Source organism: Nerophis lumbriciformis, linkage group LG05, assembly GCF_033978685.3.
Source record: "Nerophis lumbriciformis linkage group LG05, RoL_Nlum_v2.1, whole genome shotgun sequence".
NCBI classification, from domain to species: domain Eukaryota; kingdom Metazoa; phylum Chordata; class Actinopteri; order Syngnathiformes; family Syngnathidae; genus Nerophis; species Nerophis lumbriciformis.
Window position 1 is genome coordinate 38,590,680 of NC_084552.2, and position 72,089 is coordinate 38,662,768.

The window sequence follows — 72,089 nt, forward strand, 5'->3', positions numbered from 1 at the left end:
TACATTATTTTTAAAATCAGCATGCACTAACGAGCCAAAGAAACCATTTTGCATGTTTGAGTGATAAATAATGATAAATGGGTTGTACTTGTATAGCGCTTTTCTACCTTCAAGGTACTCAAAGCGCTTTGACACTACTTCCACATTTACCCATTCACACACTGATGGAGGGAGCTGCCATGCAAGGCGCTAACCAGCACCCATCAGGAGCAAGGGTGAAGTGTCTTGCTCAGGACACAACGGACATGACGAGGTTGGTACTAGGTGGGGATTGAACCAGGGACCCTCGGGTCGCGCACGGCCATTCTTCCACTGCGCCACGCCGTCCCCAGTGCCTACAGAAAGCACACGGACGTGCGTTTACCGCTGCAAAACTCTTGTGGAATCATAAAGCCTTTAATCATCTATATATGTGCAATGAAGTGTATATTGTCTTTAACATCAGCAGTGTTGGGTTAGTTACTGAAAACCAGTAACTAGTTACAGTTACTAGTTACTTTATTTCAAAAGTAACTCAGTTACTAACTCAGTTACTTACATCAAAAAGTAATGTGTTACTGTGAAAAGTAACTATTTAGTGACATATATATATATATATATATATATATATATATATTTTTTTTTCTTTTTTTCTTTTTCTTTTTTTTTTAAAGCCCCCTTTAATGCCCTTATAGCCTTCTTTTCAGTACTGTTATTGCACTGGAGAATAATACAATCTGTTGATCAACTTGACATGCATTTGCATCACTGAACTCTGCTAAGCAATGTGGTCTACATACAACACACAAAGACAAAGATATGTTTCAAAGGGCCAATTTATTTCAGGCCAGTACAAATTGACAAAACTATTTTTAAATAGCTGCAACATAACATACATAAGTAACAAACAGCATAATAACAACACAGCTGTAAACCAAGGAAGCGCTCCAATAAAACACACTCAGATCTTCTCAGTTTCTAGCCGATACTACATAAAAAAATAACGTAAAATAACGCAGTAACGCATCATGCAGTAACGATAACTGAGTTACTGAATATAAAAAATAGCGCGTTAGATTACTATTTACCGCCGAAAGTAACGGCGTTACAGTAACGCGTTACTTTGTAACGCGTTAGTCCTAACACTGAACATCAGTACACACTACAAAGAGGACGCTACATTATGTTTTTTTTTGTTGCTTGGTCACTTTTTACATGCATGCACGGTCGCGCTCGGTTCCACCTAGTGAAGTGAAGTGAAGTGAATTCGATTTCTTTAGCGCTTTTCTCTAGTGACTCAAAGCGCTTTACATTTTGAAACCCAATATCTAAGTTACATTTTTTTTAAACCAGTGTGGGTGGCACTGGGAGCAGGTGGGTAAAGTGTCTTGCTCAGGGACACAACGGCAGTGACTAGGATGGCAGAATGGCGGGGATCGAACCTGGAACCCTCAAGTTGCTGGCACGGCCACTCTACTAACCAAGCTATACGGCCCCATCTACAAGAATGCAAGCAACACACGCAAGTTGACTTTATGATTTGTCGTTAAAAAGGACTAAAAACTAGAGATGTCCAATAATGGCTTTTTTGCCGATATTGTCCAACTCTTAATTACCGATTCCGATATCAACCGATACCGATACATACAGTCGTGGAATTAACACATTATTATGCCTAATTTTGTTGTGATGCCCCGCTGGATGCATTAAACAATGTAACAAGGTTTTCCAAAATAAATCAACTTAAGTTATGGAAAAAAATGGCAACATGGCACTGCCATATTTATTATTGAAGTCACAAAGTGCATTATTTTTTTTTTAACATGCCTCAGAACAGCAGCTTGGAATTTGGGACATGCTCTCCGTGAGACAGCATGAGGAGGTTGAGGTTGGCGGAATTGGGGGGTGAGGTGTTTTGGGGGGGAGGGGTGTATATTGTAGCGTCCCGGAAGAGTTCGTGCTGCAAGGGGTGCTGGGTATTTGTTATGTTGTGTTTATGTTGTGTTACGGTGCGGATGTTCTCCCGAAATGTGTTTGTCATTCTTGTTTGGTGTGGATTCACAGTGTGGCGCATATTTGTAACACTGTTAATGTTGTTTATACGGCCATCCTCAGTGTGAGCTGTATGGCCGTTGACCAAGTATGCTTGGCATTCACTTGTGTGTGTGAAAAGCCGTAGATATCGTGACTGGGCCGGCACGCAAAGGAAGTGCCTTTAAGGTTTATTGGTGCTCTGTACTTCTCCCTACGTCCGTGGACACAGCGGCGTTTTAAAAAGTCATACATTTTACTTTTTGAAACAGATATCGATCATTTTGAAACCGATACCGATAATTTCCGATATTACATTTTAAAGCATTTATCGGCCGGTAATATCGGCAGTCCGATATTATCGGACATGTCTACTAAAAAGATAAGATAATGCTGCACCTTTCTTATGACACAGAGCAAAAAGTCTTGCCTGTCAAAGTTGTCCCATCAGGTGGAGGTTCCACAGCGATCGTATCCAAAACAGCTCAATGTCATTAGCCCCGACAGGAGTGTCGCAAAGCCCATTCTGATGAGTCTTTTTAATCAATGTAAAGTGAAAATAGCAGCATATATACGTTCAAACATACAGTAATACCTCTTATAGCGTGTTTAAAGGCAGCAAGGAAGTGTTGTTGAGCTTTGTAAATGACAGCGCACAATTGTCACGTCATCACAAATCGCTAAGCGGAGCGTTTTGTATCTCTACACTTTGGCCAGCGTTTGTAAAAGTCTGCGTTTTTAAAGACAAAAGTATGTGTCTGCGTGTGTACAAGAGGAATAAGTATGCATTTATTAAGTATCTGTGATGGTGTGGACATTGCCTAAAGCCGCTGCTCCTTCTAAATGTTTCAATTTCTATGCTAGAGTTAGTCATATTTCTTTATTTCGTTTTTCTGGGCTGCACTTGCATGCTGGGTAAGGCGACGAGGCACAACGCTGATTGAACATTAATTACGTCGTGATGAGCTGACTTTCGTGATGGTGGAATGGGAGGTCGCGCACATACAGGGACACAAACACTTTCACAAAAACAAACGCAAACGTACACAAACACTTGCGTTCACAGACACACACAGGATCACGGTCAATAAAGGCGGATTGTTCCGACAAGCGGTAGAAAATGGATGGATGGATGTTCTGAGCATCGTTGCTTCCTGCTGTTTACTACCGCGGTAACTTCTAACAGACATTTTCGCGAAGAAATATGCTAAGAGCTGATCACCGTGATTGAACTCAAATTAATCACAATCAACGATCACGATCATCCAATCAATCACCAAGCCCTAATTTCAAGGATTCTGTGCGGACAAAGTCAACATTTTCTGAACCGTGGAGAAGATTATGAAAGAAGATGTCTATTGCAGTTTTGGGGACATTTGCCTCGATGTCTGCTCTAAAGAGCGTGTTGGCGATCAGTGGTGGGACATTGATTGACGTGAGTTCCTAAAACCTTATTTTCACCTGTTTCTGCTAATGTGTCATTTATCTATTTTGTAACTGTCTATTTTGGTGAATAATGATGACGCTTATGATTGGCGTCATCATTATTTGCCAAGCGGCTTATCGCTTTTTGATGCCGTTCTGGTCGGATGAATGCGACCGGAGCGCCTGAGCATCATAACGCTATCTGATTTATTTATATCCACATATGAAAGAGGCCTGGGTTGGATATGAAAAATTCAAAATCGCACTGTACACAATACACATTGATATGAAAAAAAAAATGGATTGACCTGCAATGTGAACAAGATCATCAGAGTCTGAATCAGAAATACGTTATCAATCCCCGGGAGGAAATTCAGGACATATACTATGTGGACAATTTTCTTTTTTTCCTTGTTGTTACTGCTGCACATGCCCTGTGTTTTTTTGTTCATCTTATCGAAATAAAACAACAAATCCATTGGTGGACTAAACATTTACACATCTCTGAATGATTTATAATATAAAACTCATAATAATAATGTCTCTAATAATGCTGACAGAAAAATAATTTCCATACAGTATCATAAGAAAACCACACTACTACAACTTTGCAGTATACTGTAGCTGTGCTACTTAAACTTAACTGATGTAGTTTAGTGTTAATTTAGAGTCGTGTTTTGGGGGCTGTGAAAACCAGATGCACTGACTTTGTCGTAGTCAAAAAAGTGGAGTTCTATGGGTGTTTTTTTATCTTCACGGTTATGTTTTTCACCATAAATGGCAGGTTATTGTGATAGTCCATATCACCCATCCTTACTGTCCACGTGTGGCCTGTGGGACTTGAATTTGACACCTGTGGTCTAAATGCCTTAAATTAACATTACAGTTATAACAGGAGACTAACAATATTGATTTTCAACCATTTCGACTTCTTCAGTATTTGCTGTGTAATTCTAATAAAGTAACAACAAGTTGTAACAAAAACATCTTGCAAGTGCAAACTTAATCAAGGAGATTGTGCACAGACAACATATCTTTGGGTGGACATCCAGCCCCTGTTTTTCAGGCAAGAAAGTGTATTTAACCGGTTCTGGAGGTTCACCAGAACCTCTTCTGTTTTCATTTCAATTCTGTCGTGCTGTGCAAGTTCCTTTACATTCCTTTACGTTTCCCTGTTTGCAAATTGCCTGCTAGCTTTTCAATGCAACAACATTGTCCTTATGTGTTTGGGCCATCTCATGCTCACTAAAGACGACTAAAGCTTTCTTACGCTTTCACTTTCAACCATTTAGATGTACTCAGTGTTTGTTGTATAATTTTAATACCGTGCCAAAAAGGTGTGAGTGAAAAGATCTTGCAAGTGCAAAAATATTGTGGATCACATCTCCCTCCTGGGGGCTAAACCCTCCTGTTCTTCAAACCTGGTGACGCTACTGTCCTTCAATACGTGTCTTCGGGTTCTTCTAGTGCAGGCCAGCCCAACCTGCAGCTCCCAGGCTGCATACTTGAATTTCAGTGTTCATTTATTTACACATATACACACACATAACACCCATCTACTTATTGTTGAGTTAAGGGTTGAATTGTCCATCCTTGTTCTATTTTCTGTCACTATTTTTCTAACCATGCTGAACACCCTCTCTGATGATGCATTGCTGTGTGGCACGCACAAAAGTGCTTTCATCAAATGCACTAAATGGCAGTATTGTCCTGTCTAAGAGTGTCACAACATTGCTGTTTACGGCAGACGAACTGCTTTACGGTAGACAAAAACGTGACTGTTGTTGTTGTGTGTTGTTGCCGCGCTGGGAGGACGTTAATGAAACTGCCTAACAATAAACCCACATAAGAAACCAAGAACTCGCCCTCCATCATTCTACAGTTATAACGTGATTGGGCAGGTACGTTGTTTATATTGTGGGAAAGCGGACTCAGGTCCGCATGGACCTGAGTCCGCCTGAATTGTGGGAGATTTTCGAGAGAAAATGTGTCCCGGGAGGTTTTCGGGAGAGGCGCTGAATTTCGGGAGTCTCCCGGAAAATCCGTGAGGGTTGGCAAGTATGCATTAAGGTTGTTCCCCAATACGAAAGGTAATTCCCCAATCTAAACTTGTACAAACACATAACTGTTTAAACAACTGAGATGTATTTATATTTAACAAAGGATGTGCTGTTTTTGCACAAAGTGACTGTTAAACTCGACAAGTTGAAACAGACGGACAACAGGAAGTGAGCTCACATGACGTCACATAAACCAGAAGTGAAACAACTGATCACTCTTTCCAATTTAAAATGGAAGAAGACAAACATATTTAAACACACAAATAAAAATAATATGGTTCCTATGAAGAACAATATTTGATGTTTCCTCTGCCAAGAAAGTATATTGTGTGGCTATTTATTTTAAATAATTAAACGAATACAACTTGGTTGAAAGATTTTAGTGTGTCAAGACTTGGACTTTGGCTTGGTTTGTTCTCCCGAGGTGCAAGTGAATTGGACTGGTCATGGCGTGAAGGTAAATACATGATTTATTTAACACTATAACTACAAAGAAAGGATCAAACAAAAAGCGCGCACAGTGGCGGAGAATAAACTATGAAACCAAAAGACTATAGCAAAAAAAAAGTACACATGAAAAGCACGCACAGTGGCGGAAACTATGAACAATTAAACAAAACACTAACTGTGGCATGAATCGAAACAAAACTTACTTGACATGGCATGAAGTGCGCAGAGGTACATAGAGTGTGACAGGGGTAAGAATGCGGGGATGTCGTCAGGACGAACAACAGAAAATGAAAAGCTTAAATAACACAGACATGATTAACGAAAACAGGTGCGTGACTCAAAACGTGAAACAGGTGCGTGACGTGACAGGTGAAAACTAATGGTTGCTATGGTGACAAACAAGAGTGCACAATGAGTCCAAACGTGGAACAGGTGAAACTAATGGGTAATCATGCAAACAAGACAAGGGAGTGAAAAGCCAGAAACTAAACAAAACATGACTTAAAACAAAACATGATTACACAGACATGACAGAGCCCCTCCCTTAAGGACAGATACCAGATGTCCATAAAAAAATTAACAAGAGTCATGGGAGGGCGGGAGGGGGACATGGCGGTGGGTCGCCAGACCACGTGTCCCCGTATCCACCGGGGCAGAGTTAGGTGGCGGCGGCGAGTGGAACGCCGCTGCAGCAGGCGAGGCGGGCGCCCAGGGAATGGCCACATTCGTGGCCGACTGAGAGGTGGGCGCACTTGGCGTGGCGGGCGACCAGGTAGCGGCCATATCCGTGGCCGACGAGGAGGAAGGCGCGTCGTCATCGTGGCAGGCGTGGAAGCAGCAGATGATGCAGGCAGCGAAGCTCGGCGTGGCGCGTCAGGCGGCGAAGCTCGGCGTGGCGCGTCTTGGTCTTGGCATGGCGGGTCTTGGTCTTGGCATGGCGGGTCTTGGTCTTGGCATGGCGGGTCTTGGTCTTGGTCTTGGCATGGCGGGTCTTAGTCTTGGTCTTGGCATTGCGGGTCTTGGTCTTGGTCTTGGTATGGCGGCACTTGGCGTCGTGGAGCTGCGACTGGCGGCACTTGGCCTCGTGGAGCTGCGACTGGCGGCACTTGGCGTCGTGGAGCTGCGACTGGCGGCACTTGGCGTCGTGGAGCTGCGACTGGCGGCACTTGGCGTCGTGGAGCTGCGACTGGCGGCACTTGGCGTCGTGGAGCTGCGACTGGCGGAACTTGGCGTCGTGGAGCTGCGACTGGCGGCACTTGGCGTCGTGGAGCTGCGACTGGCGGCACTTGGCGTGGAGGGTCTTGGTCTTGGACTTGACGTGGAGGGTCTTGGTCTTGGACTTGGCGTGGAGGGTCTTGGACTTGGCGTGGAGGGTCTTGGTCTTGGACTTGGCGTGGAGGGTCTTGGTCTTGGACTTGGCGTGGAGGGTCTTGGTCTTGGTGTCGTGGAGCTGGTGCTAGCCTTGGTGCGGCGACAGGTGCTAGCCGTGGAGCTGCGACAGGTGCTAGCTGTGGAACTGCGACAGGTGCTAGCCGTGGAGCTGCGACAGGTGCTAGCCGTGGTGTTGCGACAGGGGCTAGCCTTGGCTCTGGTGCTAGCCTTGGTGCTAGCCGTGGTGCAGCTACTGGTGCTAGCCTTGGTGCAGGTGGAAGTGGCCTAGCTGGGGGTTGCGGCTTGGCATGGTGAAAGACCGGTGGTGGTGGCCGTGCTGGAGGCTGTGGCTTGGCAGGTCGGAAGACTGGTGGTGGCGGCCGTGCTGGAGGCTGTGGCTTGGCATGGTGATGCCGAGCCACCCCACCAACACAGCTCCCGACCCCAGCCCCCCCTCAAAAGGCGGATACCAGACGCGCTTCCTGCGGTCTGGAACTCTCTCTAGGGGTGGGCGGAGGGAGGTCTGGAGGGGGGCTGAAACTTCCCCTTTAAGTTGTCCACAATGGGTTTTTTTATCCCCCACCTGGGGTTGTGTGGGCGGAAAAAAAAGAAAAAAATTGTGACGGGGGCGGGACTTGAGTCTTGGGGGTCGGGGCATGAGTCTTGGGGGGCGGGGCATGAAATTTGGGACGTGGCTTGGACTGATTAGACCTGATTTCTAAAAACATGTTTTGATAATGTTTTATCAAAGTCATGGCATTAGAGTCTTTTGTTGGAGGCGGGTGTTCAAAAGAAAAAGAGTTGAAAAAAAAATCCTGGGCTGTGATGTCATCCTGGGGAAGCCGGGCAGACTGCTGCTTGCTTCCGTCCGGAGGGGGCGGGCTTGTGGGAGCGGCGCGTCCTGCTGGTTCGCGGAAGTTCTACCTGACGTCCCTCTCCTTTGGCGGCGCTTCCGTGGCTGGGATGACGCGCCAACGTCCCCGGGCCAAACGGAGCTGATCGGCACCAGTTTGCCGGTCGGACCCCACATGAGTTCCTTGCGCTCCGTGGGGGAATAGCGGAGCGTCTCAGCTTCCATGGCGCGCAGGACCTCCCACGTTCCTTCGTCCAATCTTGCGGGAGAACTTTTTTGCTGACGACATCTGTCAAGACTTGGACTTTGGCTTGGTTTGTTCTCCCGAGGTGCAAGTGAATTGGACTGGTCATGGCGTGAAGGTAAATACATGATTTATTTAACACTATAACTACAAAGAAAGGATCAAACAAAAAGCGCGCACAGTGGCGGAGAATAAACTATGAAACCAAAAGACTATAGCAAAAAAAAAGTAAACATGAAAAGCACGCACAGTGGTGGAAACTATGAACAATTAAACAAAACACTAACTGTGGCATGAATCGAAACAAAACTTACTTGACATGGCATGAAGTGCGCAGAGGTACATAGAGTGTGACAGGGGTAAGAATGCGGGGATGTCGTCAGGACGAACAACAGAAAATGAAAAGCTTAAATAACACAGACATGATTAACAAAAACAGGTGCGTGACTCAAAACGTGAAACAGGTGCGTGATGTGACAGGTGAAAACTAATGGTTGCTATGGTGACAAACAAGAGTGCACAATGAGTCCAAACGTGGAACAGGTGAAACTAATGGGTAATCATGCAAACAAGACAAGGGAGTGAAAAGCCAGAAACTAAACAAAACATGACTTAAAACAAAACATGATTACACAGACATGACATAGTGTGTGTATAAGTACTTTTTGAGCACATTCAACAATACCACAATAATAATAATGATAATAATAATTGTGATCATTTGGTCACAAATAATTTATTTAGCCATTTTGTTTATTTTTTGTTTTGGTTGTGTATATTTGAGGGGTCCCCCAGCCCCTCCTTAGAGACACAACCTATTTTCTTGATTCTGGGTGTGATTTTTATTTAAGTTCAAAATTTTGCTTACGGACAAAGCATATTTTATTTTGATTATTTGTTTGTTTTATTTAACTTCGTATTTAAAATTTACATTTCAAATACAATGTTAAAATATAACAAAAACACAAATTGATTGCATTTGAAAGGGTATACTTATTATTATTACCGTATTTTCCGCACTATAAGGCGCATCGGATTATAAGGCGCACCTTCAATGAATGGCATATTTCAAAACTTTGTTCATATATAAGGCGCACCGGATTATAAGGCGCACCTATGTCAACAAAACAGTCAGATAGGTCAGTCAAACTTTATTAATAGATAACAAACCAGCGTTCTGACAACTCCGTTCACTCCCAAAATGAATAAACAGCTGATTTACTCGTGTTACGTAAATCAAACGTGCAATCACAATATAGTAACACGTGAAATAGTGCAGAGCAATAACAATATATCAATAACTCAACGTTGCTCAAACGTTAATGTCACACAACACAACACACTAAATAAAAATGTAAAGCTCACTTTATGAAGTTATAGCTCATTCACAAATCCCTCGAATTCTTCCTCTTCAGTGTCCGAATTAAACAGTTGAGCGAATACGGCATCCAACATGGCCGGCTCCGTCTCGTTGAAGTCGTCATTAATGGAGTCAGTGTCGTTGCCGTTTATTAGTTCAGTGACAATTCCTGCCTTCCTGAAAGCTCGGACCACAGATGAGACTGAATCAGCCCAGGCATTTACGATCCACTGGCAGATAGTGGCGTATGTCGTCTGGCGCTGTCTCCCTGTCTTGGTGAACGTCACGTGTGTTCGCCTTCTGTCATCCACTGTTCCCACGCAGTTAGCAGTCTAGCTACGAATGCCCTGTTGACACCAATATCTAGCGGCTGGAGGTCTTTTGTCAATCCACCCGGAATGACGGCGAGTAATGAATTAAGCGCGTAAGCGTGTCTCTTAATGTGATGTTATGAGCTAGCAAATATAACAACTACACTACCCAGCATGCAACGATAGTGACGAGCATGCGCGGTAGCCCTGAGAAGCGTTGTTGTATGCTGGCAGTTAGAATGTGGTTATGAGCACGCTGTGAGTAAACGTTGAGAACTCAGTTAACACGCCTCGTCTGCATTATTTATAATTAGACAGACAACACACTTAATAGGAGCCATTTTGGGGTCTTTACATAAACACACAAATGGAAATGAAACGTCACATATCCCAGCATGCACCGCGCGCTTCTTCTTCTACGGGGAAAAAAGATGGCGGCTGTTTACCGTAGTTGCGAGACCGAAACTTTATGAAAATTAATATTAATATTAACCCATATATAAGGCGCACCGGATTATAAGGCGCACTGTCAGCTTTTGAGAAAATTTGTGGTTTTTAGGTGCGCCTTATAGTGCGGAAAATACGGTATGTGTTGTCATGAAATCAGTGGTTAATCTGGTCTCAAAAAGTCTCAAAATTATCTGCAATAATTTTTAGGTCAATATATCGTCAAGCAAAAGTTGTTATCGGCCCAGGCCTAACTATATTATCATTTTTTTTATTGCTCAAAAAAGGGATACCATTGTTTAAAAAAAACAAAAAAAACATACTTGTAATACGACTGAGCTGAGAGCTGAGGGAGGTCATCTGTCAGGTTAGCAGCAAAGATGCACATCTAAACATACTGCACCTGACACTAAGGATGTATACTGAGTACTGCTTCCTAATAAGGTCAGTCTATGAGGGTCACGAAGATTCTGGACTAACGATACTGCTAATGGTACTTTTTTGTTCCAGCTGACCGACGTAATTATGACACACTGTCACATTCAGTTCAGATGCCACTGCTACACATTAATATCAGCTTTTAATAATAACAAAAAAGGAAGCAACACCACACAAGTTTGTAACACAACAATATTTCCTCCTCAAAGTCACACACGCTGTGTAAATTTGAAGTGAACACACTTTACTCACGACAGGTCACAACCGCGTTTTATCAACCGTCCTACTGGCAAGCCATTAATCCACAGGCTAATATTAAACCACTCACAAAAGTGAAACATTTAGGTAATATAATAATCCATAAAGTTGCTCTGAAGCAAAATATAGCATGACAGGCAGGCCTCTGGTGGCCGTCTGACGTCACTCCATCCATCCATCCATCCATTTGCGTGGCATTAAAACACATCTGGCTTAAATTTGTTTCAGTTAGTTCTTTCTCTTGACTACAAACTGGACGATCGAGTACTGAGTCTTTTTATTTATACAATACAAACTACACACACACATCCATCGGTAGCGCAACACTTCACTCAAATACGTCTGTGTGAAACATAAACACAAATAATTCTTATTCTTACAAAATGCACACCCACATAACATGCTAATTGATTGTATTGATTTATGTGATACATCTGATATATTATGTAAAAGCTATGTGCTCTGCACATGCATGCTATATATATATATATATATATATATATATATATATGTATATATATATATATATATATATATATATATATATATGTTATTTTCAGCTGAGTGTAATTGTAATGAATAGTGATGGATCTGTGTGGTCTTTACAAGAAGATGACATAACAGCATTTCACCTTACACTGCACACATATTTGACTTCTTTAGGACTCAAAACAACAGTTGTTGATAAAATACTTCACTGCTCTATGATGTTACAGTACATCATGTTGGAGGTGTTATAATCATGGTTTAATTTGTGCTAATATAAATGCTAATTAAAAAGCATTTTTTCCCACATCTTTATTTCCACAAATTACATATCGTACTGTATCACTAAGGAATATAGATAAAGGTATCGGACTGATACAATCTTAACAATATACATGCTTACCTGATACACGGCTATGAAGCAAAAATCATATTCCTTAAGAAAGTCAATGACTTCACTATAAAAGTGGGTGACATTGTTATCACCAGGAAAGATGAGGTCACCTACCTAGGTTCCATTCTAGAGGCTAATCTTTCCTGTGATAAAATGGCAACCAAGGTAATCAAAAAGGTCAACCAACGAACGAGATTTCTCTATAGAATCTCCTCTCTGGTCAACAAAAGCACCATGACGGTTCTGGCGGGAACTCTCGTTCAACCCTTTTTCTATCACGCATGCACCTCCTGGTACCCTAGCACCTCCAAAACCCTCAAATCTAGACTCCAAACATCCCAGAACAAGCTAGTCAGATTACTTCTAGACCTCCACCCCAGATCACACCTCACTCCTACCCACTTCTCCAAAGTGGGCTGGCTCAGGGTGGAGGACAGAGTAAAACAACTTGTACTGAGCGTAGTCTATAAAATCCGCTACACCTCCCTGATACCGAAGTACATGTCAAACTACTTCCTTAACGTAAATGACCGCCATAACCACAACACCAGGGGAGCTCTACTAACCACGTTAAACCCAGATTCCGATCTAACAAAGGTCTTAACTCATTCTCTTTCTATGCCACATCAATGTGGAATGCGCTCCCAACAGGTATAAAAGAAAGGGCATCTCTATCCTCCTTCAAAACCACAATAAAAGTACACCGCCAGGCAACTTCAACCCTAAACTAACACCCTCCCCGGATTGTTGTTAATAATCAAATGTAAACAATCAAATGCAGATATTTTTCTTATGCCTTCTGATCTCTCTCTCAATCAATCAATCAATCAATGTTTATTTATATAGCCCTAAATCACAAGTGTCTCAAAGGGCTGCACAAACCACAACGACATCCTCGGTACAGAGCCCACATAAGGGCAAGGCTCTCTCTCTCTCTCTATGTCCACTACTTGCTGTACAAATCCTACCAAGTCAGACCTACACTGTTTCAATATCCATTTCTCTGTTCTCAATTGTTGATGACTGATGATAACAACCAAATCTAACCCCCCCTCCCCCCTCCACACCCCGAATTGTAATTAATGTAAATAATTCAATGTATACACCCTGATGATTATCTTGTGTGATGACGGTATTATGATGATAGTATATATGATAGTATATATCTGTATCATGATAAAGTGGACCCCGACTTAAACAAGTTGAAAAACTTATTCGGGTGTTACCATTTAGTGGTCAATTGTACGGAATATGTACTTCACTGTGCAACCTACTAATAAAAGTCTCAATCAATCAATCAATCAAAATGGCAAGACGTTTGAGAGAGGTGTGGTGAAATCCATGCCCTGACACAATTAATTATCATTCAATTTAACAGCAAGATTTCTCTTGATTTTTTGAATACTGTTAAGTGTGGTAAAATGTCCCTTGTCAAAAAAAAAACCCACTGATCTTTGACAAACATTATTATCAGTATTGTATTTCAAAGCAGGAATACCAAATCCAAGATAGCCAAAACTACAAAAGCAAGTAAAGTCTACAATATGCTTTGAAACAATCCAGAGCAACCACTTAGGCCTATCCATATTGAAGGTTATTTAAGACAAAATGGCTAATGGCTACTTATTTAAAAATAATAACAGACACAAGCCAACTGGAACAGTTAAGATACTTCATGTCACTCAGAAGTCACGCAGATTGTTGGGATATTGTGGCTCAGATGGTAGAGCAGCCGTCTCAAAGCTTGAGGGTTCCTGGTCTGGTACGAATCCAGCTTCCGCCATCATAGTTGCTGCCGTTGTGTCCTTGGGCAAGACACGTCACCCAGTGCCACTCACACTGGTGTATAAATGTGAATAAATGTTTCTATCAGCCTACCCCAAGGCTGCCTTGCACTGATCATCATCAAACTAAGAGGAAAGAACCCTACTCTTTTTTAAGAACATTTGACCCAAAATGTCTGAGGGAGGTTCAGTCAAAGTTCAGACTAGCCCCAATGATGCCACGCGTTAAGATTCACAACTAATCTTTGACAACTTTTATTATTATTGTTCTGTTTTAGAACTGTAACATAAGACCAAGGTCAGGACAAGTTACATGTTTGGTGAAAGGCATGTTGTCAAGAACAAGCAAGAATCCTCATGCTATTTTTTTTTTTTTTTTTTTTTTTTACAACAAAGAGCTCAAAGGTGTGTTTTACGATTTTCAGAGATTAGTTCTTCTTCTGCTAGAGCGAGGACTGATCCTAGAATGTTTGCAAGTCAGGGGTTAAAGGTCATGCAGACACATGTTGTGCTTATATCTTAGCGGACAAGAACAATCTTTGGTCTTCTTCATGGCGCCAGATTGTCACTTATCAATAAAAGTTGATAATGATGAATTAATGCAGCATCTGGCTCTTTTTTGGGAAGCTATTTTTACAAGCGATGACATCATCCAGATATCTGCTACATGTCCCCCGGGCTCCCACACGCCAACATAACCCTCAATGTGGTCGCTTATGGAATTGCAGGTGTCGTAAACGTGTTTTATTGTTCTGTCTCTGCTTGTGTTTACATAACTATGAGTGGCTTTGCTTTTTTTTTTTACTAGCAGGCCGAGACGCCACCCAGCCAGCGCCCCCCTGTGGGAGGACGGAGCCTTAAGGAAGAGCATTAAACTTTGACTTTATCAAGAAATATTTGCCTCTTTTTTAAAAGTGCTGAGTATGAGAGGTGAAGGGTGAGCGTGGTAAATGAAGGATAAGATCTAAGGTAACATCTGCAACCAAAGCATTCCTCGCCTCATTTTAACAACGTTGTCTTCCTCTAATCGTTGTCTTAACAAGCCTTTTCCTGTTTTCCCTTCAAGTACAGCCGTTGTTTTTTCCCCACTCTTCTACTATTGCGTCAATCACGATGTTTCCAGTCCGCCAACTTGCCATGGAGCACCCTGCTGTGTCAGCTCCATCCACAGCCGGCCTCCTATGTGTTATTCTGTCGTCTGATGGAGCGTTCCTCATCCTGGCTGTGATGTTTTGCTTTTTAAAATAAAAACATTCCTGCCTGTGCTCCATTGAAAGATTGCCTTCCTGTGCTCCTGCTCAACGTGCCATCCATCTCTGGAGATGTTTTATCCTATTTTCTTCTCCTTTACTTAATTACTAGAGCATCTTCCTGAGAGCTATAATGTATAGGTTTAGCTCAGAGGGGAAAGCGGTGCACAAAACATCCTGGCACAACTTTCCAAACTGCATTAAATATGCATTATGCCTTGAGAACAGTGTGTTTCTTAACTAGCTGGGTTCCTCATAAAGTATCTAACCCGTAAACTTCCTATAATGATTATCCTGACCAAAATGTTCAGGGTTCTCATTACTATCGCACAATGTGCTCAAAAACAAGTTACACACATATTGAAATCTTTTGACCAACTTATTTTTTTTATAATTGAAATTAATAGACACATTGTTAGAAAACACACAATTGTGCATGTTTTGTGTTTCTTATGCTTCACTGATAGTGTTTTAGTCTTTGTATTGTATCCGTTTTTTTGGCTAAACTTTCATTGTTTTAAATATTGGTTTGTACTCTAGCAATTTATTTAAATGAAAAGTGCGCTACAAATAAAATATATTGTTATTTTTAATTTCTGGCGGGTGTTGTGGCGTCCTACTCTGTTAAGCGGTCCTTGAACACACCGTAAAAACCCCTGAGTATAGAACATTCACTCTGAAACCACAGCTTGTAGGTTCATTGTGCACAATTGAATAACTTAGTTGCTCAGATGGGAATGTGTTTAAACAAGTTTAGCTTGTTTGCATGTTGGCGTTTGGGCTGGCTAGCGGACTGGCGCTGATTGGTCTCCATGGTTTTGTCGGAGTGGGGTTGTCAGTCGCGGTTATCGGTCATTTTGATTTGGTCCGGTAGTGCTGGCTGTCTGTGGTTCTGCAGTGGTTGTCTTTGCTGCCATTAGTTTGTGATGCGGGTGAAGCTTGTGTCCTTGGGCAAGCCACTTCAACCACCTTGCCTCCACTGATGTATGAATGTGAATGTTTGGTGTTCGTCGGACAGGCCATTAGCACAAATTGGCAGCCATGTTTCCTTCCTGTGGCTACAAATGTCGCTTACCACCGTTAACGTATGAAAGTGGAGGGAATGAAATAGGGGGTTTCAGTGTCACACGCTTTGAGTCTCCAGAAAAATCTCCTCCATTATTATTATTACATTTGTAGCAGGTGTGTCACGGCCCAAGCGCACCCCAGCTGATGAGCTCTCCTGCCTTCTTAAGCCAGCGCAACCTGCTATCCTGTGCCAGAACGTAGCGACCTGTTCCTGTACAGTAAGCCAAAATTCTCCAAGCCAGTGGTTCTTAACCTTGTTGGAGGTACCGAACCCCACCAGTTTCATATGCGCATTCACCGAACCCTTCTTTAGTGAATAATAAAATTATGGGTTTTTTTTCAAATTCATAACAAAGTTATATGTTTTTGGTAACACTTTAGTATGGGGAACAAATTCTAAGTAACAAATACTTAATTTAGAGTTTTTTGGACACTAGGGGAACATATTCTAAGTAAAAAAGACTTAATTTAGAGTTATTTGGTTAGGGTTAGAGGGTTAGGGCCAGGGTTAGAAGGTTAGGGTTATAATAAGGCCATGCCGAATAAGGCATTAATAAGTACTTAATAATGACTAGTTAAGAACCAATATGTTACTAATTTGCATGTTAATAAACAACTAATTAATGGTGAATACGTTCCCCATACTAAAGTGTTAGCATGTTTTATTACTGGTGGATAAAATGAACCGTGGATGAACATCACCTTGTTCAAACAACAAAACCAACACAGTGCATAAACTCACAACAAATTACACACCTGCAAATCAGTCTGACTTCTACTGTTGCCATATCCGCAATACACCGATAGGGAGAAGTTTTTATTGACACGATGAGTCCGGTGTGTCTTGACCTCCACCGAACCCCTGAGCCCGACTCACTGAACCCCTAGGGTTCAATCGAACCCAGGTTAAGAACCACTGCTCCAAGCTATATGCACACTCTCTCTCTGTGTTTCTCCCCTTCCGTGTTGATTTGTCTTGTGTCCCCCTTGTCGTCTTCCAGCAGCATTCCTCCATTCCCGCGTTACGAACTGTGTGTCTCGTCTCCCTGCGTTCCCCTCTGGTTCTCTGGCTGCCCCTTTTGGATATCGACCTCCCGCCTGGACACGGACTTTGACGCCTCTCTCCTTCCCTCGAACTCACGCATGCTCACGGACCTCCGAGCCGGCCTTGCCCCTCTTGGACTTCCGCCTCTCGCTCAACACTACTGGCAACACTCCTCAGTTAATTTCCACACATAGTCGCACACCACATATATTCTGGATTAGTCACACTCACTTCTATTGTATATATATCTATATAAATAAATATAGAGCTAAAATGACGGCCCTGCTGTCTTGTACACATAACAAGGTGGATATCAACACGACACATATTAGGACAGTTTACACAAGTCGCTGTAATACCTTATTCTGATGATTCGCATTGATTGGAATCAGATGGGATTCCAAACTTCCTGTTCGGCTCTAGTGAAAGTTAATTATAATGTGCAAAGGCATCAAATTTTGTTATGTCACTCCTAATTGCTGCTTATGTGGCTCTTGCACGCTCGGACTTGTGTAACTATTGGCACAAGATGCCCGCAACAAGCACATCTTTTCAGTCGTTACCTGTTTTGTGTATCTCTTTCTTTATTACACCTTCTTTCTTGTGCCTGTTCATTATGTCTGCAGCAAAGAAAGAACGAAATGGGGCAGACACTGCCTATGTAAACAGGAAGTGACAGACATGGGGAGGTAGGGTCTCAAGGGACTTGCATGCTCATGTTGGTAAACACTATCTTATATCACTTCTACTAGAGGGGGTTTTTTCTACCTATTTTAGGTTCATTAATGTACAGAAAGCATGCTCCATACAGAAAGGACTATAAGTTTGTGTTTGCTGTCAGTACGCTGCACATAAATTACAATAAGCATCCTTAAGGAGCCACTGGAGTGGAGAGACGGGCATCAAGTGGCGAGCTAAAGTACCGTGTGCATCCAGCAGAAGGCAACAATCAGCTGCCCTGCCAGAGGGAGCGCAAGAGTGAAGAAGGAGGTTTTTCTTTGTTTGTTCTCGCCTTTCAACTGTCTCCTCTGTGCCAGCACAGGCTGTGTTTGCTTGTGAGGAGACAATGTTTGCAATGTGTGTCAGCTCAGCACTGACCCGACATCACCTTTGAAAGTCTTCTTGGGCTCAAGTGGAAAACACCTTTTATTACAGGAAGACAGGGCCTGCCCGCTCCAATATCAGACACCACCTCCGAACTCACAAATGCTACAGAATTCCCACAGACACATTCGGAAACATTCACAGCAAAGAGGGAGAGCTGTTTTAGGGACAAAAGTCCATATTTACTGCCATATTTTCTTCCTGTCGGAGCCACATGTTCCTTCTTTTTCATATGAATTGTTTTGGGGACCACATTTTTAGACAGCTAAAGATCGAGTGGGGGGTTGCCGATTTCTATTGACTATTACTCCTTTTTTGCACTGTATACTGCCAGTGCAAGTATTGGATATAAATAATGCCATGCAAGTATTGGATATAATGCCAGTGCAAGTATTGGATATAATGTCAGTGCAAGTATTAGATATAATGTCAGTGCAAGTATTAGATGTAATGTCAGTGCAAGTATTGGATATAATGTCAGTGCAAGTATTAGATATAATGTCAGTGCAAGTATTGGATATAATGTCAGTGCAAGTATTAGATATAATGTCAGTGCAAGTATTAGATGTAATGTCAGTGCAAGTATTGGATATAATGTCAGTGCAAGTATTAGATATAATGTCAGTGCAAGTATTGGATATAATGTCAGTGCAAGTATTAGATATAATGTCAGTGCAAGTATTGGATATAATGTCAGTGCAAGTATTGGATATAATGTCAGTGCAAGTATTAGATATAATGTCAGTGCAAGTATTAGATATAATGTCAGTGCAAGTATTAGATATAATGTCAGTGCAAGTATTGGATATAATGTCAGTGCAAGTATTGGATATAATGTCAGTGCAAGTATTGGATATAATGTCAGTGCAAGTATTGGATATAATGCCAGTACAAGTATTGGATATAAATAATGCCATGCAAGTATTGGATATAATGTCAGTGCAAGTATTAGATATAATGTCAGTGCAAGTATTGGATATAATGTCAGTGCAAGTATTAGATATAATGTCAGTGTTTCCGTTTTGTCTACCCTGTAAACTGTATGTCGGTTCCAGGACGAATTTGTACTGAAAATATAATTTTGTTGTGCTTTAAAAGTGCAATGACAATAAAAGTTCCATTCCATAATAACCAAGTTTTAGTGATATTGTTATTATAAGCACTAACGCAGAGGAACTACTTGTAGCAGTGCTGATATCACAGAGCACAAACTCGCTCATGCAACTATTGACATACTGAGCCGGTGAGCTGCTGCATCGCCTCTGAGTTGGTGAAAGTGAATTCTAGATTATAAATCATGCCTCTCACTTGTATAGTAGAAAGTTGCTGCCATAAATCGAGAAGTTGGTCAACTTTGACATTCAACTTAGACCCAAATATGGCGAGAAAGACACAAAAAGAAGCTGGTTTAGTTGTTGTTATTCTGCATGCGTATTGTAATAAATTGTTCATCCATACAAAATACATACATATTACATGTCACTACTGTTACTACAACACACAATACTTACAGCATGTATATAACACATTGATGGAGGTGTTTAGATGTTTTTCAGAGTGCTTTATAGGCAGAATAGAGTGAATATCATTGGCAAAAACATTTAAAAAAAACATGTGTGCTTGCCTCACATAATTATTGTGAATTATAGGCAAATTTCCCCCAAAAAGTGCAGTTCCCCTTTATGAACCAACTCAAAGAGCCCCTATTGCAGGAAAGCGCTGCTGCCTTTAAGGATATACTGACAATTAAAAGGCCTTTTTTCAGGAACTTTCCTAAATAAAGTTCTCCCTGTGTTTCCACCAAAAACTGCCAGGGTAGATTTAGATCTTCAGGAACTTTTCGGAGTTCCTGCCTGTTCGGTGGGACTTTTAGACGGTACCCCGAACCCTTTTGGGCGGCGGGCTGTATTGTCGAATGCTGAATGGTTGAATATAGTTGGGGCGTTCCTAAAACGTATTTCTCGAACACAGCACCACTATTTACAGAATGCTAGACAACTTGTTTATTGTTTAATTCTTGTGTATTTATGTTACAACAAACTTGACAAGGGGGAGGAAGAAGTACAAAAAGGACTTTCGACTTGCAGGAAGTTTTTTGGGGCATCTTAGTGCTGAAGAACGCTGATCAGTGAAACTATCTTGTAGTGTTTTTACTCAGCTGTAGTGTTTAAATTCCAATCAATGCGAATCATCAGAATAAGGTATTACAGCGACTTATATTCTTGCGTTCATATATATATATATATATATATATATATATATATATATATATATATATATACATATATATATATATATACATACATATATATTTATTGAAGTGTGTCATTGATCATTTACATGTAGGGCAAACCCTTTATTTGGTTAATACTTATTTTTCTAATCAGCCTGACCTAAGCCTAAGGTTTATGTGTTAAATACAAAATACTATTTGTGAGTAACCCATGGTTTCATATCATTTGACAAGTTGTAATCTGTAAAAGGGTTAGATATAATTACTGAATATGATTAAAATCAAGAGTAAGATGACCAATTTAGTGTTATTATTTGATTGGAGCCCAGGCCCCTCTATAGTGGAAATAATGGGGCCCCGGGATCAAAAAGGTTAAGAACCCCTGCTCTATAAAACAAAAGCAAGATACTGTTTTTGAAGATGTTTTTGAGTGCTCTGCTATTTTGCAAAATCACAACTCAGAAATCTTTCTGTTTTTAGAAATGTGATGCAAAAAATGTCCAAGTTTTGAACTAAACTCACAGGCTGGTCGATCTGGATTTGACCTGTCGTAAAACAGCCATTCTGTGGTGTATAATTTAGCGCATAAACGCATGTTTAGTTGTGACGACTTGACACGCACACACACTGAGTGTTTGTGTGCGTGTTGTTTTGCAAGCAGCAGCAGGAATGCTCCTCAGAAAAATGCTAATGTCCTCCACATGTGCACCACATTGTGTATCTGCTATGTGAACGCCTTGTTGGTGTTGAATTTAGACTTTCATGTATGCTGGACAAAAAAAGGACACACACAACAGGAAACACGACGAGCAACATCCCAGTGTGCTCTCGCTAATAGCACTAATTAATGGGCCCAACTCTGCTAATTGGACTCGCTTATGCTCCAGCCCCATTTACCCCCCTCGTCGGACTCCTCTCTACTCCTCTTTCATTCGCTCTGAACTTCAACGCTTTTAGGCTTAATTCAAATTTGCATGCTGATTACATGACTCCAGTGCACTAACACAATCTCTCTGCTGTTGTAGAGGCTTGGAAAGCAGCGGGACCACACAGGACTTGGACCGCCTGGTTGAGCAGAGTTTTTTTTACAGCACCCGGAAAATGATAAATAAATGATAAATGGGTTATACTTGTATAGCGCTTTTCTACCTTCAAGGTACTCAAAGCGCTTTGACAGTATTTCCACATTCACCCATTCACACACACATTCACACACTGATGGCGGGAGCTGCCATGCAAGGCGCTAACCAGCAGCCATCAGGAGCAAGGGTGAAGTGTCTTGCCCAAGGACACAACGGACGTGACTAGGATGGTAGAAGGTGGGGATTGAACCCCAGTAACCAGCAACCCTCCGATTGCTGGCACGGCCACTCTACCAACTTCGCCACGCTGGAAAAGACACCTTGATGCTATTAATTAATAATTTAATATTTTTTTTTACGTATTTGCTATGTTCCAGCAAAAATGAGACTATATACTGTAAGTATATTGTATATTTTTTACATGGGATTTCCAATTCTGGTAAGTAATGGGGCTGCAACGGTTTGATCTGTAACTTGGTATTAAGTTTGTACATACAGTCATGGTCAAAAGTTTACATACACTCGTAAAGAACATAATGTCATGGCTGTCTTGAGTTTCCAATAATTTGTACAACTCTTATTTTTTTGTGATAGAGTGATTGGAGCACATACTTGATAGTCACAAAAAACATTCATGAAGTTTGGTTCTTTTATGAATTTATTATGGGTCTACTGAAAATGTGACCAAATCGGTTGGGTCAAACAGCTAAATTTTTGTTTCATCTGACCACAGAACTTTCCTCCAGAAGGTCTTATCTTTGTTCATGTGATGTCAGATGAAACAAACATTGAGCTGTTTGGCCACAATACATATATGTTTGCAATATGTTTGGGGGAGAAAAGGTGAGGCCTTTAATCCCAAGAACACCAATTCCTACCGTCAAGCATGGTGGTGGTAGTATTATGCTCTGGGCCCGTTTTGCTGCCAATGGAACTGGTGCTTTACAGAGAGTAAATGGGACATTGATGAAGGAGGATTACCTCCAAATTATTCAGGACAACCTAAAATCATCAGCCCGTAGGTTGGGTCTTGGGCGCAGTTGGGTGTTCCAACAGGACAATCACCCAAAACACACGTCAAAAGTGGTAAAGGAATGGCTAAATCAGGCTAGAATTAAGGTTTTAGAATGGCCTTCCCAAAGTCCTGACTTAAACGTGTGGACAATGCTGAAGAAACAAGTCCATGTCAGAAAACCAACACATTTAGCTGAACTGTACCAATTTTGTCAAGAGGAGTGGTCAAACATTCAACCAGAAGCTTGCCAGAAGCTTGTGGATGAATACCAAAAGCGCCTTATTGCAGTGAAACTTGCCCAGGGACATGTAACCAAATATTAACATTGCTGTATGTATACTTTTGACCCAGCAGATTTGGTCACATTTTCAGTAGACCCATAATAAATTCATAAAAGAACCAAACTTCATGAATGTTTTTTGTGACAAACAAGATGTGCTCCAATCACTCTATCACAAAAATATAAGTGTTGTAGAAATTATTGGAAACTCAAGACAGCCATTACATGCAGAGAATAATCTCACCACACCTAGTGTGTGTGTGTGTGTGTGTGTGTGTGTGTGGACAATCATTGGCACTTTAATTTAATTATGTTTCTTACAAGTGTATGTAAACTTTTGACCAGGACTGTACGTTGGTACTTTAAGGGATGCAAATACAAAGACCAACCTGGACAATTGATTCATTTATTTTTTTAAACACCCTCTTGCATGGCCACAAACATGCACAGATGTCCGATAAGTTCAACCAGAGCCTATATTATACATCACACTCCTGCCTAATAAATGCACCGTGGAGAAGGAAACGCTTCATGTTTGACAAAATACATTTTTCATAACACACACACACGTACACTCACACACAGAGACAGAAATAATGTGTATGAAAACACATGATTTCAATTTATTTGGGACAGCCCTTTGAGATCCAGCGTCTGGTTTTTAAGGGGGTCCCTACACAAATGCAGAAAAAACATAAACCATAAAATACAATAAAATACAACTAACACAAACATCTACTGTTCTACCACTTCCACAGAACACCACATTTAACTTAAATGTACATTACAGTCATCAAGGCTTGGATTTATGACACATTCCAGGGAACAGGGAGGATGGACGTACAAGAGAAAGCAAGAGAGAAAGAGAGAGATAAATAGATAAAGAGAGAGAGAGAGAGAGAGAGAGAGAGAGAGAGAGAGAGAGAGAGAGAGAGAGAGAGAGAGAGAGAGAGAGAGAGAGAGAGAGGTCGTGTTGAATGTAAAAATAACACTCATGTTAATACAGCCATGTTATGTACTACTGGCGAGCATAAAGCTGTGAGAGACTAATAAAAAATATATTGTTTGTCTTCAATTTTAATGGCTTTTCTCTATGCTTACTGAGTAGAGAAGGCCTTTGTTACATTCTCAGATGTATCATTGTATCATGTTCATATCATCTTATGACATTCAAATGTCACACAATGCACAGAATCTCTCCAATAATAACAGTAAAGCTGTTCGCCATCCATAAGAAATGAAACAAAAACACAGATATGAATTACAGTGTAAAACTAATGTTGCTAATAATTCACCAGTAAGTCTCTTGTTTTAATAATAGGCAGTGCATTAAGGCGCTGCTGCCTCAGTGTTTGCATGCAAATTTAAAACATTATTTCGCAAGAGAACATAAATTATCATACGTACAAAAGACATCGCTGTTTAATCCTGTGGCCGAAACTAAACGTGCTGCAAAATGCATATGGTGATCCTAGATGCCTAGGGAAGGAACAAGTAGGAAATATGGGAAAGACAGACTAAGTCATGAACAACTGGTTATATAATCATTAGGGCTGTGAATCTTTGGGCCCCACACGATTTGATTTGATCCTTGGGGGTAATGATTCGATTCAGAATCGATTCAAATACTTTCTCAATTCAAAATCAATACTTTTTTAATAATATTGGGTGCCAGTTCTATGATTAACTACATTCCTCCATAAAATAGACACACAGCTCTGTTAATGTGTACATTACTTAAAAGAAATACTAGTTTTGTTTAACAAAATACTACCCAAATATTCAATAAAGTCAAATATAAATAAGGGAACAAAAGAAGTCAATGGTAAATGGTAAATGGGTTAAACCAGGGGTCGGCAACCCGCGGCTTCAGAGCCGCATGCGGCTCTTTGATCACTCTGATGCGGCTCAGTTGCATACTTGCCGACCCCCCCGATTTTTCCGGGAGGTTTCCGGATTTCAGTGCCTCTCCCGGAAATTTCCCGTGGGCAAACATTCTCCAATTTTCACCCGGACAACAATATTGAGAGCGTGCCGTGATGGCACTGTCTTTAACGTCCTCTACAACATGTCGTCGCGTCCGCTTTTACACCATGCTATCTGTGTTCCGGCCCAGCCACATGTAGTATGCGGCCTCTGCTTACACATGTAAGTAACTGCAATGCATACTTGGTCAACAGCCATACAGGTTACACTGGGGGTTGTGATATAAACAACTTTAACACTCTTACTAATATGCGCCACACTGTGAACCCACACCAAACAAGAATGACAAACACATTTCGGGAGAACATCCGCACTGTAACACAACATAAACACAACAGAACAAATACCCAGAATCCAATGCATCCCTATCTCTTCCGGGCTACATTATACACCCCCGCTACCACCAAACGCCGCCCCCGCAACCCCGCCCACCTCAACCGACGCACGGAGGGTTGTGTGTGTGTGGGGGGTGTGGGGTTGTATAATGTAGCCCGGGAGGGTTGGCAAGTGTGATGCTGTCCAGCAGCATTCATATAAAACTCGCGGGTCGCGCTAACATTAAATTTTCATATTAAGGTGCGGGCTGCGTGTCTGAGACCCCTGGTTTATACATAGCACAAAGCAGAAAAAACTTAGTATGCAGGTTATTTCATTTTAAATTTCCAAAGACTTTTGTGGCTCCCATTGTTTTTTTTATTTTGTGAAACGGGTCAAAATGGCTCTTTGAGTGGTAAAGGTTGCGGACTCCTAGGTTAAACTTTTCTACCTTCAAGGTACTCGAAGCGCTTTGACACTATTTCCACATTCACCCATTCACACACTGATGGCGGGAGCTGCAATGCAAGGCCCTAACCACAGCCAATCAGGACCAAGGTGATGTGTCTTGCTCAAGGACACAACGGATGTGACTAGATTGGTAGAAGCTGGGGATCAAACCAGGAACCCTCAGGTTGCTGGCACGGCCACTCTCCGAACTACGCCACGTCACGCCGTCCCACATAAGTATCACACACTTCTCTTTTCTAAAGTAAATCTGTACAACAAATATGGGCATCTACATCAACAATATGATTTGCCTGAGTGGCAGGACAGGACAAATGAAAAAAAATACAAATAATATACATATCCTCATGTATAATATTAGGGCTGTCAAAGTTAACGCAATAACGCGTAAACTACATGTTCCTTTAACGGTGATAATTTTTTTAACGCGCGATTAACGTTTTTGACCCTCAGCCCGTTTCGTAGTTTGGGTAAATGTGTAATGACATCCAGTTACTGTGGAGCCACAAGCTAAAAATACGCTAGCAGAACTGCACAAAGAAGCAGGGACCTTTTGGAAATCTCAGATCCAAAGCCATGGCAAGTCGTTCAAGACAAACCTATTGTATTGACTAAATTAAGAATCATTACAAATGAAAATTGCGATTCGATCAAAAATCGATATTTTTTGACACCCCTAATAATCATTAAAAAATGGTCAATGCCTCACGGACAATTAATTGCTAACTGGATGGCGGCCATGTCTTTCAACCGATCTTGCTCACGCTTTGCACACACATGCGTCCCTTTAGGGCAGGGGTGTCAAACTCAAATACAGAGTGGGCCAAAATTTAAAACTGAACAAAGCCGCGGGCCAAGGTTGAACAAATTAACCTTTTTGATAGGGACCCAAACAAGTTTTGCATTAAATATTGAACAAGCAAGGCTTCTATAACTTTATAGTGACATGCAAAATCGAGTTTCAAATAATAATAATAATAATAAAAAAATATCAATGGCATACAATTCAAATACAATTTAAATAAAAATGTAATGCCTCTTTTCTATTTGCAGCCTTCTGAGGTAAATATCAACATTAACTTTTTCCACAGGATAATAAATTAGAAAATAAAATAACAATGAATAAACCAACCAATCAGGAATTTAAACTGCTCAGTTTGCAACACACTGATCTAATCTGATGTGCCCAAGCTGCCATCTTTTCTTGGATGCTAGTTCATTGATGTCGGGGCTCAGGCTTTGAGCTGAGGCAACCTACATTATCGAACAAAGTTGTTCATCAGTCATTATATCTGGAAGTCCACCCGGACCACAGTCTTGGGGGCGTGCTTTAAAAGCACTGCGTTTATCGTCCTCCACGAGCTGTCGTCACGTCTGCTTTTCATCCATTCTAACAACGTGCCGGCCCAGTCACAAAATATGTGGGGCGTCTGTACACACACACGTATATGCAATGCATACTTGGCCAACAGCGATACAGGTTACACTGACGGTGCCCGTATAAATAACTTTAACATTGTTAGAAATATACGCCACACTGTGAATCCACACCAAACAAGAATGACAAACACATTTTGGGAGAACGTCCGCACAGTAACACAACATAAACACAACAAAACAAGCCAGTGACCGCACGTCACTGGCTTATGGGGTTTAATAACAGTGCCACCATGTGGTGTATTTGTCAGAACACTAATAGCACATATCGTAGGGTAACACAATAGGAGTGCATGTTTTGACTAATGTTCACCGTTTTGTGTGCAGCGGTTAAGGAGCAGAAGAATTACAGTAAGGACATTATTGTATAATGCTGCTGTATTCTTGCTAACAACATAGGTATTACAGGGGGAAAAATTAGAAACAGCAGCAACAGTGGACACGCACACACACACACACACACACACACACACACACACACACACACACACACACACACACACACACACACGCACACACCATGTGAGAGCATCTGCACATATACGTCTTTGGTGTTAGTTTGTCTTGTGGGATCCCAACTGTGGCTCAACGCAGCAATATTGTTGGAAAATGTTGAGGATTAGATGAAAGCCTTGGCGGGACAAAACACACCGAAAAAAATACATGGCTTTTATTCACCACATTCCACGCTGAGACAAATTGTTGATGTGGAACAACAAGAGCGGGACGAAATTTCACTCAGAGAAACAGTCCTTTTCGTCTTTATATGAGGATGAAAGCTGTATTGTAAGTTGTTTTTTAAATTAAAGTAGAACTATTATGCAAAACCAACCTTTTTTACTTAATGTGTATTAGAGATCTGCATAAGTCCCGAAAATTTGAAATCAAACCATAGAGGAATGGCAGAGATATTTATAAAACAATCTTGCCTTTCTTCATACTTCCTACAAATGAGCCGTTTGGAATTTGCCCAAATTGTGACATTTTTCCCAGGTGTGACCTCAGTAGATATCTCCATAATGGTAGTGATTTACCCAAAAAGCTTTGCGCGAGTCCGCCATTGTGGTCCAAAGTTATAGTCAATAAGTTCATTATATTTCTCTATCATCTTGTTGTGGGGCAGACTGGCTCGTGCATGCACATGCGTCCGCCCCTTTTGCCATTTCTAATACAAAGTAGCACGTAGTTCGAACTTATATCTGTCAGTAGTCTCCATATGGAAGCGCTAAAAACTAAACATGGCTGACGGGGATAGTGGAGCCACGCAAATAAGACCACCCACAAAACAGCGCATCCTGAAGAGAAGGTCAGAAAGAGCTTTGAAAATGTTCTGTAAAACATAATCTATGTAACATGTTTACCAAAGAACCAGCATTACATGTTATGTAGACTACAAGGAAGTGTTTTACATATAGTAAAAAAAACAAAAATATAATACGACCCCTTTCAAGAATTTAAAACAAGACCTTCCCTCAAAATTGTTTACTTCTTACTGTGATGCGAATGACCATTGAACATTCATTACAACCGACCCCTTAGACCTCGAAAGCAGAATGGGAGCACAATCTGCCCTAGTTTGTCTTTGCCTGATGCTATGCAAGCGTCCCAGCATCTGTCTCCAAATACCCCAAAACCTTTGCGTTGCACTGTAATTTCCTGTTCAGATTACCGCTGCCCGGCGGTATTTTCGGGACATAGAAGAGGGTGTGTTATAAGGCACCTTTTTGGGAAGGTGAAAGTTGCATTTTTTCCCCTCCGGAGGGTTCAGCAGTTTGTGTAAACATGAGCAAGGAACGACTGGGAGTCATAGGTTAAGAGGGCTGCGGCTTCATGAATAATAACAATCAAGCTCAAATGCAAATAAGCATACAAACGAACTTGAATATTCCCAATGTGTCGCATTGTAAGCAATGGATCACTAGGAGTGAAACGGTACATGTATTCAGAATTGCATTTTCCGGTACAGAATATTTGGCATGGTACAGAACAGTGGCGGGCCGTGCGTTTCCCACCTAGGCCTTCAGTGATCGCCGACTTCAATGATTACCTCTCAAAATACCACAATTGATGTCACCACATGACCATTGCTGGAGAAATACTATACAGGAACACATTTACATCCCACTGCGCATTGAATCACATCAACAGTATACAAAACAGGTAATTTTCTGGCGCATTTAAAAATAAATTAAAATGCATCAGCAATTCAAACATATACCGCAAATGTCTCTGCTTGGCTTATGCAACTTCCGGTCAATAAAGTTTGATTCAAAGTACAAAGATATGTTAACTGCTCTGACCACATGATGGCGACACATACACATGTAACAATGTTAATTAAATGACAATATGACACACTTTAACAACAAGAGTTTACAACTTTTAGTTGTAACAGAACAGCGACTGTCAACAACTTGTGATCTGATTGGCTATCACAACTGTCTCTCAACTCTATGTGTTCTCAAATTCATCCGCTAACGGTCCCGATGCGTATCCAATCACAGGACGCGTAAATGTCACGTTCAGCGTGAGGCCAGCAAGAAGGCCTTACTGACAACAACTCGTGATCTGATTGGCTATTGCAACTGTCTATCACTGTATGTCCCCGTTCACTTACAGCGCACGGACGCCCACATTGTTGATTCTGAAGGCCTTGGGCAGATTTGGTACAGCATGGCAACATAAGCTAGCTGAATTCTGATTGGATACAAACTAAAACTAGAAACAACAGCACTGGAACGAGCTTAATATGACATGAAGAGAATATGAATCATTTTGGATATTTAGGGAAAGTAAATAAAAAAATAATTGTATCTTTAATTATGATCATGATTTTTGGTTATGTTAGGCCAGCAGAGAAGGCCTAGCTGGCCCTGACGGCACACCTCTGGTACAGAAGCATACCGATTGTCCACACAATATACAAGGAAGTATAACTGCCCATAATTGCGCGTGTACTTCCTTAACAAATGGATTGGAGTCGAGCCTGCCGAGTCACGGTTATTGCAATAGTTCCAAGAAGAGGCGAGAGTTTGAAGACCACCTGTTTTCGTAAAGTCTCCTGTTTGGGAACATTCGACCTTCCCATTGTTCAGTCAAGATGGGGAACGGTAACCTGACTCTCGCCAGATCGTTGTAGTTCGCTGAGCTCCACACAAGGATCTGGGACTTCTCAATAGGAGATGTATTTCAGAAGGCGGGGCCTTGTAAAAAAAAACATTTTATGTGATTGGATAAACCACTTGTCCGTTATCTTGAATGATGTGCTACTTCAACCACTCACATCGAAATCAACTCATGATGCTGATGAGAGCGACGCTGGCAAATCAAAAACAGAACAGCCGACATATTGGATAACGACAGAGCAAAAAGTAAAACAAATGCCTTCAAAACCGTTCTCTGTTCATCTTTTAAAGAATTAATACTCGATAGATTCGACAAAACAGTTGTAATAGCAGAATCAATGTCAGCACACGACTCCTCGCTGGGCCGCCATTGTTGTTTGAATCAAACAGTCCCTTCACATCTATGAAATCCCGCCCGGCGATCCTGATTGGTTCATTATTTTTTGCTATCTTGAAGGAGTTTACAATGCCCTCGAGCCCAGATCCTTGTGTGGAACTCAGCGAACTACAAGGATCTGGCGAGAGTCAGGTTAGGAGAACGAGGCTACAAGCTAGAACTAATAATGCTGAACTTCCGCCAAGAACAAACTTTCATTTACCTAAAAATAACTGTTACTGCAACTTTTTTAAGTTTCGCTCTAAAAATCGTAAAAGCGGTTTACTTAAAAGCTGTGTTTTGCATGTGGTTCTCTTACTGTAACCAAATGAAACTATGTGGCCCTAAAACTAAGGTACGTACTGAGCTGTCATTATGGCGTACTCTATGAGTCTTTGTAGCATATCATTAGCTGCTGCTAATCAAGTCTGAACTGCGAGGCCACGAAACAATACAAAAACAGCACGAACATATCCCAACACACGTGTACTTGAGTTGCAGTCTGGGGTTTTTTTTTAGGCTAATTAGACAGAAGTAGTCTGTCGCAAGATAAACGCTCCCATGTGGCTTCCTTAGTCGGACTTTTATTGCCGTATAACGCCCACACAGTCAGCCAAGATGCAGCAATATGTGTGTGTGTGTGTGTGTGTGTGTGTGTGTGTGTGTGTGTGTGTGTGTGTGTGTGTGTGTGTGTGTGTGTGTGTGTGTGTATACAGCTGCACACGCTCCAAAGTGCTAATTAGGAGTTACAGATTTCTAAAAAGAAAGTCCCATCTGCAAAGTGTTTCCTGTTGAGGAGAGCGGCTGGGTTTGAAATTGTCGTTGTAGGTAATGCGGTTGTGAGGTGTGAGACGCCAGGAGCCGCAACCTGCACTTTCACGACAACCACAAGGCTGCACTCCAGCACTGATTGGAGATGCCTGTCTGCGTGTGTGTCACTTGCGGTGCAATCCCCAAAAAATGTTCCCTGTGTTTCTTCGCCCTCAAATGACTCCAAGATGCAGATGTGTTGTTCATTAAGGGGCAGCCATATTTGTTTAGGGCCAGGGTTAAGGCGCAAAGGGGACAATAGGCCATATTAACTATGGACTCCTTTTCACTAAGGTCTTAACCCCGCCGCCCTTCCTCGTCTTCTCCACTTTCCTCCCCTCTGACCCTCCCTCCCGCTGCCAGCTCCACTTCACTTGACCTTTCACCCGGCAGCTACACCCTGAGCCAATGGGGTGGCGTGGTGGATGTCAAACACCGTCTGTGAAAACATCCAGATAAGCGGGCCTGCAACGCTCCACAGGTTAAAATTGTTTAGTTCCACACAGTTTGTGACACTTTTTGATGGCTTTGTTTTGCTGTACGTGCCTGAACATTCATCCCTGTAAACAAACGGACAAAATGGCAGCCTGAACAGAAAGTGTTGCCACATTGCAACACATAAATTACAGTGCATCCAGAAAGTATTTACAGTGTTTCACTTTTCCCACATTTTGCTATGTTACAGCCTTATACCAAAATGGAATAAATTCATATTGTGCTTAAAATTCTCCACACAATACCCCATTATCACAATGTGAATACGTTTTTTTTTAGAAATTTTTGCGAGTTTATAAACAAATAAAAAAAATAACATGTTTCAGTCTGCATTGCAGTAAGTCGGACCATTTCCAGTGAGTGTTGGAGCCCGCCAAGGCTGCCCTTTGTCACTAATTCTGTTCATAACTTTTATGGACATAATTTCTCTGCGCAGTCAGGGCGTTGAGGGGATCCGGTTTGGTGGCTGCAGGATTAGGTCTCTGCTTTTTGCAGATGATGTGGTCCTGCTGGCTTCATCTGGCCAGGATCTTCACTGGATCGGTTCACAACCGAGTGTGAAGCGACTGGGATGGGAATCAGCACCTCCAAGTCCGAGTCCATGGTTCTCGGCCGGAAAAGGGTGGAGTGCCATCTCCGGGTTGGGGAAGAGATCTTGCCCCAAATGGAGGAGTTCAAGTACCTCGAAGTCTTGTTCACAAGTGAGGGGAGAGTGGATCGTGAGATCGACAGGTGGATCGGTGCGGCGTCTTCAGTAATGCGGACGCTGTATCGAGCCGTTGTGGTGAAGAAGGAGCTGAGCTGGAAGGCAAAGCTCTCAATTTACCGCTCGATCTACGTTCCCAACCTCACCTATGGTCATGAGATTTGGGTTATGAACGAAAGGACAAGATCACGGGTACAATCGGCCAAAATGAGTTTCCTCCGCCGGGTGGTGGGGCTCTCCCTTAGAGATAGGGTGAGAAGGCTCTATCATTCGGGGGGAGCTCAAAGTAAAGCCGCTGCTCCTCCACATCGAGAGGAGCCAGATGAGGTGGGTCGGGCATCTAGTCAGGATGCCACCCGAATGCCTGGCTAGGGAGGTGTTCAGGGCACGTCCGACCGGTAAGAGGCCACGGGAAAGACCCAGGACATGATGGGAAGACTATGTCTCCCGGCTGGTCTGGAAACGCCTCGGGATCACCCGGGAGCCCGTGAGGAGCTGGAAGAAGTGGCTGGGGAGAGGGAAATCTGGGCTTCTCTGCTTAGGCGGCTGCCCTCGCGACCCGACGTCGGATAAGCAGAAGACAATGAATGGATGGATTTTTATAAGTATTCACGCATTACCGTATTTTTCGGACTATAAGTCGCAGTTTTTTTCATAGTTTGGCCGGGCTCCAGTGCGACTTATATATGTTTTTTTCCTTTTCTATTATGCATTTTCGGCAGATGCGACTTATACTCCAGTGCGACTTATACTCCGAAAAATACGGTACTTTATTTTCAATAAATACATTGATTATCTAGTATTGACGTTTACTAATCGATTCAATAATCCTCCATGTCTGAATTGCGATGCATCTAAAAATAGATTATTTCCCCCACCTCTATGTAACGCCAGCCAAGAATGTTAAAATATTATCTAAAAGGCGGACATTCCATCCACCTTTAACCGCTTGTCTCTTTCGGGGTCGCGGGTGGGGGGTGCTGGAGCCTATATCCATGAACATATGGTCAGGCTGCTGATGGTGTGTTTGATGGGGAAGCTACCATAAAACTCTGGTATTTATTTGTCCTATATACTATTGTATTGTTTGTCATGCTATAATTCTTATTTAAAGTGCATCTTAAATGTTCAAATTTGTTTGTGGGGTCATTATTTTATTTCATGTCATGACGTTTTGAGCTAAGTGCTCCATCACAGAACCAATTAAACTCGTAAGTTGAGGTACTATTGTAATTTTTTTTAGAGAGAAAAATAATTAACCTGACTCTCGCCAGATCCTTGTAGTTCGCTGAGCTCCACACAAGGATCTGGGACTTCTCAATAGGAGATGTATTTCAGAAGGCGGGGTCTTGTAAAAAAAATCAACCCGTGACGCTGATGAGAGCAACGCTGGGAAATCCAAAACAGAATAGCCGACATATTGGATAACGACAGAGCGAAAAGTTAGAGAACTTTACTGAAACAACGCAGCAATGCCAGTAGACGATCGATGTCGCAAAACAGTTGCAATAGCAGAATCAATGTCAGCACACGACTCCTCACTGCGTGCCGCCATTGTTGTTTGAATCAAACAGTCGCTTCGGCGCTACGTCACATCTATGAAATCCCACCTGGCGTTCCTGATTGTTCATTGTTTTTTTCTATCTTGAAGGAGTTTGTAATGCCCTCGAGCCCAGATCCTTGTGTGGAGCTTAGCAAACTACAAGGGTCTGGCGAGAGTCAGGTTAAAAAAATAATGGTTTTGTCCCTACATATTATACTACAAAACTAAATCTTGTGATATTATAAAGGAAATACTTGTTGTCTATGTATATGTGTATGTATACTACTTTTCTTGTAATATTACTTTTTATTTCTCCAAAATACCTAACAATTTCTTGCAAAGGTAAATGCATTCTGAAAGGAGATTTCTTAATGTTGTGTAATGTATTTTTGAATATTAAAACATTTTAAAACAAAATTATTATTATTGCATTATTAAAACTGATTAGTATTTTTTGTATAATATAGTACTTTTTTAATTGAGAAAAAACTACTATATGCTAATGAAAAAATGTTTCCAAAGAAAGAGTAATTAGGTCTGACATTTGAGTGTGTAACTCATAAAGGGCTAAGGTGACCTTCAGCCTGTAAATTCTGATGAGTTCACTCCTTCGGCAGATGTCATAAAAGTGCCTGTTAGGCACTCTGTGATCACATGTGAATCTGACGCAGGTGTCAAGCCACTATGACCTTGACCTTTGAACTATGAATCCTCTGGAGGACCGTGTTAGGGTCTTATGGCCGTGTTCCATTGCCCTCTGGTTGTGGATAAAGATGCTACAACTGATTTTGTCCCAAAACTACGTTGAAATAAAATCCACAGATATAGAGCGGGAGTAAGAGATGAGGGAAATTAACAACTTGGAAAGATGAAAATACAAAAAGAAAGAAGAGAAGAAGAGGTAGTAGTAAGTGGACAAAAGACAAATAGGAAAATTAAAAGTAAAGGAAATGTTAGAAAATGAAAAGAATGAAAACGAAATGCTGAATTATGAGGGAAAAAAACATTAAATAAAATGAGGAAAGAAAATGTAAAATACAGGAGAATGATGGAAACATTTGAAAAAGATAAGGAAAGGAAAATAAAGAAGAAGAAAAAGCAAAAGGCAGGAAAGGAAAGGAGATGAAAGGATAAAGACAGGAAAAGGAAGATGATGAGAAAGGAACAATAAGGCCAGATGAGAGGAGGCCGAGAGTTAAGTTCAAGCCAAAGTCAATTGAACAACTAATGCAAATCGATTAGTTGCCTCTCGCACTGAGCTCTGTCGGGAGCTGCTGACATTTTAAAGGCGTGTTTTATTGTGGAAGAGGGGGCGGGGCCACTCGCCTGGCAACACAACACATTGACAGCCTGCTGACAGCTGGATGGAATGCACTGAATGGAAAAAATACTGCAAATGGCATCCATGCGTGATTGTTACTTCTTTGTGAGCCTGCCCGTGTGTGTGTGTGTGTGTGTGTGTGTGTGTGTGTGTGTGTGTGTGTGTGTCAGATAAGAGAGTGCATGGTTGCAGGGCAGTGAGCGTGTGCAGCAGTGCATAAACACATAAATAGTGCAAGTGGCTGGTGTCATTAGCAAGCGTGTGTGTGCATGTTCACATATGATCATATTTTATTAGGTAGGTGGGCACAAGTGCATCTACACATTCTTGTGTGTGTGTGTGTGTGTGGGGGGGGGGGGGGGGGGGGGTCGTCTACCTGGAGCTCTGCCAGCCTGCAGGGTGGCGCTGTTAATTATTAAAAGCACTTTTTCGCAGCGAGGATCTCGTCAAGGACACTTTGAGGACAATTGCACAGAGGAAAAGTTTGGAAACCTTGCACACCGGGGAAAATAAGTCCCTCAGATAAATGGGATGTGTATTATGTAAGGAGGTCATCTGCAGGCAGGGCAGCAAATATATATATATATATATATATATATATATATATACACATACACACATACATTTTGAATATATATATATATATATATATATATATATATATATATATATATATATATATATATATATATACACATACACACATACATTTTGAATATATATATATATATATATATATATATATATATATATATATATATATATATACATTTTGATTATATACATATGCATATATATATATATATATATATATATATATATATACATTTTGATTATATACATATGCATATATATATATATATATATATATATATATATATATATATATATATATATATATATGTACACAATATACTGTCTCTATATATATATATATATATATATATATATATATATATATATATATATATATATATATATATATATATATATATATATTTATTTATTTAATATACAAGGTTTCACCTACATGTACACGATTGCCACGGCAAAAATAAGGCCGCCACACCTTCAAAATATATATATATATATATATATATTTTAATTGTATTATTATTTTATTTTTACATGAAAACACATTTAAGTGATATATTGTATGAATGGATATACTGTATACAGTGTAGCATTTTCATACTATTGGTTGTAATAAGTTTGAAAAACAGCTCAAATGTCATAAAATCATTACTCATTGCTTTATTTTGAAAAAAAACAAAAACAAGTGCATCTAAATCGCCTGTCAGAAGCGTCTCAGCTGGTCGCGTAACATAACGGAGTTGACACTCGGCAAACGTGAGGAGAGAAAGTTGAAGAGAAGGGTATTTTAAGCAAATGTATGCATTTTTTATTCAAGTCAGTGTAAATTACCCTAATTGTTATGACATTATAACTGTCTAACGTTACGCTGTGTGCGTCTTCGAACCTCCGTATGGACATCGGCGTGTGGAGTGTGCATGTGTCCCCGTGCGTGTGGGGGTTTTCTCCGGGCACTGAATTCTCCCTCATTTCAAAAATATATATGTTACGTTCATTGGAGACTTTAAATTGTCCATAAATATGAATGTTAGTGTGAAAGATTGTTTATATACAGTATATGTGCCTGCAATTGGCCAAGCTAATTTGAGTTAGCTTGTCTATGAGCTAGTTCATTGGACGTAAGCATTAAGCTAGCGGCATTGGAGCTCAGCCTTCATCTTGCAAAATTGGATTGCTTTTTCAGTTTATTCCTAAATTATAATATTAATCTAACATGATTCCTACGTATATGTGCACTTCATGTGTATATATAATGTACTTTCTTCTAGGGCTGGGCGACATATCGAATATACTCGATATATCGCGGGTTTGTCTCTGTGCGATATAGAAAATGACTATATCGTGAAATTCGAGTATACATCCTCACACAGTTGCTTTTAGCTGTGGGCATTACACTTCAGGCTTTTCTCACTCTTTCTTGTATCTACTTCTCACAGAGAGATAAAACAAGCGCACCTTCTTACATACGTCACATACTGTCGCGCGTGCAACGTCATACGCTCATGCGGAGCAGAGAGGTAGCGGCCTGGGTAATGTTAGCTGTGATGCTAGCGGAGAGAAGGTGCGAGTGGTAATACGAGAGAGAGAAGGTGCGAATCTGGTAACAAATGAAGGAAGAAGAATTAATTCCCAAGAAAAACAGCACGGGCTCTATCGTCTGGTGGTGGTTTGGCTTCAAGCGGGAAGATGTTGAACAAACAATATGTAAGTAATATGTCAAGTATGCGGCAAAAGCGTTGCTACAAAAAGTAGCATTACTGCTAATTTGTAGTATCATTTGAAAAGTCACCCGCTAGAGAATGAAGAGTGCTTGAAACTCCGCATGTCAACATCTCCGTTCGGTGCCACACCCACAAAATGCCCAAGCAACCATTTCCACATCAACACCATTTCCAGATCAACACCGTATGAAAAAACTAGTCAACAACAGAAGGAGATAACGTCCGCAGGAACCTACCACATAGTCAAGGACATACACTATTTGATTTCATATTATGCAGCTCATTTTCATTTGACAATTATTGAAATATCTTTTGTGACATCATGCACAAAAGTGCACTTTATTTGTTTTCAACTATTGTAGTGGCATTCTGTACAAAAAGTGCACTTTAATTTAGTGTTGTTTTGATAACTCATCTTAGTTTATGTAGGTACGTACATGCATACATAGGTGTGGTGAGATTATCCTCAGCATTTGACTCATCACCCTCACCCCCTGGGAGGTGATGTTGTTGAGCAGTGAGAAGCAGCGGTGGCCACTCATTTTTGGTAATTTAACCCCCAATTCCAATCATTGATGCTGAGTGCCAAGCAGGGAGGTAATGGGTCCCATTTTTATAGTCTTTGGTATGACACGGCAGGGGGTTTGAACTCACGACCGACCGATATCAGGGCGGACACTCTACATTGTAGATTGTCACTGAAGGCATCAAAACTATGAATGAACACATGTGGAGTTATGTACTTAACAAAAAAAGGTGAAATAACTGAAAACATGTTTTATATTCTAGTTTCTTCAAAATAGCCACATTTTGCTTTGATTACTGCTTTGCACACTCTTGGCATTCTCTCGATGAGCTTCAAGAGATAGTCACCTGAAATGGTTTTCACTTCAGAGGTGTGCCTTATCAGGGTTGATTTATTAATTTATTTGGAGTAATACTCATAATTTAAGTGGAAAAACACACTACAGGCTGTCTATTCCATTTGCACAAAAGTATGTGAATTTGATTGTCAATCAGTGTTGCTTCCAAATTTGATTTCACAGAAGTGTGATTGATTTTTTCAATTTATTTTTGACCATACAAGCTCTTTTACCTTCACCGCTATACGGTCAATTTTCAGCTCAGTAAAAAAAATGAGCACTGACGTGCTCGCTGGTAAATTTCACTCCAAAGTACAGCATGAAAGAACTTTAGATGAAACTGTTACCACGTTTTACCTGGATAGCATTCTGACGATAGATAAATTGCATTCGTGTACAAATATTGGGGTCTTTTATCAAGCTAATTTCAATTATGCAAGCAAGTAATAAACTGTGAATAATTATGATTAATCCAAATTCCAAAATGTGATTAATCAGATTTAAAAAAAATAATTTGACAGCCCTATTATATATAAATATATAAATATATAAATATATATATATATATATATATATATATATATATATATATATATATATATATATATATATATATATATTAGGGCAGCACGGTGGAAGAAGGGTTAGCGCGTCTGCCTCACAATACAAAGGTCCTGAGTTCAATCCCGGGCTCGGGATCTTTCTGTGTGGAGTTTGCATGTTCTCCCCGTGACTGCGTGGGTTCCCTCCGGGTACTCCGGCTTCCTCCCACCTCCAAAAACATGCACCTGGGGATAGGTTGATTGGCAACACTAAATTGGCCCGAGTGTGTGAATGTGAGTGTGAATGTTGTCTGTCTACACTGCAAAAACTTAAATCTAAGTAAGATTAAATATCTCAAATAAGGGTGATATTTGCTTATTTTCTGTCTGATAAGATAATTCTTCTCACAGCAGATTTTAAGTTAGAGTGTTATTTTTTTTAAGTGTTTTGGTCCTAAATGATCTCAGTAAGATATTACAGCTTGTAGCTGAGATTAGATGACCTATATTGAGTAAAACATGCTTGAAACTAGAATATCAACTGTTGCAAAGCTGTGTCATCAACACTCACAAGTATATGTCACGACGAAGGGGTTTTCGCAGCTTACTGCGAGGATTGTTGTCCCGGACAAAGGTAGCAGGTAGGAACATATTTATTATTAATCTAACTACGCAGGACAAAAGACAGGAACTAAAACAAAAGGAAAGCGTGCCGATTGCACGAGAGGCTAAGGAACATAAAACTTAACGCAGGAAACATACGCTAACACTTAGACTGAACTATGGACATAGAAAACCACTAACCAAACTATGGCATAGAACGAACAAGACTTGTTACTGCGGCATGAATAAAGCGATGGCATTAAACGAGCATGAAAAGAGCAATGTCGCCAGGCCGACTAACTGGCAAAGACAGGCTTAAATAATAGTCTCTTAATTAGAGCAAGTGCGTGTCCCGAACACATGAGGCAGGTGAAACTAATAAGTCGCCATGGTAACTAAACAAACAAGGGAGCGCAAACAGGAACTAAAAGTGTCCAAAAGAAACAGAAAATAACAAAAACATAATCCAGACCACAGATCATGACAGTATAAAACTACATTTTTAAAGTAATAATTTCTTACTTCAAACATGGAAAAAAAAAATCATGATGCCGAGCGCATATCATTATGTCAAGATAATGGCACTAGCATTTATTTAATTTAAGAATATTTTTCAACATATTGAGCAAAAGGTCTCATTTTTTTTTCTACCAAGAAAAGTGCATTTGTTATTAGTGAGAATATACTTATTTTAAGGTATTTTTGGATTCATTGAGGTTAGCTAATTTTACTTGTTTTGGAAAGTCTTGACAAGCCGAATTTTCTTGTTCTATTGGCAGATAATTTTGCTTAGTTCAAATAAAATACCCCTAATTTTTGTATGTTTTTTTCTTGTTTTTGAACACTGACTTTTTGCAGTATATCTGTGTTGGCCCTGCGATGAGGTGGTGACTTGTCCAGGGTGTACCCTGCCTTCCGCGCGAATGCAGCTGAGATAGGCTTCAGCGACCCCCCGCGACCCCGAAAGGGACAAGCGGTAGAAAATGGATGGATATATATATATATATATATATATATATATATATATATATATATATATATATATAAAGTAATCAGTGTAAAGTCTGTATAACAAGTTATCTGTCCCCTCAGAATAGCATTTTTTTTTAATCAACAAGTCTTTTTTTCACATCTTCAGGGAGTTATTTGCCACTTTGCGAGTGATAATATAACATTTAACACACCCAAATTTCCATTCACACCTGACACCTTCAACACTAAAACCAGTCACATGGCACCCGGTAAGGAAAATGACTCATTCTGCTCAACCTCGACATTTTAATTTAGGGACGTACTCACTTTTGTTGCCAGAAGTTTGGATGTCAATAGCTGCATTAACATATTCTGACAGAAAAAAAAATATGGCTATACCACTGACTAATTTACATCATATCAAAGTGTTATTTCTTCATTAATGATAAGATATAATAAAATATTTGCAAAAAAAGTGAAGTGTGTACTCACTTTCATTTAGGTACTTTAGCCATGTTGGCGAAAATATAAAGTAAAATAACAACAGTCCTTGTGTTCTTGTTCTAATGTATACAAGTAGTAATTTGAAAAAACAATCTGAGACCAAACTGTGCCTGACAGAGTGCTGACAAAAGATATAACCCTACCATGGGGACAATTGACCTCAGCTACCTTAGCCATCCTGGCTCAGACGTCATCCCAAACGTCGGTTGCTGTGATTGAAAACGGAAGAAAACAACCCCCACTAAATAATTGAATGAGAGTGGCTTTAGAGGCCCCTCAGCAGACCTCACATCTCTGCAGCCCATTGAGTGTCCTAATCTACTTTTCATGCTATATGTAATCCCAGGGGGAAAGTCTTCCAAAAGCAGCACGCGGATCACAACAAACAACAAGCGTGCCGACCCAAAATGTTCGTAAGCCCAAACGGCCAGGCCAAGTGTGCGCACTGGGCCAATTGCGGATTTATTGCAAAGTCTAAAGGCCGGCGAGGGAAATCAACGTCTGCATATTAAAAAACAAACAAAGTAGCGCACTTAGCACATCATTTTTTGTGCTAAGTGTCCTCCTGGTGCTATCATAGCTTATTGACTCTAAGCTGTGTACACAATCCATCACTTTAAACAATGTGAAAAACTAATATCAGCCATATCTTATCCCTCAAGGCCCGGCGAACTATCTTGAAATCCATTAAGTGCATTGGAGCTCTCTGAAGTCTGGAATAACTCCAATAAGGAAATGGTGAATAAGACTACCACAGGAGCCCAAGGATGCAGACACACAATTCTTGAACGCGCTTGTGTGTCTGAGGCTACAATTTCATTGCCATAAAGCTGCGAAAATGCAACGTGAGACCAGTTTGCAAGTCTTTGCAGCAGGCCAGACTCGACCCCGCGGGTGAGGTCATTGGCGCCATGCAACCGCACCGCAACAGTCACATAAATCTTACGGACGCCACTTGGAGTGCATAAAGTTTGCGTACCCCTGAGGCTAACAAAACAGTCCACGCTTCCGTGCTGTAAATGCGTTGTGTGTCGCATTCAACGCACCGAAAAGCCTGCATGCACTGTGGAGCTAATTAACGTTCTTCACAATTTGACCTTTTAGGGAGATCCAGTCAGAAAGGTTGTGAAAGCTGAATGTGGCACAATTTGTAAGATGTCAACTCACACATTCATCTCCCCTCCCACCGCCGAGTGTGTGTCGGAGTGAGAAATTTAATTTTCCTGATGGCAACACCTCTCATTCCGCCCCTTCCCTTAATGTATTCCTTTATTTATCATCTATTAATTTATGCCGCAAGTAGGCATATGAACAGGTGTGTATTCTGGCTGTCGCTCACATTAGATCACCATCACTGCAGTGGGGGAGGGACGGGGCCCACAGACATTCCCAAACACTCAGTGATGGGTAAATGAAGAAGATAGATGATTAAAAAAAAGTGTCCATCACTTGTGTCAGCGAGACAAAAAGCTGGATGGATGCTTGGATTAATGGAAGAGTGGCATCCCAGCATCCACGTGTGGAATGGAGGGTGTGGCTCGTGTGTAAAAGTGCAGAAAATTAATTCCCTGATACAACAGCACACAGATCTGCTGATACTTAATGTAAAGTTGAACAAAGATGGAGGAAAACACTTTACATCATCACAAACGTACTTTCCGGTGCAATTTTTAAGTAAAAGAAAAACAACATCAAGAGTGGCTAAAAAAAAGAACCAGTGACTTTTGACCTCAGATATCACAGGCTTCCTTGGTATCACATCTGTCAAAATGTGCAGGATTCTTGCTTGCTTGGACATATTGTAGACATACTTGTGATAAGGGCTGCACAATTGTAAGAAAAAACCTAATTGCGAGTTTTATCTCCAAAATTGCAATTGTGATTCGAGTTGCAATTTCTATATTTTATACAAAAAAATTTATAAAACTGCAAAAATAACAAGTGTTATTTAAGTTACATGTTACTTTTAGACTGTCAATCAACATATTATTGTCTCAAGGTGCCACACATTAAAGTTAAAGTACCACTGATAATCACACACACACACTAGGTGTGGTGAAATTACTCTCTGCATTTGACCCATCCCCTTGTTCCACCCCCTTGGAGGTGAGGGGAGCAGTGAGCAGCAGCGGTGGCCGCGCTCGGAAATCATTTTGGTGATTTAACCCCCAATTCCAACCCTTGATGCTGAGTGCCAAGCAGGGAGGTAATGGGTCCCATTTTTATAGTCTTTGGTATGACTCGGCCGGGGTTTGAACTCACAACCTCCCGATCTCAGGGGGGACACTCCAACCACAAGGCCACTGAGCAAGTTAATTAGCCAGGTCTCCCTTGAAAAAGAGATCTTTGATCTCAATGGGATTTTTTTTTCCTGGTTAAATAAAGGCTAAATAAAAATAAATAAATAAAATAAAAAATTAGAACAATATGCAAATATTTTCTTTAAAAAATATTTGGTTTCATGCAGACAGACTCAAGAGTTTTTGTCTACATCATGCTGTGAAACTGAATAAATAAACGATAAAAACCATACAGTGTTTATAATGTAATGTAATCATAATGTATAACATTGCAAGTAACCATTTAAACGGATATACACTTTTATTTCTTATTCCCGTATCACTGTTTGCATCACACTTTAATTGGAAGGTGAATAACTTTTTTATCCTGAATAATTAAACAAAAACTAAAATAAAATGGACTCTCATTTGTGTAAGCAAAAATGTAACTTAAATAAATACTGAACATCTTAAAGTGTATTTTTTTTCCAGTTTTAAAAACGAGGCCGCACGTTGTCTTTTTTGTTTATTGCCATGATGTGTTGGCGGCATTCTCGCTCGTTCCTCCGTGTTGATCGTATATTGCCGTCCAATTTGAAACAAAAATATTACCACAACAGTACATTTGGCTTTGTAATCATAATTTTGTCCTCCTAATTTTTGTTACTTTGTGGCACTTCTCACTGGCGAGTTGCGACTAGGGAGGAAACGTGCTTCCTGTCTTAGTAAAGCTCGCGCCACGCTCTCCCCCCACAAACACAAAGATTGTGACTGACTGACGAAAGGACTCACTGCATTCAGTTAATGTTACTGTTCAATAAACGCGCTCAGGTGCTGAGAGCGATGCACAGAGGGAGACATCTTGACCTTGTTTTAAGCGAGAGACGAACAATCGTCAGGCTGAACAATTCTGATTGGCGAACATGTCTGTCACTCAAATGCCGGTGACAGCGGAGAGAGAGCAAAACACCCAAAATCTCAGTCTCTGGCGGTTACGTAGTCACACTGATTAAAACCTCGATGTTGATTTGATGTTGATTAATCATGCAGCCCTACTGGTGATCTTAAAATATTTAATATACAGCTGATGTTTCAATGTAACAGTACTCTCTTCATCATGCACATTTTGACATCATGAGACCAAGACAAGACCGAACAAATCAACAGAACTTTGCTATTGTGAGGCTTCAAACAGAACTTTGTCAGAGGGGAGTGGCCACTTACCTTGCAGCACAGGTGTCTAACTCTGGGACCATTTCAAGATCAAGGTGAATCCATCCCACAAATCAGAACCCTAACTAACTTTAGCAACACCTTTCCATACATCACACACACATTCACCTTATGTAAAACAATCTTCATTTAAGGCCACAGTGGTATTAATCAGACTTGCCAAAGAGTTCGGTATTCTGTGGTAAAATCACAAAAATTGCCCTTGTCGGTATACCGTGATCCCAAATGAAGTTACTCCTGGATTCTGCTGCTTTTGACTGCACATAAAATATTGTAGCTTTTGCCCATATGTTAAAAGGATGACGAGGAGCTGGTCGATCAAAAATCACTTTTTCAAACGAGCAGAAACAACATTCGTAGCCATCTCAGCGTGCACACAAAGCGGATCTCTCCCATACTATCTCCCCCTCTGACATCCCTGCGCGCATCAAATTACCAGTCACAACACATTTCTGGACTCGGAAAATAGAACTATTCAAACAGGAACAAACTAACTTTTCCAAAAATGTACATTTCCTCCGCACCAGTCTTGATAAAAAGCCCATCGACACAAGTGTTCGGCCCATGATCTAAAGCAGGGGGGGTCAAACTCATTTTAGCTCAGGGGCCGGATGGAGGAAAATCTGTGCACACGCGAGCTGGACTATTAAAGTCATGGCATTAAAAATAAAAAATAAAGACAACTTCAGATTGTTTTCTTTGTCTTACTTTGGCCAAAAATAGAACAAACACTTTCTGAAAATATTACAATACAAATATAGAAAAAAATACCGGCAGCAGTAAAGTTTAGATCCATGAAGGAAAGAATCAGAATCAGAATCAGCTTTATTGTCATTACGCAGGGTAGCGAGATTGAGGCCATTCCATACAGTGCGATGTGTGCATGCAAGAAAACAATGTGTACATATATAAAAATATAAAAAATATAGAAGTGCAAAGAAAGGTGTGGAAGAGAATAGTGTACACTCTATACTCTCTGTACAATGTACACTATATACACTCTGCGCAAAATGTACACCCTATAAACTCCGTACAAATGTACACCCTATACACTCTGCACAAATGTGACCTTATACACTCTGTACAAATGTACACTCTATACAGTGGGTGAAATGAAGAATGAAGAAAGTGAATGAATGTTTATAACTGAATACATTTATATATGCATAAACATTTGTTTTCTATTGTATTCTTCTTTTTTTTTTATGAATTAAGTAACGTTTATGACAACTTTTTTCCAAAACACAATATAGAATGTGAGATTTAACAGGATAAAGCATACATTTATCAATTGTTTTCAAAACGCTTACAAAAAAGTGGGACCCCAAAAATTTACTGTGGGACCCCATTTTTATGACTTGATGGGTTCCCTGTGACCCCATTTTGAAGATTCCTAGCGCCAACACTAATGGAGTATTGGTGCGTGCAAAACAGCATCAGGTGGCTGTGGCCTGCGGGCTGGTTGTAATACTAATCAAATATCATCCCGGGGCCCATAGATAATTCATTCCCGGGCCGAACTTGGCACATCGGCAAAGTGTGCTTTGAATTTTGGCCCCATGTGCGAAACGGTTTGACAGCCCCGCCTTAGAGTGTCACAGTCCCACATAGACACTGAGGAGGTCACAGAAAGGCATACTGTATGCAATTATGTGACTTTGCCAGTATCTCAGTGTCACCCATTTATGTACGGCAATGTATTGGCTGATTCATGGATCCCACACCTGTTGTTGATAAGACTGTTGGGGGACGGCGTAGCACAGTTGGGAGAGTGGCCATGCCAGCAACCTGAGGGTTCCTGGTTCAATCCCAAGCTTCTACCAACCTAGTCACATCCATTGTTTCCTTGAGCAAGACACTTCACCCTTGCTCCTGATGCGTCGTGGTTAGGGCCTTGCATGGCAGCTCCCGCCATCAGTGTGTGAATGTGTGTGTGAATGGGTGAATGTGGAAATAGTGTCAAAGCGCTTTGAGTACCTTAAATGTAGAAAAGCGCTATACAAATGTAAGCTATTTACTATGACCAATCAACCAGCTGCTTTACCCTTCACTTCACTGACTGCTAGCAAGTGGATCTAAATATCCGTCAAAGTTAATAGATGTCTTGCTTGGTTTGACTTGCAGAAACCTTAAATATGTGAGGCAAACTGAAGTAAAAAAAACTTGATCTTTCACCCGCCTTGAGTCTTATATATATATATATATATATATATATATATATATCATTCCTACCATGAATTGATTAACAATTAACAAGTTGAAAAACTTATTCGGGTGTTGCTATTTAGTGGTCAATTGTACGGAATATGTACTGTACTGTGCAATCTACTAATAAAAGTCTCAATCAATCAATCAATTCAAAATGACCGGTCATCTTGCTTGTTTTAAGAGGATTCGTTAAGAATTCAATCCTTATGGGATCAGAACCCACACAGTCCACTGACTGAAGTGGTCTACAATTAGCAATAATCGCTGCTAGAATGACGTAACAGTCAAAGATGATGACAAGGATGCTGTTTCGAATCTCCTCGTAGCCTCTCGCACCCACGCCATCTGAGCATGCATCATGTCCACCCAGGCAGTCCATCAGGAAGTCAATTACACCAGCCAGAGTCCGGCGTGGGCGGAGGCACAGCAGATTGACACGACCTGCCGCTGCACCTCGTTAGGGAGGTTAAGCAGCACGTGTGACTGACCGACGACTGCGTGGGATGCTGCATGGGAGGGGAGTCGCCTTGGGGAGTAAGTGACGGCGGCGTGGCAGGTGGGCTTTGTGTCACAACGAGCGGTGTGTAGGTGGACAACAAGGACATGTTAGCAGAAGATCACACGCAGGGTCAGGCCAGTGAAGTCCTGACTCGGACTGATTGTGTTCTGCACTATTATTATTATTACTAGGGATGAGAATCTTACAACTTTCAACTGGCTGGATTCATATTTTTTGGGTGTTTAAAGGGAATAAGCGGTAGAAAATGGATGGATGGATGGATAGAATTGTTTCTTGATTCAAACAGATTTTTGCAATATATTATTTGGTATAAAAATGATAATAAAACCTTTTCCAGACAGAATACAACAAATCATCATGGATGCTGACACAGCCTACACACATGCGTGCAGCTAGATGGCCGGAGATGGTAGTGATGTAACAGTATCAAAATCGTTATTGTGATATACAGTCGCGATCAAACGTTTACATACATTGTAAAGAACATAATGTCATGGCTGTCTTGAGTTTTCAATAATTTCTACAACTCTTGTTTTTTTGTGATAGAGAGATTGGAGCACATACTTGTTGGTTACAAAAAACATTCATGAAGTTTGGTTCTTTTATGAATTTATTATGGGTCTACTGAAAATGTGACTAAATCTGCTGGGTCAAAAGTATACATACAGCAATGTTAATATTTGCTTACATGTCTCTTGGCAAGTTTCACTGCAATAAGGCGCTTTTGGTAGCCATCCACAAGCTTCTGGCAAGCTTCTGCTTGAAATTTTGACCACTCCTCTTGACAAAATTGGTGCAGTTCAGCTAAATGTGTTGGTTTTCTGACATGGACTTGTTTCTTCAGCATTGTCCACACGTTTAAGTCAGGACTTTGGGAAGGCCATTCTAAAACCTTAATTTTAGCCTGATTTAGCCATTCATTTATCACTTTTGACCTGTGTTTGGGATCATTGTCCTGTTGGAACACCCAACTGCACCAAAGACCCAACCTCCGGGCTGATGATTTTAGGTTGTCCTGAAGAATTTAGAGGTAATCCTCCTTTTTCATTGTCCCATTTACTCTTGGTAAAGCACCAGTTCCATTGGCAGCAAAACAGGCCCACAGCATAATACTACCACCACCATGCTTGACGGTAGGTGTGGTGTTCCTGGGATTAAAGGCCTCACCTTTTCACCTCCAGACATATTGCTGGGTATTGTGGCCAAACAACACATTTTTTGTTACATCTGGCCACATAACTTTCCTCCAGGAGGTCTTATCTTTGTCCATGTGATGTCAGATGAAACAAAAATTGAGCTGTTTGGCCACAATACCAAGCAATATGTTTGGAGGAGAAAAGGTGAGGCCTTTAATCCCAGGAACAACACCCTACCGTCAAGCATGGTGGTGGTAGTATTATGCTCTGGGCCTGTTTTGATTATTGATTAACTCCTAGCATTTTTAGCAATCTAATACACAATGCACATAATGGTATCATTGTTTAATTCTTAACATTTTATCTATGTAATAGATTAATGACACCAGCACCTTGGTGCCTAAGGTTTAGTGTGTTTGTGTGTCTGTGCGTGCGTGCAATTGACGTCTGTTATTGTGACTTTTTTCATTGCATTGCAAATTGACTCTGCTTTAATAAGTACTTGAATTGACTTAGAAACGTTTAGCTGTAGAAGTTTAGCTAAAATTATATTTAAATCCATGTTTCACACAACTGTGCGTCACACTTGTGAGATAGCTAGCAAGGCACAACCTAACAATTTTACTGAGTTGAGACCTCATTCTGCAGGTGTCCGACATTCCTCCGCTTTAAATGCTCCCGTATCACTTATATATAGTGTCACAAAAACTAGATATGCTTTGCAAAATGAGCAAGGTATTCATGTTTTTAACAAGAATAGGAGGAAATATTTCCATACTTTACATGTTTTTACCTGCAATATTGATGCGAGGGGCGATGCTGACTCGCGTCCTCCGGAAAAACACGAGTGATGACGTCATGACTATTTTATTGTCGACATTTTTTAACAATGTCGACAAATCGTTGAACTATTAGATTAAATGAGAATTGCAACATGGATGTGAATCGATTTTTTTTCTGCACCCTAAAGTATCATTATTGAAATATCAATAAAAGTCAAACTTTTGCACACACTTTTACATTTTAGTCATTCAGAGGCTGTGCCCAAACTTTTGACTGAAGCTGTACAGCCATGAGATTAAAATGTTGACATCCCGTGGTGTAATTATTCTATACTACAGAACCACTGTACACAAAAGGGTGAACATTAGTCTAAGCATGCACCACTGCTGTGCTGTTTACTGACAAACAAACCAAATGGTGGCCCCAAAGATTGACCCTATAAGTAGGATTGACTTGAAATTCCTCACACATTATATTTTTAGAGCAGTGATTTTGGGCTCTATTTAGTGGTATGCCAAAGAAACACTTGTATACTAATACAGTGTTACTCTGTGTAATGTTAAAGTGAGCAAAAATATCTGCCTTGTTTTTAAATAATATTTAGGCTTGATACACTACTGTATTTTAATGTTGGACATTATAATGGTATTTGGTTATCTGAGAAGTCACCGCCAAATTTGGTACACACCTTTAGAGAGTTGACAAAAGGGGTCGGTAACATTTGAACAAAAATGTTTGAAAAACACAAGCAAGACATGGCAACTTAACTCAACTTTGTCCATATGTTATTGACCAGTTCGAGGAAATCTGCATTACATGTAAGGCCAGCATGTCTTACAAATACTTTTGAGCACAACCCAAAGGGGGCGCCACAAATGCAATTTACAGCCTTGTGAATAAATTACAACACAACACAGAGTGTCTTAATGTTTTATGTTTCACAAAAGTCATGCACACAAAGTTTCATCTTTTAATAAAAAATGGTAGGTGTCAAAGTCGTGTTCCTCATCGTGTCATGTCCTATATGCACGGATGCGACGGTTGGTGGCCTAACTAATGTCGCCCCTAAATATCGCGGACCGTTTCGGATCAGTTCAGATGATAAAAACGCTCCCGGCTCCTGTCAAAGTGCCCTTGAGCACAGCAGTTAACTTAATATTGGTCAGTGGGAGGCTGTGCTCACAATGGGTGGTGACATCATCCAGTGTGTGCGCGTGTTTGACCTCCTCTGAGCCAATTAACCATGTTTTATCATTTAAATGGTAAAAAGGGTGAGGGGTATCAATTGCAAGATGATTGACTTCAGTCCACTTGTTCGTGTTAGTAGATAATAAAAAACAGGAGATATTTGTTCATCATCACACACCAGATGGATCATACAGGCCCAAAATATCTCATCCATTTACTGAACCCCCCCCCCCCCAACACTAAAACCTCCAACGTCCTACATAGACTGAGCCAGACAGACTGGACCTGTCCCTACTTTTTATGATTGACGGCATGGCTTGAATGAGCTGCAGCACAGTTGTGTGCATTAAAGCCAGACAGTGTGTGTCTTTGTGTGAGTTTGGGGGGGGTGCGCTAGAGACAAGGGCCACCGACGTCCTTTATTGATCCACAGGGCCCCTTTAGGCAACTAATCAAATAAGGGGACACGAGAGGCAGTTGGAAGTTCCTCAAGTTTCAAAGACCACCCCCAGCCCCTACACTCAAACCCACCCAGACAGACATTGGACCAATCTGTTGTCTAAGTGTGTGTATGCGTATGTGTGCGTGTGTGTGTGTGTGTGTGTGTGTGTGTGTGTGTGTGTGTGTGTGTGTGTGTGTGTGTGTGTGTGTGTGTGTATAGGCCATCCATCAGAGCTCAGTGACTTGATGGCCCAACTCCACCATGTCCAGCCTCACAGATGGGCTCCTCTCTTTCGCCTGAAGCCCAGAAGGAGAGGCCGTCTCTGGGCGAGGGCTCTCAGAGAGATGAGTGTCAGGATGGAGAGATTTGAGCAGGGTGGTAATCAATGCTAGACATGTATAGCCATCTGAGAAAAATGGCCGTGGAACACGAAAGGCTGAACATTTGGCAAAATAAGTAACTTTACTATGTTGCCGGTGCTCTTATTTTTCTGACAAATACACCCCATTGTTTGACAAAATAAGCCGAAATGACTGGAAATTTGTCACATAGCTTCACGCGCTCTACTAAACATATTGTACTTTAAGGTGTTTAGCTCAATCACCACTGAATATGTTACACACCCTTAGGGGACTCACATACTGCAAAAATGATTGATTCTCCGATGCATCACGATTGGAACGTGGATGGATGATTCTGAATCGATGGCAAATGCCCATATATTTATTACTTACGCATTTTAGATCAAATGTGTCATTTATGCTAATGTTCTCTGAACTTCAGTTCTTGGTTTGGTTCTGACTAACCATGGGAAAACCTTTAGCAAACATTCTTTTAATATTATGTGTTAGCGCAAATACAATGAGGAGAGGGCAGGATATGACAAGCTATGCTAGGAGTGAATGGGATGTAGTGAAACAGGATAAGAATGACTGCTCTGTAGTTTGTACAGGAGTTAAAACACACATTTAGAAGCAGGCTAAAACTAAGAAGAGTCAATTGTATAAAAACGCTAGTGAAAAAACACTTTAAGAAAATCATATCATCATAGCAGATTAGGCAAATTATTCGATGATGCACCCCACCGCCACATGTATCTTGTCAGTCTTGGGGAAACCCTGCAATTATATATATATATATATATATATATATATATATATATATATATATATATATATATATATATATATATATATATATATATAATTTTCCGGGATACTCCCGAATTTCAGTGCCTCTCCCGAAAATCTCCCGGGACAACCATTCTCCCGAATTTCTCCCAATTTCCAGCCGGACTTGAGGCACGCCCCCTCCAGGTCCGTGCGGACCTGAGTGAGGACAGCCTTACTCAATGCTAGTTAATACCACCACAATTGTGGCAAATAAACTATATTTATTACACATTTTAATCACTGTGTAACTGGAAAAGAGGCTAAAAATGCCACATTGTGAAAGGGAGCGGCAGACGACAAGTAAACATGCTAATGTTAAGCTAGCTTGAAACAACAGAACAATAAGTGCTTAGTTCACTTTGACAGACATGTGTTGAACCGTGTTACAGAGGATATTACCCCAAAAAAAAGGTAGATTAATAAGAGTCTAGAGAAAGGATAACATTACAGCAAGATAGCATGTGTGTGTGTGTTCCATTGCTGTGTCTACCATGTGCCAGACTGCCAGTGATCATGGAGAAGGGTGGAACGATCCATAAGACGATGCTATTGATACCAAGTGTAGTACAGTATATCAGTGATACCAGTGATTAGATCGATATTTCTTTTCAGAAAATAATTTTTTTTTGTTTTGTTAATGTTTTAATAAATCTGTAAATACGTCCTTGGACACAAGAGGACTTTGACTTAATGCTGGTTAAACAATTCTATGAAATAGGAAAATATTGAAATAGTTGAATATTTAGTTGATATTGTACAACTGATTTAGTTGATATTGTACAACTGATTTTTTTTTCTGCTATTATAATTGTGCTTAAAAATTAAAAAGAAACATCATTTATTGATCTTAAACATTTTAAAGTAAAATGTACGGGTGTCAGTCCCACTACGAGTTTACTTCCCAAAAAGTAAGACGCTTTTATGGTTTCTTTTGTTTGATCATATAGTCAAGAGCGCTCACCATAAATACATAATACAATTTAGAGTTAATACATGCAATGGTACCAGCTGATCTTACTTTTTTTTGGTATCCTTGAACCAAACAACATGCATTTAAAGTTTCTACATATCTGTAAATTGTTGGTGTATGTTTGGGGAAATCATTTGAAAAAGTGTTGTGCCACTACACTTAAGCACAATTTGTTAAAACTACACAGACATATATATATGTCTGTGTGTGTGGGGGGGGATAGAGAGAGAGAGAGAGAGAGAGAGAGAGAGAGAAAGAAAGAGAGAGAGAGAGAGAGAGAGAGAGAGAGAGAGAGAGAAAGAGAGAGAGAGAGAGAGATTAGGCTGCATTAAATGATTATTTCTTGAATCGATTAAACTATTGATTATTTTTTTGATTAATCTGTAGATTTAATTTATTTTTGTAACAATTGTTCTGTCTATATATATATATAAATACATATATAAATACATATATATATATATATATATATATATATATATATATACATACTGCATACACATACACACACACACACACACACACACACACACAGACACACACACACACACACACACACAAATATATGCTGTGAGCCTTGAGCCTTTTATACATATTAATTAAATATAATACATTTAAATAATATTATGCAATGTATTTACAATATGATAATAATATGCAATAGAAATGCGTAAATGTATTTGTCAAATTGCAGTTCTTGAATCATAATTGTATTTGAATCGTGAGGTGCCTAAAGATTCCCACCTCTAGTTAAATCTGTAAAAGATTGGTTCAACAGAACCAATAATAGAGGCCAAAATGACATTGAGAGTGTATATAAGTATTTAGACCATTACTCACCAGACAACTATGTATTATCATTCTATAATAAAAACAGCAATCAGGTGATATTGACACATAGTAACTTATTAAGAGGACCTCTGTTGAGTCTTGCATGGAGTCGATGTGGCGTGTGCATGGTCGCGTGTTTTGAGTACAGGGTGGATGGCAATATGATAAAGATAGCAAGGTAGGACAACAAATCAATGCAGATTATGGCACACAAAACAACACATGCATTGACTGATGAATAAAACATTTTTAAAAAGACAGCTGCAGAAAAACGATCAAATATAGCTTCTGCTTCTGCTGCATATGTCATCCCAATTCTCCAGCCTCATACAAAATGACTAAAGACACACAATCGTTCTCAGAAATGGCTGCAAATTGCACCCATTTGCAAAAAAAAGAAAAAAAGAACTACTGGAGTGCAGGCCAACAACGACACACAATTACCGCTCCCATGCGTTAATCAATGATTATACACCCACAGCGAATAGACTGCTGATTCCATACGTCCGGGGAAGAATAAGCAATCACGGACTAATCAGAACTTGATGGAAGCCACACAGAGTGGAGGACAGCTGTAATCACATTATATATTATTGATCCGCTCAAGTGAGCACTGAAGGCTCTGATAGCTCCACTGGGAGCTTACAATGGGCAAGGTCACGGACGGTGGCTTTGAGGACCGCGACCGCCATCATTAAGAACCACAATGTAAAATGTACATCCAGTGTACGACTGGTGGCAGTCCTCACGGTGTGTGTAGTCGCTGCACTGCACAGATATCGACGTCTTAATACAATAAAAAAACAAAACAAAATAAACATTATTATCCTGATCGTTATAATTATCTTCAGCCCAGAGGCTCAAACTGAATTATTCATAGAGTGCTTAATTAAATTGGTAGACTCTGTCTGTGTGCGTCTGTGTGTGTGCGTTATTGCTGCCCGATGTCTTTTGAATGCTACTAAATATTTAATATATCTAAAAGGGACTTTGGAGGAACAGGATGCCACTCTGAGAAAAAGCAAGTCAGACGTAGAAAAGTTGTACTTTAGGACTTAGGACATGCAATAACAAAATAAAGACCCAGTGGTTGACCCAGGAAAAAATGCTGGAATTACTAGTCTTGAAGGATGTTTATTCAATTGTTTAATTTTGTAGGACAAAAGAAGACACAAAACTACGGTCGTTTAAAATGGCAACATTCTGGCTTTAAAAAACACTAAAAGAAATTAAGAAAAAATGTTGGAGCAGTAAGTTACAGTTGAATTTTTAGATCAAGCATAGTGACAAACTTATAGAATCAACATTTACATAAAACAGTGGTGAAGGTTTTTAGAGGGCTTTATAGATGGAACAGATCGTATCCCTATTACCTGCATTGTTAGCCTCCTCGTCTTGGCAGTTTTTCCACTATTTAGAACACAGAAAAGGGAAATACGTGATTTGTTGTCTGACATAGGGGTTGTGGACGACACGCAAAATTCCAAAAAAAGGTGCAGTTATTTTTTAAAGAAGAATATTGCTGCTAAATATGTTTATTGTTCACCATCAGCTGTGTCTAAAATATGGACCAAATGATACCTCAACTACGAGTACCTTAACTTACAACTATTTTGATGTGCGAACACTCTCTCTGTTTTTTGTTATACTTTAAATTGGAAGCATCATTTGAATTACGAGCATTGCTGCCACTGGTAGTAATTGTCCAAAGCCAACAGCCAGAGATTGACTCAATCTTGCCCTCCAACTACTGGGACTGAGAACGTTAAAGAGAAGACCAACCAACCAAATCAGAAAAACAAGCCATTGAAACATGTTCTACCATGAAGCAGACTTGGCAAAGCAGCCGGACTGCAGCGACATCAGTCTGCTCCAATCTGAAGCAGAATTCAGCTTCCCCTCCAAAATAACATACACACAGCAGACACTTATCCTTGGAAATATGATTAAGCTAATAAATGGTCCGTCCGATGTGTTTTAGTTTGCCCTTTTCTCCAGACTCTACAAACTTTTCCACCATCGGAACTTTTTTAGGAACTTCCCCACTTAGGTGGGTAAATAAAGTTCCCCCTGTGTTTCTACCAAAAACTACTCGGGGTAGATTTAGTTCTTTAGGAATCTTTCGGAGTTCCTCCTAGCTAGGTGGTGTGGCTATCTGTCACATCACGTCGTGTTATGTTTCCTTAGTTTTTATTTATTTCCTGTTTAGCACTCTTATGTTTGGTTCCTTTTCCTGTATGTCTCCCCGAGCGCTATTTCCCCTCACCTGCCGCTGATTGGCAGCCTGGCCAACCTGGTAGTGGTTGCCAATCAGCTGGTTTCTATGAATGCCTACCTCGCCTGTGCATCAGGGTCTGGATTGTTTTGGTTACTGACTTTTAGCTGCATGCTGTGTGCATAACTTCTCATCCTGTGTTAAATATTATTACATACTTGTCCTAGCTGCACGTCATCCTCCTGTCTCCTGCATGTTGGGATCCCAACTCTCGCAGCCATGTGAGTCTGTGACAGGTGGGGCTTTTCCAAGCGACCAGGAACCGTTTCAGTGTCAGAATGTGCTGTCCAACGCTGATTGGTTGAACACAGTTGGGGGTGTTCCTAAAACTTCTACTTCAAACACACGACCGCCATTGTTTATTTCTTATTACCTGTGGATTTCTATTACAATAAACTTGACAACAGAGAGCAAGAAGAACGAAAGCAGCTTTCGAACTGCAGGAACTTTTGTTGGGCATCTATGTGCTGAAAAACGCTAATCAGTGGAACTAGTTTTGAATGTTTTTGGAGTCTTAAAACTATATGCTGTATAATGTTGTTTATTATTTTTACAAACTTCATTTCGATACGCGAAGCTAAGAGAAGTGGACAAACTCTTTTAAACGTAAACGAATATAAGTATAATAAGTATGACCTCAGGTGCTTACTACTGTGACTTCATTGGATACATGTGGGAAAAAAGGAGGCATCACACAAGTAGAACAAAGGTAAAGAACATCAAATATTAACTGTTTACTTTATTAAATTGTGTAAAAGTAGCCAGTGACACTCCATTTGTGTAGTTATTAGCCTCAACCTGAGTGAACAGAATGCTAATGCTAACAAGCTAATGCTAAAGCCGATGTGTTTGTGTTGTTTGCGTAAGAAAAACCCTGACATTTATTATTTAAACAAACAACATGTTTACTTGACACATTTCCTGGGAAACTTATTAAGGAGCTTTTTGTATTATTAGGTCCATCAGTGCTAAATATTATAAACTTATCACTTTCCTCTGGCATTGTTCCACTAGCATTCAAAAAAGCGGTTATTCATCCTTTGCTCAAAAGACCTAACCTCGATCCTGACCTCATGGTAAACTACCGGCCGGTGTCCCACCTTCCGTTTATCTCGAAAATCCTCGAAAAAATTGTCGCACAGCAGCTAAATGAACACTTAGTGTCTAACAATCTCTGTGAACCTTTTCAATCCGGTTTCAGGGCAAATCACTCTACGGAGACAGCCCTCGCAAAAATGACTAATGATCTATTGCTAACGATGGATTCTGATGCGTCATCTATGTTGCTGCTTCTTGATCTTAGCGCTGCTTTCGATACCGTCGATCATAACATTTTATTAGAGCGTATCAAAACACGTATTGGTATGTCAGACTTAGCCTTGTCGTGGTTTAACTCTTATCTTACTGACAGGATGAAGTGCGTCTCCCATAACAATGTGACCTCGGACTATGTTAAGGTAACGTGCGGAGTCCCCCAGGGTTCGGTTCTTGGCCCTACACTCTTTAGTTTTTACATGTTGCCGCTAGGCGACATCATACGCAAATACGGTGTTAGCTTTCATTGTTATGCTGATGACACCCAACTCTACATGCCCCTAAAACTGACCAACATGCCGGATTGTAGTCAGCTGGAGGCGTGTCTTAATGAAATTAAACAATGGATGTCCGCTAACTTCTTGCAACTCAACACTAAGAAAACGGAAATGCTGATTATCGGTCCTGCTAAACACCGACATTTATTTGATAATACCACCTTAACATTTGACAACCAAACAATTACACAAAGCGACTCAGTAAAGAATCTGGGTATTATCTTCGACCCAACTCTCTCCTTTGAGTCACACATAAAGAGTGTTACTAAAACGGCCTTCTTTCATCTCCGTAATATCGCTAAAATTCGTTCCATTTTGTCCACTAGCGACGCTGAGATCATTATTCATGCGTTCGTTACGTCTCGTCTCGATTACTGTAACGTATTATTTTCGGGTCTCCCTATGTCTAGCATTAAAAGATTACAGTTGGTACAAAATGCGGCTGCTAGACTTTTGACAAGAACAAGAAAGTTTGATCATATTACGCCTATACTGGCTCACCTGCACTGGCTTCCTGTGCACTTAAGATGCGACTTTAAGGTTTTACTACTTACGTATAAAATACTACACGGTCTAGCTCCAGCCTATCTTGCCGATTGTATTGTACCATATGTCCCGGCAAGAAATCTGCGTTCAAAGAACTCCGGCTTATTAGTGATTCCCAGAGCCCAAAAAAAGTCTGCGGGCTGTAGAGCGTTTTCTATTCGGGCTCCAGTACTATGGAATGCCCTCCCGGTAACAGTTAGAGATGCTACCTCAGTAGAAACATTTAAGTCCCATCTCAAAACTCATTTGTATACTCTAGCCTTTGAATAGCCCCCCTTTTTTTAGACCAGTTGATCTGCCGTTTCTTTTCTTTTCTCCTCTGCTCCCCCCTATCCCTTGTGGAAGGGGAGACACACAGATCCGATGGCCATGGATGGGGTGCTGGCTGTCCGGGGTCGGGACCCGGGGTGGACCGCTCGCCTGTATATCGGTTGGGAACATCTCTGCGCTGCTGACCCGTCTCCGCTCGGGATGGTTTCCTGCTGACCCCACTGTGGACTGGACTCTTACTGTTATGCTGGATCCACTATGGACTGTACTCTCACAATATTATGTTAGACCCACTCGACATCCATTGCATTCGGTCTCCTTAGAGGGGGGGGGGGGTTACCCACATATGCGGTCCTCTCCAAGGTTTCTCATAGTCATTCACATCGACGTCCCACTGGGGTGAGTTTTTCCTTGCCCTTATGTGGGCTCTGTACCGAGGATGTCGTTGTGGCTTGTGCAGCCCTTTGAGACACTTGTGATTTAGGGCTATATAAATAAACATTGATTGATTGATTGATTGATTATTTATGTATTGTTATTTACAGCTGAAATGGACCAAATGTAATGGCCTGACCCTCACGAATTTCTGACTGTTGGACATTGCGGACAAACTCCTGACTTTTTATGAACAATTCGGTAGACTTTTTTTTTTTAATCTTATCCATCCATCCATTTTCTACCGCTTATTCCCTTCGGGGTCACGGGGGGCGCTGGAGCCTATCTCAGCTACAATCGGGCAGAAGGCGGGGTACACCCTGGACAAGTTGCCACCTCATCGCAGGGCCAACACAGATAGACAGACAACATTCACACTCACATTCACACACTAGGGCCAATTTAGCGTTGCCAATCAACTTATTATTGTTTTGTATATTATTGCTTTGCATTTCAATTATTTACTTTTTAGTAAAAGAACTGTGACCTAATATTGCCCGTTTATTTACATGATATCAGTACAGAAATATAGTAAACCACTCCTCCATACGTCAGCCTGATTTGTATAAACTACTCTGTGAAATGCGGTGGAAACACAAACCACACACTTCTACAAGAACCTATAAATCCAGGAACTAGAGCTTCCAGGAGGTGGAAAAGGGCCTATATATGCAGATTGCTGTCAACTGTAAGCTCTCCGGTCTGTTACTCAAAGGCGTCCGTGTGCAACATAAACTATTGTTCCATGACAGAGAAGCAGCCCGAAAGGGACACAACATTAGTCCAATACTACATTATATCGCATCTATTTTCAAACAATCCTTCTTATCTAAAAGTTAGTTTGTCTTTTTAAAAGGCATGTTACATGTTAAAATGGTGCTGTTTTGGGGGTCCAAGCATGGACTAAATGAATTACAACTATTTCAATGGGCGTGGCTGATTTTACATACAAGTTTTTTTTTTAATTAGTCATAGAACCAATTGAGCTTTCGAGTTCTTGAGGTACCACTGTATAAACAACATGGGAAGGTTGTAAAAGGCAAGCATACTGGTAGACCAAGGAAATCATCAACATGTCAAGACAGAGAACTTAAAGCAATATGTCTTGAAAATAGAAAATGCACAGCAAAACAATTGACGAACAAATGGGAAGAAACTGGAGCCACATTCTGTGAGTGAACTGTAAAAAAAACGCCTAAAGGAAATGGGATTTAAATACAGAAAAGTTAAGCATAAGCCTTCATAAACACATGCAGAGAAAAATGACAAGGTTCCAATGGGCTATGGAAAAGCAACAGTGAACTATGGATGACTGGGTGAAAGTCATATTCAGTGATGAATCACAAATCTACATTGGACAAAGTAATGATGTTGGAACTTTTGTTTGGTGCCGTTCTAACGACTGCCTGAAAAAAAACATGCACATTTCCACAATCACTGATGATATGGAGCAGCATGTCAGGTAATGGCACTGGGAAGATCTTTAATAAATGCACAAGTTTACATTGACATTTTGAACACTTTTCTTATTACATCGATCGAAACGATGTTTGAGGATGATGACATCATTTTTCAAGATGATAATGCATCTTGCCAGAAGAACAAAAACTGTTCAAACTTTCCTCGAAGAAAGACACATAAGTATCTCAATCCAATTGAAAATGTGTGGTGGAAATTGAAGAAAATGGTCCATGACAAGACTCCAACCTGCAAAGCTGATCTGACAACAGCAATCAAAGAAAGTTGGAACAAGATTGATGAAGAGTACTGTTTGTCACTAATTAAGTCCATGCCTTAAAGTAAAGACTGCAAGGTGATGCAACAAAGTATTAGTGGTGTGTTGTAAGGTTTTTGGTTTTTCACGATTCCAGCATTTGTTCAATTTGCTTGATCTAAAAATGTAACTGTGACCCACACAATTTATTTTCTTGATTTCATTTAGTGTTTCTTAAAGCCAGAAAGTTGTCATTTGAAATTACTATAGTTATGTGTCATGTTTGTGATTTGCTTTTTCCTGCAAACGCAAACAACTAAATGGTGATTTCAAAGTTGTTGCCTTTGTACATTCTGAACTGTGATGAAGTCACCCTTAGGGAATGCATATACACTGCATAACCGAGGCAACAAAGGGACGCACAACATGCAAACACACCATTGCAGTGCCGTATGCTCATGGCCTTGCAAAAGAAGGGTTTGTGTATACATACACATGTTGACATTATGAACGTTTACAGTGCACATACACACAAATCATACAGTTGCAGTGCCCAAAATATTAGAAACAGTTCTCTGTGCCACAACATTTTATAAAGAGAATACCTCCCTAGCAGCATTAATAATTGTATAAAGGCAGATTGTTTTTGCATTGTCTCAGTGTAGGTGTTCCTAATGAAAAGTCTGCTGGGAATATTCGTATAAAAGCCCCCACCACTGCCCCCCAGGACAACACCCAGAGGAACAAAGGGATTATAGTAAGAACCGGGTGATTAGGTTTACAGTTTCAGCCTCAGGGGGGTCATATTGTGTTTGTGTTCATTTACTGTATGTGTGTGCGTGTTTGTATGTAGTGCCTGAGGCCATAGGTGTTTCTCCATACACAGCATCTGTTACCTGTATGACCCCAAAGTGTTTTTCCCCCCAAAACCTTGTCACATGTTTCCAAAACTTCAAAAGACAGATATCACAACATATCACAGCAAAGCCAAGATGGCCTCAAAGGGTAATAATGGCAACGATGGCTCCACTCAAGAGGTGTTCAGCAACATTAAGTAAGGATATGCAAGGTCGCCATCGCAACAACAGAGATAACAGAAATTCAACCCTCCTTGTTAGAAGCCAACCAAATGATACAGACGTTATTACTTTACGCTTAATCTCTTTATTAGTCTAATGCTATCTGTGCTGTCATAGCCTGCACCTAATGACGTATACTTCAGGAAAATAGGCGCCAAGCTTCATTGACATCTTAATGGCGCCATTTCTAATTTAGCCTTGAAAAGACAAGAGGTTGGGATACGCAGGTGGTGCCAAGCAGCCTGCAGCCAGGCCTGGGCTGGCACAGTGCCTTAAAAGAAAAATAGTGATTGAAGACATATAGAAAATATACAGACTAAAAAGTGCCATGGAAACACACGTTTGAGCTGCACACACAGACACACACCGCAATTAGCAGTGCTCCTATAGCTGGAGGTGAAGAGGAAATGAGGTTTGCAAGTGTTGTAGAAAGATTACGGCTGCAGGAAATATTATAACATGTAAAGTAGTGAGGGTGTATGATCGTGTCATCCCAGTCATGACTAATCAAGTTCTGAGTCTGATGAGAAGATGGAAACATGTTATTCGGCATGTGTTTACCATAGGAAATGCTTTACGGTAGTTTGTTTAGCACAAATTGGCTGAGGACTTCTGCGGTGTTAGCTTCCCAGTCAGAGTGATCCATGTTGTGTTTATGTTTCCATTAAGGCGTCTACACAGATTCATGGCAGACTTACAGAGGGGCGTTTGTATCCAAATTGACTGTAGGAGATTAATCTAATGCATCATTTTTGACAGCACACCGACTGTGGCCCAATGCATTACTTTCCTACTCAATTACCTCTTGTTGAGCACATTACCTTATTCTCTTTAAAAAGCCAAGGTGAGTTTTTTGTTTTTTTTAAACCGCTTCGCTTCCATCAGCTATCCTACTGAGGAAACACGTTAATGGCAACACGACAAATCAGTCAAACACAGTGCCACACAAAACCGACTTTGCATTTACTTACAAGCACCAAATGAAAGCTTTAAAGACAATAAAGGCGCTTTATTATTATGTATGCGCATAATCGAAAGGTACAGTAATACTGCTCTAGTATAAATTTAACAGTATATTTATTAGGTTTTAGCTAAATAAGATGGTGAAGTGAAGTGAAGTGAATTATATTTATATAGCGCTTTTCTCTAGTGACTCAAAGCGCTTTACATAGTGAAACCCAATATTTAAGTTACATTTAAACCAGTGTGGGTGGCACTGGGAGCAGGAGGGTAAAGTGTCTTGCCCAAGGACACAACGGCAGTGACTAGGATGGCAGAAGCTGGGATCGAACCTGAAACCCTAAAGTTGCTGGCACGGCCACTCTACCAACTCTACCAATCGAGCTATACCGTAAAATACCAAATTGCCTTAAAGGGGACCTATTTTGTCTTGTCTGACTTATAAATGTTGTTACCATGTTGGATACTCCTGTTAAACAATGTCAAAGCATCAAATTATAAGGTACATGCCTTTTGGCGTGAGCTTCCACAAAGTGATGGATGCCCCTGTTTGCGAGGTTTTGCAGCCTGGCTACATTTAGACGTCACAGCTAGGTGGACATACTTATTTGTACAATACAGTAATTCAAGCTCTCAGCGTGGAGGGGAGGAGCTCCTCCCTTCTACTAAAAATATTATTTTCATCTGATCATGGCATGCCCAAAATAACACAGACGTGTGTTATGCAGTGACATAAATATTGCTTTATTATGCAGAGTCTAAATCAATCGGAGAGTGTGCAGGTGTATCGACTGTATTGTCCGGGCTACAGAGGGCACTGGTATTTTAGCCGCACCCACCGATTTTAAAGAGAAAAAATATTTTTTTACATATATTAGCAATTTTTAGGAGAAAAAAAATATTTTTACATATATTAGCCGCACTTGTATACCGGTACGAAAGATTTTGTAAATTTGTATTAACATACCTAATTGTTTCGAAACTGTGCTTTTAACATGTCAGTAAAACGGACGATCAGACAAAACAAGTTATCGTCATGGACCCACCAGCTGCGTAAGCTCGCTCTCCAATCAGCTTAACAGACTCAATAACTCCACGGTGATGTTTTGGTGAATTTACGAAAATAAAACAATACAAAAAATGCCGTAAGTTAATAATACTACCACAGACACTTGAAAACATGTTAATTCATTAATGCTAATGATGCTAGCTTGATTACATTACAATAGCACATACAAATATGTATTTACAGACATCACACATGGGATGAGTTAGAACGGATGACCAGTTTTAGTTGTATTGTAAAGCTTACAAAAGTTGCTTGGTGTAACGAATGGAGAATCCTTTCGAGCAGAAACGCTATAAATGGTTACACTTCTGGTTTAAGGCACAAAAAACGAAATACATTTTCAACCTGCAGCATCTGCAGTGAGCGAACTCACCTAAAAGATGGCACAATACACAAACAATAACAGACCTTTTCAGTGTTTTTGTCAGTGTAATATGAAAACTATTTGTTGAATACAAAATATTAAAGAACGCAGAAAAATCCATAAATTAGCTGCACTGATTTATAAATCACTTGGTCCAAAGCATTGGAAACAAGTAGCAGCTATAATCTGGAATATACATTAATGTTGTGACCGAGTGAATCTGTATAATGTTTATGAATATTATTTTAAACTGTGTCTGGAAAAAATAGCATTGAAGACTTCAAGATATGTATAAAACAGCGTACATTTGCAAAATATATATATATATATATAATACTTTTGTAGACAGAGATTTAATTTGTAATCTGGGAACGCCTCCAAAAATTTACATTTTGCAAACATACTTATAAAAAATGGCTATAAAAGTGACCATGGAGCAACATTTATACAAAATGTAGATTAAATCATGTCTCATACATATTATCCAAACCACAAGGATTTTTTCTAAATGTAGATACAAATTATAATAAGTCCCCTTTAATATTATGCAATGCAGTTCTACAACACAGCAACATTTTATTAACCTGATAGACTAAAAGAGAAAATGACTAGTTATTGGCTTCCAATAAAGGCAACTGCTCCAGGCTGTTTTTACCTAATGGAGAAATAATCTGCACTCCATCTTAATTGTATTGAAGTTTGCCACTCATTCATTGTCTGTTAGTTCTAGCCAACTAATTTTAAAGTTAGTTATTTAAATTATTCCTGCACTTTTGCAGAATTGGCATAATCACATTTAGCCATGCGGCGTGTCCAAATTATGGAATTATGGGAATATGTAAGCAGGGCCTGCCTTATATGTGATAGTCGCAATCCTTTGTATGGACACATATACATAACATTTGCATAAACATGATTAGGGGATAAGCGGGTTATGTTAACTCCGCCTCATCGCTGTTTTTGTTCCCACCCTTCTTCTTTCTGCTTCTACTCCTCGTCATGAACAAGTCAAACATTTTCTGTGGTCAACAGCGGGAATTTAAACGAGGTATTAATCCGCAAAAAAGTACAGCCGGACGGTAAAACGATGGAACAGAGTCGGCGGAGAGAGTAAAACTTTACGGCTGTTTTTTTTTACGGGCTGTATTTCAGGCACCAGTGAGGAAGTGCCGCCATATTGGCAGTCAATGCCAATATGTGATGTGCAATAAAACGGGAGCACATTTGCATACGTAGCCTGTGCTTTTCCCCCAAATCCACATTTTCTACATCACAAGTCTCAGCATGGAGCGACACTACACTAAGAAAACACATTTTCTTCCACAATAAGTAGGTCTCCTTAGCAGAATTAAGCTCATAAAACTCCACGCACGGCAGTTTAAAAGTCACCACCACTTTTCATAAACAGCCCACCAGATCCCCCTCCCCTCTCCTCCAGCCCACTTCTGACATCTTTGTCTGCCTTCTGTCCCTCATCTGCTCCACTTTGAGGGCAGCAGTCCATTTTTATGTACCTTTGCCAGACCTGAGAAGGCAGCAGCAGGTTGTAGAAAAGACAAGCCCGGGGCGAACAGGAGTACATGTTTTGTGGCTTTGTGTGTGTGTGTGTGTGTGTGTGTGTGTGTGTGCGTGTGTGTGCAAGGAGAGGGTGTGTGACTAAAGCAAGAATAGAAAACCGGGGAAGTTTGGGGGACGAGGTGGGGGTATGAAACCAGTAAACCATTTCCACCAAAAAGCACATCTGTGCAAAGTCCACCTCTCAAAATGTACCGTGAAGGCACATTCTTTCTCTTTATTCTGTTCAAGTTGCTTTTTGGTATAGCAGCCCTCCCCACACACACACTTTTACCACCTCCTCCTACTTCATGGCATCCCCCCCACTATTTCCCTCCCCCCGTGTTTCTCTGTGGCAGATGGGCCTTGTGTATGACAGCAGGGTCATTGGGTCACATCCACATGGGGTAGGGATCTACTTTTCTGTGTCAATGGGGTTGTGTGTGTGTAATTTGACCTTTAGCACGCACATGTATGTGTGCAAAAAAGGTGCATGTTGTTTCGTTGAAACCGGTGTGTGTGCCATTATATCAATGGCAGCAACACAAATGTGTGTACGTGTGTTTACGGTATCCTCCTGGCCCCCAAACACACGCACACGCACACGCACGCGCGCACACACACACACACACACACACACACACACACACACACACACACACACACACACACACTCACACACACACACACACAAACTCGCACACACTCCCCTGCTGTGCCTGCAGACACATCAAGACATGCGTGACTGTCTGTGTGGCAGAGTCACGCATGTTTGTCTGCATGTGTCTGAGTGTGCGCACATTAGTGTTGTAACGATGCCAATATTTTGGTACCGGTACTAAAATTATTTTGATACTTTTCGGTACTTTTCTAAATAAAGGGGACCATTATTTGCTTTATTTTAACAAAAAAAATCTCAGGGTACATTAAACATATGTTTCTTATTGCAGTTAAGTCCTTAAATTAAATAGTGAACATACAAGACAACTTGTCTTTTAGTAGTAAGTAAACAAACAAAGACTCCTAATTAATCTGCTGACATATGCAGTAACATATTGTGTAATTGATCATTCTATTATTTTGTCAACATTATTAAGGACAAGTGGTAGAAAATGAATTATTAATCTACTTGTTCATTTACTGTTAATATCCGCTTACTTTCTCTTTTAACATGTTCTATCTACACTTCTGTTGAAATGTAATAATCACCTATTCTTCTGTTGTTTGGATGCTTTAGATTAGTTTTGGATGATACCATAAATTTGGGTATCAATTCGAAGTAGTTACAGGATCATACATTGGACATATTCAAAGTCCTCATGTGTCCAGGGACATATTTCCTGAGTTTATAAACATAATATACATTTCTAAAAAACGAAAGTAGATGTTGTGATGCCAAAAAATATCGACGTAATCATAGTAGTATCGACTGGATACGTGCCTGTACTTGATATCATTACAGTGATGTCGGGTATCGATCCACCAATGGTGTTTGTTTACATTGTGATGCCGGTGAGCTACGGTGTGTAGTGAAACATGTTTAGCTATTCCTCGTCCTGCAGAGATGATACTTGTAAGAAACTTACTTTATTTGTCGCCATGGAGACCAGGATTAGTGATTTAGAAGGAGCTAAAACACTGCCGACGGCGGATGGACGTTAGCCGCTAGCTAGCTAGCCATGCTTAAAGCATCTCGTCCTGAGGGCGTTTCAGTGTTATAACTTCACCTTTATCGTTAGTTTTTAAGCCAAAATGCGTCCGTTCTCCCTTTTCTGTCTACACACTGTGTCTGCTTGTAAGTACTCCGTGATTGTGTGCTACCGAGCTTGCTCGTTTGCTTGTAAAACCAGCAATGACACAACGTGACGACGACAGGGGTGCGGGACCGGTACGTTTCAGAGGTGATATAGTACCGAAAATTATTCATTAGTATCGCGGTACTATACTAATACCGGTAAACCGTACAACCCTAGCACACATATGTGTTTCTATCAGTGGCGGGCCGTGTGTTTCCCACAGTCAGTGATGTCCAACTTCAATGATTACCTCTCAAAACACCATAATTGATGTCACCACATGATCTATACAGGAACACATCTACGCACTACTGGGCATTGCATCACCACCAACAGTGTACAAAAGGGGTTATTTTTTGGCGCATTTAAAAATCAATAAACCTGCATCAACAATGAAAACATATCTTATGTGGTACTGTCAAAATTTTAATAGCAAAAAAACATATTAAACATGAAAAAATAAAGAAATAAAATATCTGAACTCACAATCAGTAGAACCCATTCGATCTTCCAGGTTGGCCGACATCGTCTCACAAGATGTAGTTTCTCTTTAAATATTCTTCTTGAAAATGGTATTGCAAATACATGTGTTGTCTTGTCTAATCATCAAAGATGCAGACGAGGCGTGTTGGCTGAGTTCTTAAAGTTTACTCCACAAGGTGCTCATCAAAAACATCCCGCCGCATGCGCTTCACTATCAATCAATCAATCAATCAATCAATTATATTTTATATAGCGCTTTTCTCTAGTGACTCAAAGCGCTTTACATAGTGAAACCCAATATCTAAGTTACATTTAAACCAGTGTGGGTGGCACTGAGAGCAGGTGGGTAAAGTGTCTTGCCCAAGGACACAACGGCAGTGACTAGGATGGCGGAAGCGGGCATCGAACCTGCAACCTTCAAGTTGCTGGCACGGCCGCTCTACCAACCGAGCTATACCGCCCCACTACTGTTGCATGCTGGGTAATGGAGTTCTTATGTTACCTAGCTCAGTGTTTTTCAACCTTTTTTGAGCTGAGGCACATTTTTTTCCATTGAAAATATACGGAGGCACACCACCAGCAGAAATCATTAAAACATGAAACTCAGTTGACAGTAAAAAGTTGTTGTCGCAATTGTTGGATATGACTTTAAACCATAACCAAACATGCATCACTATAGCTTTTGTCTCAAAGTCACTGTCATGACCTGTCACATAACTAGGGATGATGTTTGTTAAGAAATTATCGATGTCGATGCCATTATCGAATCCTCTTATCGAACAGATTCCTTATCGAATCTCTTATCGAATCCAGATGAGTTGTTGTGCGTGCACCTTGTGTGTGTGTGAGTTCCAAAAGCCGTAGATGTTATGTGACTGGGCCGGCACGCTGTTTATATGAAGGAAAGGCGGACGTGAAAGGGTGAAGGTTTCAGGTGAGAGAGGACGCTCAAGGCACGCCCCCAGTGAACATATAGTGCTGCTATGTGCGTTGTAAATAAAACAAATTGCCCACAAACACATCACCAACATGGACGAGGTGCCGCTCACTTTCGACATCCCGGTGAAGCACACTGTGGAGAAGAAGGGGACCAGCACGGTAGCGAATCCATATGCACAACGGGGCAAGAGAAGTTGGCTTTTAATTTTTCCGAGGAACCCCACGGCAACGAGACTGACTTTGAAAATGAGGAGAGGGAACCTGGCGTGTTTGATGGAGACCTTGCCCAGCTTTTCATTTCGGACACAGAGATGAGGACTTTGATGGATTTGTGGATGAGGATTGATCAAAAAATAATGCGAGTCCATTGATAAATACTTCAATAAAGTACAACCGAACTCAGCTTTGCTCCTGCTGCCTTTTTAAAACAGCGTCCATGCATGCTAGCGTATGTTTTAAGCTAGCGTATGTTTTAAGCTAGCGTATGTTTTAAGCTAGCGCATGTTTTATGCTAGCGTATGTTTAACCATGCCTGCGCCCAAAAATATGCTGCGCCTTATCTATGCGTTAAATATAGAAATAGCACCCGTAACTGACAGGGCCCCTTTTAATACGGTGCGCCCTAAGGTTGCAAAAATACGGTATAGTGGCTTCGATAACAGGAACCGGTTCTCAAAAAGAGATTTGAATCCATGGAATGGGTTCTTTTCTTATCGAATCATCGGGAGAACCGGTTTTCAAACATCATCCCTACACATCATGCTGTGACTTATTTTGAAGTTTTTGGTGTTTTCCTGTGTGTAGTGTTTTAGTTCTTGTCTTGCGCTCCTATTTTGGTGGCTTTTTCTCTTTTGTTGGTATTTTCCTGTAGCAGTTTCATGTCTTCCTTGAACGCTATTCCCTGCACCTGCTTTGTTTTAGCAATCAAGATTATTTAAGTTGTTGCTATCCTTCTTTGTTAGGACATTGTTGATTGTCATGTCATGTTCGGATGTACATTGTGGACGCCGTCTTTGCTCCACAGTAAATCTTTGCTGTCGTCCAGCATTCTGTTTTTGTTTACTTTGTAGCGAGTTAGGTTTTAGTTTTGTTCTGCAAAGCCTTCCCTAAGCTTCAATGCATTTTCTTAGGGGCACTCACCTTTTGTTTATTTTTGGTTTAAGCATTAGATACGATGACAAACCCTCGTCGTCTCACACGACGTGTTCCCGACATCTACAAAGCAATTAGCTACCGGCTGCCACCTACTGATATGGAAGAGTATAACATGGTTATAACAGTGGTTGAAAAACACTGACCTAGCTCATAACATCACAATATATATCTGCCTTAGGCCATCTACAAGGCCTTACTGACAACAACTCATGATCTGATTGGCTATTGCAACTGTCTGTCAACTGTATGTTCCCGTTCACTTACAGTGCACGGACGCCAGCATTGTTGATTCTGAAGGCGTTGGACAGATTTGGTACAACATGGCAACATAAACTACCTGAATTCTGATTGGATAAAAACTTTATAACCTAAAAACAGCACTGGAAGGGGCATAATATGACATGAAGAGAATATGACTACTTATAGATTTTTAGGGAAAGTATATAAAAAATTACTTTTATCTTTAATTATGATCATGATTTCTGGTTATGTTAGGCCAGCAGAGAAGGCCTTGCTGGCCCTGACCGCACACCACTGGTTTCTATGTATAGTATGTACATAGAAAGACACAAGCCTGGGGCCATGCTCATCAGCAGAGATGCACATTTGCATAATGAAATTTCCTCAGTCGTGCCGCGACAGAGGACAAAATAAAACAAGTTTTAACAAAGCTTTTAAATAAATACTAGATGAACACTGTACACACACACAAATGTATAACACACACACATGCCTTCAGTATGCGCCTGGTGAGGTACAGTATGAGACGTCACCACAGGTTATTTTCAGGGTAAGGAGTAAAGGGGTGCACAGTAAAGGAAACAAAAAAGTGAGATCAGTGAATTTGGTCACGCATCGTTTTCCTCCAAAGGACCCGAGCAGCTGCTGTGTCCAATGGCGGTGAAACCTTAAGAGAGAGCTTTACTCTGTATGTGTGGGTGTGTGTATGTGTGTAAAACAAGAGCTCTGAGTGGTCCATCTTACAGAGGGACAAACCACCTGTTTCATCAGACACAAAACAATCACAACATTGTAGATGGAGTAAAGAGCCACAAATGTTCTGTCTGTGTATGCTAGCAGCCCTGTGGAGGCAAAGACAGCGGATGACTGACAAGAGTGTTCTCTCCATTTATTTAATTCCTCAATAGATAGCTCAAAAAGTTGGGTGAATTAATATACCTTTCAGGAAATGTCCGAACTAAGAGAAAAAACTACATATTTAGGCCGACCTGGATCACCGTCTGGATTCAGGACTTTTTTTTTTTTTTTTCACTATTGGGATGTAGGACCTGGCGGCTGATAATGGGCTTTTCTTTGGCCCATGCCCCAGTCCTCCACCTAGTTTTCGGGATATTGGTGAGGCGCTTGTGGACAAAATGTGGTTGCTTTACATGGCAAAGTGAGAGGGTCCATATTGAAAAACATTAGAAACAACAACATTGTTAAAAATAGTAAACTTCTACAAACCCCGTTTCCATATGAGTTGGGAAATTGTGTTGGATGTAAATATAAACGGAATACAATGATTTGCAAATCATTTTCAACCCATATTCAGTTGAATATGCTACAAAGACAACATATTTGATGTTTAAACTGATAAACATTTTTTTTTTTTGCAAATAATCATTAACTTTAGAATTTGATGCCAGCAACACGTGACAAAGAAGTTTGGAAAGGTGGCAATAAATACTGATAAAGTTGAGGAACGCTCATCAAACACTTATTTGGAACATCCCACAGGTGAACA